Genomic DNA, 72,089 nt, shown 5'->3' with positions numbered 1-72,089 from the left:
ACACCGCAGGAGAATAAGGAGCTATAACAATGAACTGAATGGGACCCTAGCTGGCTCATCAGAATGGTGTGCATTTTATGAGGAAGGTTTGCTGGAGGTTTGCTGCAATGAGGCACTGTGGACGTGTGAGGCTTTATGGAATATGGCTACATCCTGAAAATCAGTTATGGGGCAGTTCAAGCAAAAGACACATTTTATTGCCCCTAGACAGCTATAAAACAGAGCTCAGAAGTTCACATTTAGTCGAATCATCCTAGTAAGAAGGTCCATTTTAAAAGCTGAAGGAAAAGCAGTGTGCTTAGCCACATTTATTATTTATTGTTATTAGTTATCAACCTTATTTGTTGCACAAACAATCTCTAAGTGACTTCCACTGGAACACAAACACACATTATGGAAATAAGCAAAATAATATAACACATTAATATTCCATACAACATATTTTTGGGGGGAGAGGGTCAAAGAAACCATGCATAACAGTGATAGAAAATATTGGCAGCATACTTACAATAAAAAAAAAAACAATACTCCCACCCATTAACCAGCAGATAAAAACAAAACAAAACACTCAAGACCGATACCTGCTTCCTGGCCCAAAACATATGCACTTCGACACAACATTATTTTTAAAAAATCTACCCACCCAGAAGTTTAGTGTCAAGCCCAGCTTTTGTAAGTCTGGGTGGTGGTGGTCCTCCATGGATGTTACTGTGTCTCTCCTCTCCTTTCAGGGATAGCAGCAGAAAAAGCAGAATAGGGAATGGTAAAAGCTTCCCTGTTCTGCAGTTGTTCGGCCTCCTCTTCCTCCGCTGCTGGTGTTATTCCATATTACTATATAATAAAAATGTAAGGATATGGTCACAATGCAGTTTGACTGGTGACAGGTAGGGTTACAAACTACAGCATGACAACAGAACAGCAAAGTTGGAGTGTGAGGAAGGGTGAATGTTAAGTGGGGTTGGGGAGCAAACTGACCAGAGTTAGTAACCCCTAGTACAGTGGTACCTCGGGTTACAGACGCTTCAGGTTACAGACGCTTCAGGTTACAGACTCCACTAACCCAGAAATAGTACCTCAGGTTAAGAACTTTGCTTCAGGATGAGAACAGAAATCGTGCGGCGGTGGCAGTGGGAGGCCCCATTAGCTAAAGTGGTACATCAGGTAAAGAACAGTTTCAGATTAGGAACGGACCTCCAGAACGAATTAAGCTCTTAACCCAAGGTACCACTGTACTGCTATGTTATATAGCAATGGCAACTGAAGATGTTAGGTGGTGTCAGGTGACTTTAAGGAGAGTTCCCTTTATCTGTATCACATCTGGAGTGCACTAAAGGCACATTGCTGCTAATCAGAGAGTAAAGAAGCCCTGTTCTGTTACAGCGTTTACCATATATGATGGCTGCAAAATGGGCCATATCTGGGGTTCTGTGGAGAATTTTGAAAGTTTTTGTTGAGGGCTTCTGGCATAAGAATGATGTATGAGATGGTGTGGCAACAAATGCTGGGTGTCAAAGGAGGGAGAAGGGCTCCATACCAGTGCAAACTCCCATAATTCAGTTTAATAAAAAAATAAAAAATGGTAAAACATTAGATATTAAAAATTTCCCAATATAGGGTTGCCGTCAGATGTTTCTTAAAAGTCAGATAGTTGTTTATTTCTTTGACATCTGATGGGAGGGTGTTCCACAGTGGGACTCTGGTTCCTCTGCCTGGTTCCCTGTAACTTTACTTCTTGCAGTGAGGGAACCGCCAGAAGGCCCTTGGCGCTGGACTTCAGTGTCCGGGCTGAACGATGGGGGTGGAGACGCTCCTTCAGGTACACTGTTTGCATCATGCATGAATATATTTGCAGTCGATAGACTATCCAGTGGGATTCTAAAAAGAACAATTAAGGTCCTGCTGTTTGAAAAAAGTTCCAGGGTCCTATTAAAGCTGTGTACATTGCTTGTTCCATATTTACTGGTCAGTGCCAGAACTTAGCAAGAGAGTCGTACAGTTACAGAAGAATTCAACATTTGCTTACATAGTAAATGTAAAATATTGGATATATTGCTGATAGTTAGTTACTGAGCGAAGTTCGGAATGCTAGTAAAGGTAAAGGTAAAGGGGACCCCTGACCATCAGGTCCAGTCGTGGCTGACTCTGGGGTTGCAGCGCTCATCTCGCTTTATTGGCCGAGGGAGCCGGTGTACAGCTTCCGGGTCATGTGGCTGGCATGACTAAGCTGCTTCTGGCGAACCAGAGCAGCGCACGGAAATGCCGTTTACCTTCCCACCAGAGCGGTGCCTATTTATCTACTTGCACTTTGAAGTGCTTTCGAACTGCTAGGTTGGCAGGAGCAGGGACCAAGCAATGGGAGCTCACCCCGTCACAGGGATTTGAACCACCGATCTTCTGATCCCTTTACCTTTACCTTTCATGTGGCAATACTTACCCTTTGGAATTATCTCCTGCTACATAAGAGACAGGCACTGCCTCTAATGTTCTGTTTTGGCTCCTGTTGAAGACCTTCCTTTCTCAACGAGCTTTTTAAGTGGCAATTTTTATCCCTGTCTGTATTTGCGCTGGATTTCAAAGTGCTTTTAATATATGAAATTGTTTCAATGGTTGTTTTTTTATATGCAATTGTTTTTATTGTTGATGTTTTTATTGTTAAATCATTTCGAGGTATTTTACAGGAAGTGGTTCATGAAAGGAATTAAATGAATAAATGCATACATTTGTTTGTAAGTACTGAGCCATTTAAATAATTGAAATAACACTACAGGAATCCAAATGCTTTGGTTTTCCTCCTTGTTTCTCTGACATCTAATGGCTGGCTGGTTTAGAAAGGAATTTTGCCAGACCGTTTGAGAAGAAGCAATTCTTTCTCTGTGTCCCTTTAAGCGAGTGGGCCTTTCCCCCTCCAAACCATGATGAGTGCTTCTTCTGCTCTGTAATTGTCTCAATTATTATGATGTCACAATGGCAAATGAAAAATAGTAGTGGGTAACTGCTGCCATTTATTTTTATTTTTTGGTTGGTGAACTTAGCCACTGCTGGGCCAAGTCAGTCTGTGGCTGCGTACACATCTCAGGCTTAAAAACACAGCTAGGTTGTCCCTCCCCAATGTGGATTAAAGCACATTGGCTGGGAAACACCCCGAAAGCATAGCATTTCAGAAAAAAGCAACTAGATACATACAGGATATAGGGACGCGGGTGGCGCTGTGGGTTAAACCACAGAGCCTAGGACTTGCCGATCAGAAGGTCGGCGGTTCGAATCCCTGTGACGGGGTGAGCTCCCATTGCTCGGTCCCTGCTCCTGCCAACCTAGCAGTTTGAAAGCACGTCCAAGTGCAAGTAGATAAATAGGTACCGCTCCGGCGGGAAGGTAAACGGTGTTTCTGTGCGTTGCTCTGGTTCACAAGAAGCGGCTTAGTCATGCTGGCCACATGACCCAGAAGCTGTACGTCGGCACCCTCGGCCAATAAAGCAAGATGAGTGCCGCAACCCCATAGTCGGTCACAACTGGACCTAATGGTCAGGGGTCCCTTTACCTTTACCTTTACATACAGAATAGCAGAGGAGTAACATTGCTTCCCAAACACAAGACAGTTCAGAATTACAACAGGGGTTCGAGGGAGGTCACAGCTCAGAGGCAGATGAGGGGAAAAGCTGGGAAATAATGGGAGAGGAGGAGGGGGAGGCAGAGCTGGAGCAACTGGCTGACACGTTATCACTAGAAAGCATCCCAGACCCACCATCTCCAGAATCCAGCGAGCCTTAAAAGTAGGAGAGCAAAGAGTGGGATGCAGATGGCCCCAAGTGGTAAGCATAAAGGTGTGTTGTTGTTGATGCATGAGGAAGTGGGAGAAAAGGGTGTGTGTGTGGAGATTTACTCAGAGGCTGTATTCTCAAGCCTCTCTCTGTAAATACTGAATAAAAAGCAGATGGTAAGAACTTTTCCTTGTCTTATCGGTCCTGGCAACAGCCGTGGGGGTTGACTCCTCTGCCACATGACAGTAACATACCCCAAACTGACATATATGACAGGCCCTAGATTGTACATTGTCAGCCTTTATATCCCCTCCCCTCTGATTCTTTTCTTCTTCTTCATTACCCACCATTCACCCTAAGGCCCCAGGGCTGGTTACAACATCGAAACACAATTTTAAAAACAGATTAAAACAATGTACAAGTTGTTACAAAAGAACTTATCTCTTCACTTTGGGGCTACCTTTGAAGGTGACCCGGAAACTACAACTAATCCAGAATGCAGCAGCTAGACTGGTGACTGGGAGCGGCCGCCGAGACCACATAACAGCGGTCCTGAAAGATCTACATTGGCTCCCAGTATGTTTCTGAGCACAATTCAAAGTGTTGGTGCTGACCCTTTAAAGCCCTAAACTGCCTCAGTCCAGTATACTTGAAGGAGCATCTCCACCCCCATTGTTTTGCCTGGACACTGAGGTCCAGCGCCGAGGGCCTTCGGGCGGTTCCCTCACTGTGAGAAGCCAAGTTACAGGGAACCAGGCAGAGGGCCTTCTTGGTGGTGGCACCTGCCCTGTGAAACGCCCTCCCACCAGATGTCAAAGAGAAGAACAACAACAGACTTCTTTTAGAAGACATCTGAAGGCAGCCCTCTTTAGGGAACCTTTTAATGTTTAAGAGACCATTGTATTTTAATACTTTGTTGGAAGCCGTCCAGAGTGGCTGGGGAAACCCAGCCAGATGGGTGGGGTATAAATAATAAATTCTATTCTATTCTATTCTATTCTATTCTATTCTATTCTATTCTATTCTATTCTATTCTATTCTATTCTATTCTTCACAGTTGTTCTCTATTCCTCTCATCGTTGCTTTTAGATCTCCCACTCCACACGTACGCCATTGTTGGTAGAAAGCTGCCCAACCCCTAGCTGCTCATCGGCTCTCCATTCTCCTGTATCCATCAAATTAACCTGCACCCATCCCAACCCCCCCCCCTTAACATCCATTTCCAGTCATATGAATCTTCTTACCTGATCTGAGTTTGGCCTCTTTTGAGGACCTGATTTCCTCCTACCATTTCTGAGAGTCTGAGATGATGCAGTTTGCCAGTGGTAGTTTCAGGACAAGATCTTGTAAACCATTCAGTTCACCATGACTCTCTGGGTAATCCACCCTAAGTACAACTGTTGGTTGTACATTGAGCCTGACCATCCACAAAGCTTTCTTCGTTTCCATGGAGACTGGGGTCTGAACATTGTGACATGTGAAGCAAGGAAGAAAACTCCCCAGTAAGACATAAGCAGCTAGATGGGGAATTCTGCTGTGGTGCATGCCAGGTGTAGATCAGCAAGTATTGTTGCAGAGATGGGAAAGCTGAAAGTAGGAACAGGGGATTATATTTTTTTCCAGGTTATTTCAGGCTCTCTCTGGGAGATAAGTAACTGAGGGAGAGTGAGGAGCCCTCTTTAGTTGAGAGATAGAAGTAGTTAATCTTTATTGACCTGTTGATGATTTTACAGTTGTAGAATACTCTCCCTTTTCTGTCAGAATGCCATTGAAGCTCATTTGTATAGCCTTTGCAGCAGGGACAAAGATCTCTCTGGGTATCCCATCATTCCTGACCATTGACAGTTTAGCAGGGGCTGATGGAAGATATCAGACTCCCCGACCCTGCAAGTAAGAACTTGCAGAAAATGTCTAAACATTTTGAATAATTTTACAGTGGTACCTCGGGTTACATACACGTCAGGTTACATACGCTTCAGGTTACAGACTCCGCTAACCCAGAAATAGTACCTCGGGTTAAGAACTTTGCTTCAGGATGAGAACAGAAATCGTGCTCCGGCGGCGCGGCAGCAGCAGGAGGCCCCATTAGCTAAAGTGGTGCTTCAGGTTAAGAACAGTTTCAGGTTAAGAACGGACCTCCGGAACGAATTAAGTACTTAACCCGAGGTACCACTGTATTTAAATCATTTTGACCCAGAACCATTTTTCGCAGGAAGTCTAATAATGCAAGAGCTTAATTACACAAACATTCAGCGCATGATAGAAATTTTATACCATGGATTTAGATAAAATGTTTCAAAAGACACACTTGCGAGCCATTGGTGGGGAGTTAGTTAGAGAATTGCTAGCCATCGGAACTTGGCTGAAAAGAGGGGCTGCTAGGTTTATTTTTCTCCCTTTTGTTCTCTGTCACTCAAGAAACCTGGGAGTTTCACAAAAGGCTAGATAAAAATACAGGCGGCTGCTGGATTTTATATTTTCAAAAACGGGGCATTGGCCATTATTTGCTTCTATGTCCTGAAACCCGAACAGTTTCTGGCTCAGGGGAAATTTGAATGGGCAACTTCCTAGCTCACAGCTTACACTAAAGATCAACTTCCCTTGTTGCCCATAGCATACAGTGAAAATAGGATTCCTAATGAAGCGGATTTAAGTAGGTGAAGTAACATGATTGCTCACCATGATTAGCAATCAGGTCTACAGTGATTGTGGGGCTGGACAGTTTAAGAAAAAAATCAATAATATTCCATTTTTTATTGCAGACTGTGGTTTGCCTTGTTTTTCCATTTGTTCAGAATGTATTTCCACAGTGTTGGGAGATGCTCAGCATAACAATGCTTTTGGCTGCAGGTTGCTGACAGCTGCCTCTCCACCTGGTAAGATCCACAAGGGTGTAGGTTTCTAAGTAAGCCGGATCTGTCTGCAGTCTGACTTTTGCACCTTCTGTCCACTATCAAAGAATTACACATCCTATCTAGCTGTCCATCTAATCGCATTTCTTTCCATCCATCCTCTCAAGAGATCAGGGTAGCAAGACAGCAGATATTCCCGTTTTCATCCTCGGGTTGGGCTGAAAGAAGTTACACGACTGAGAAAGGATTACCATCTTGGTCCTTCTAGTCTAAAGCAAAACTCTATCCATTATGTCACACTGGCTTTACCAATGTCTTTAGGGTTGTTTGTGTGACAAGGCCCCAGGCCCCATAATTCCCTAATATATAATAAACACACACGGACATGATAATTTAGATTAATGGGCAAAAATAGGCCACAACTTTATTGGTTACAGATGTGAGCAGTTTGGCTTAGACATTGGATGAAACCAGACAATATCCTGACTCCTGCCCATCTGCAGGGAGTCACACTAAGGGTAAACCACCAGTAGGGGGAGCCCTTTGACATACGTCAAATCGGGGCACCCTCTGGGTCCCCAGTGGGTTGTGGTATGGTCCTAGCCCACGATCAACTTCATACAGGATCCACACCCCCAGATCCTTTTAACAGGAAACCCTTATCAAGGAGGGGCAGGCAGAGGCAACAACCTTCCCTCGCATCACAAAGACTTACCCAATGCCTAACCTCACAAAGTTGTGATGATCGCTACAAGGTAGGCGAAAACCAAGTGGCTGGTAACAATTTGCCAAGTGGAAAAATTCCAACCTGGTGCCATCAATATGGCGGCCGACATATGTCCATAGCAAGGTCGCTGTCATAGCAACAAATAAAAAGAGGGCGGGTGGGCTGGGAGATCCGCTGAGAAGACGAAATGAGGCCACGCCCCCAGCCACCCGATTGGTCAGTTGGGGACGTGACATGACCAGGAACCCCCATGATGTGGGCGGCATCCCTCCGCCCCCAATCTGCGTCACTGGAGGTCCTGGGTTCCAGTCCGCAACACTTACCCCCCAGGGAAGGGGAGCGGATTTATATGAAGTGTACAGTGCTATCCTAAACCAACTTAGGCAGAAATAAATCAAATCCAATGTGGTTTACTCCCATAGCAAGTGTTCTTAGGGTGCAGTCCTAAACATATGTAACTAGAGAACAAGCCCCACTGAACGCAGTGGACATTACTTCTGAGTAAACTTGCACATTGTCTGGAAAGAGTAGTGTCCCCCCCCCCCGAGTGCTTAAGATGATAAAGGAATCATTGTCCAAGGCGTGCTCCACTGCCATTTGCGTGATGAGGTCCCCCAAGACACCCCTTCCCCAATAACTCACACTTCACACATAATTTTTGTTTAAGGTTTTTGGCATAATTTTGGCCACAACTTTATTATCATACAAATTGTGAATGGTTGCTTAGGCATTGGTTATGACTAGCTGTCCCCCCCCCCCGCCTTGGGGGACAGCACTGACTCCCGTGAGTCAGTTCGGAGGAACAAGATCAGGGTCAACTGGAGCTGCGACACAGACCCTCAGTTAATCCCCGCATGCTCCTTGGAACTTACGCGGCCCGCACCCTGCACCAAGGGTTTGGACGAAGGGGATGGTAAGCTCCAGAATTCCTTTAACGGAATACCCGTGCAGCAGCAGCATTGGAGGGGCAGGCACAGCCAATCCATGCCCCTCCACCAACCAATATTAACCAATGCCTAACCGCCAACCTTACAAGTTGTGACGATTTGCTACGCAGTAGGCAAAACCCAATTGGCACGCACTAATCAGCCAAAAGGAAAAATACCTACCAGGCCCCCGCACCAATGCGGACGACCCCATGACAGGCGTATCAAGGTCAAAGCAAGCCCAATCAAGGGAGGGCGGGCGGGAGATCCGGTGTCCACAGCGAAAGAGAAAGAGAAAGCTGTGGACCTTGCTTATATATAACCTCTAACCCCACCCCTAAATTGGCAACATTAAAATTACCCCAGTAACACCAGCCACCAATCTGAATCAGTCCCTAGCATCTAAACTGCCTGGCAACCAAGTGGTGTCTTGTCCGGCCCCCTCCGCAACACGTGCTCTCCTTTATTGAGAACACGCTTTCTGCCCACAGGTTTTCTACTTCTCGAAAAGCCTGCAAAACCTATTTGACTGCCGGCACAGTGGGACAGAAAAAAAGAGTGTTTACATTGCGGGCCATGATTCTTACGTTGAACGCTGTTAGAAGTCACGCTCTATATTCTGACACTTCCTGAGAGGCGTTGAATTTTTTTCTTGATGGTGGCAAGTCATTACAGCCGATAAGGAGAGTAGCAGACATATACCCTTCTAAGAACAGAGATCACGGATCCCACTCTTTGCTTTATGAGTCTTCAGGTGACAGGTTTGTTTCTCTGTGGATGATATAGATAGTAGAGATGCAAGCATCTTCCTAAGCTTACTTTATGCCTCCAAGCCTTTTGTTCGTTCTTCCAGAAGAATCAGACTGGGTTCCTTCTCTGGGCAATCACTCTCTCCACCCACAGTTTGACTAGGAAGCAGAACGTTAAATCAGATTCCCCCCCCCCCTTCCAGTGTGTCTCTTCCAAACAGTTCTGCATCACAGGGCTCCAAAAATTTACAGCCTCAGGATACAATGCTTCAAGGTTAATGCAGTCAGCCTTCGACAGCCTTTCTCCAGAAAAAAAATTATATACCTCTTTGTATGAGAACAGCTGTGCTGCTGTTCCGACATCAAACGTTCCAGCTGTTTCAGGTGACACAAACTGCTTCTATTTGTCTTCCCTCTCCTCTTTGCACTCTAGAAACATGTGCCCCCCCTTTAAAATATGCAGTGAAGAATAAAATCTAGTAGATGGAGAGTCTGCTCCAGGTAATTCATGCGCCTGCATTTAAGCCTAGTGTGAGCACATAGTGTCTTCTGAATCAGGTGAAACTCCACAAGGACTGGACCATTGCCTGGGGGCAGTGATGGCAGAGAAAAACATGTGAAGTGACAATAAAATTGCACCAGATATTTTCCACTTTGAGAGGCTGGGGATATAACTAAGCATTTTGGTCAGTTAAAAATTAATTCCTTCAAAAAAGCAAACTAAAGGTACTTATCACATTTTGAGAAAGGGGGATTCTGTTTGGAGTCCTTGTTATCACCTGTAGCTGCTGCTTCCTGAACTAAGTCTACATGAGTCATCCCACCCAATCAGGGATTATTATTTGAATAATCAAATAAGGGAGGGGTTTTTGTGTGGGAGGGGGACACTGTTGAATAAAAAATGTAGCCACAAAAAGCACTGAGTAGTTTTGGCTCAGCCGTAGGTGATAGCGAGCATGGTTCGTTTGAAAGTCCTGTTCCTCACTCTAATCATATGGGAATATGATGAAGGACACCAAATTTGTGTGATGATCTCTCAACTCTTGTATCTGTGGCTCTGATGAGAATAGTGAATAGCACCCAATGAGGTCACTTCTTGAGCTGATTGTAATGAGACCACAAAATTGCCCAATTACCTATTCACACAAATGATTGTCAAAATCAGAGAGAAGGGGGGGGAGGGGGAGTGGTGGAATTAATCCCCTCTGCTTGAGGGCTGGAAGTCATGCTGTGTTGGAGCAAAGAACTTCATTTGAAGATTTTTTAAAAAGGTACTTGCAGTGTTGAAACTGCCAAAGACATAAAGAGAGAGGCTAAAAGTGTTGGTGTCAGAAACCCGCCCAATGAATAAAGACCCAAGAGTCAAAGTTGTCTGGCCTTAGGCTTTTTCTGGGGAGGGGGTGAATTAGTACGTTACTCCCACTCCTTTGACCAGATGTGATATCTTAGGGCACCCTGTTAAAGGGGTCTTGGGTGGAAGTTCCTGCCCTGAAGCTCAAGGTGAGCAGATGGGCTAGAGGACGTCCAGTAGTGGCTAGGAGAGGACCAGTTTAGTTGATCTGCATCATGAGTTGGCCCTTAACCCAGGCACAACCCTGTTTAAATTTCAGCCATCAGGTGGGAGGCTGATTCAGAATTCCTACCCAATGCCTAGGCCAAGGCCTACCTACATCTGTAATCAATGAATTTGTGGCCAATTTTAACTCCAGAACGTTGTTGCACCACTTCACTGCTTCACCTCTTCCCGTCCCTGGGTGCACTGCATCTGGGTCTGCAAACTCATCCAAGGAATAGAGACCCAAGAGTTAATTTACAATATGTAACCCTATTAATAAATTTAGTATCATATTACTGTCCTTGTTCACTGTACACTGAAGCTGCTTACCATCATCCGAATCATCTTATCCATGTGGTGGCAGCTGCTTAAATATCACATCAGCCTTGTGGAATCAACCTATGAAAGAACGACTCCACTCTTCAAATAGACACCAAAGAAATCCATTCTCTTTTAAATTTTTTTTTTATTGGTTTTTCACATTTTATAAAGACATACACACACAGAAAAGACAGAGACAAAAACACGCATAATTTCAAGAATCTTACTTTCTTAACCTTGTTCCTTGACTTCCCCCCACCCCCCTTCATGCATCCCAATTTCCATAATTATGTCAGCAAGTTATTTCCCTCTTTACCATCTTAACATAACATCTTTTATAAAAAATTAGATTCTTTCCTAAGTTGGACTCAAATTCCCTTCCATCGATTTCCCAGTTTGTATTAGATAAAGATCATGTTAACTAAACCCAAAAGTCATGAGTGTTTTTGAAGTTCTGTTTTCCCCCTCCCTCCCATCCCCGGTTTCCGTCCCTTCCCCAATACACTTCCATAATAACAGTTCTTAGCCTGGATTCCTCACATCCAAGGCCTTCAAATCTCTTTCAGTCCCTCTCCGCCGGTCTTGTTGGTAGTCCTTTATGTTGGTCATCAAATCTCGAAGGAGTTCTGTCCCAATCAAACCAGGTTTTCTTCCCACAAGAGTACTTAAAAACAATTGCTGCAAAGATTCCACGAACCCTTCATCTTCAAAGTGGGGGCCCCAGTCATATTTCTTCTTTATTTTAAATTGCTGTATTCCAAGTACTCCAGGGGCCTCCTCCTTCATCTTTCACATCTTTCGCAGATTTGTAATCCATGTGATCCAAAGGTCTTCTTGCTTATACTCCACTAATGTAGCCTTCTGGTTGGTGCTTTCCATCTGTGCTTCCTCCTTTTCTTGTTTAGTCTCCTTCAATTCTTGAGATATCTCTTCCAGTTCAGCTGTGGATTCTTTCTCATTCAAGTCCTCAGTACATTCAGCAGAGCTGTTTATTCCAGAGGTCAAGGTCGTGAGTTGTTTGTTCATAGACAGACTCTGCTCTTGTAAAATTCCCACAAGATAGAACATTCTCTCTATCTCAGCTAGTAACTTTCCATCCGCAGCCATTGTAATGTCTCAGAATTCCCCCTAGAGGGAATCTGGTTACTTGGTAGTCTTTTTCCAACAGTCCTCTGCCTCGTTAGTTTCTTTGTTTCCAACAACTTTAATTCAATTGTAACAATTAGTCCAGGGAGATCTTAAGTAACAAAGTTTTTCACTTTAAATTGCCCGTTTGACAGCTTTGACAGCTGTCAAACTCCTTTCCTCTTCCACGGGCTCAGAGGCAGGACGCTCCCGGGCCCGGGAGGGGGGGTTACACACAACAAGAAAAAAGCTTCTAAAATTCCACTCTTACACTCCAGCTCAAAACTTCTTTTATCAAATCGTGAAAGTTAATGTCTTTTTAACTCACCCCGAAAGGGTAGGCTCTCCAACTTAGTTCTCCTGCTATTGCTTTAAATCTTCTGCAGGAGGGGGGGTGCGGACTTCCCTTTGACACATCCCCCCGGTCGTATCAAATTCAAAGATAGATATTTTAAAGTCCAAATTCCAATCTACTCACGGGTAGCTTCTTTTCAGGTCCAAATTTAAGGGAAAAAGTCAGCGCTCTTCAGCCATGGCACACGGCTTCGCTCCGTTGGGATAGCGGTCTACTCCCAGCACCACGCCACTCTCCGTACCCTCTCCGAAGCCTTTAAAAAGGCTCTTCGTGGGTCGGGGAGGGCGCTTAAGGTGCCCACCGAGTCACCAGGTCCGCAGGCATCCGCGCCTGCGGTTTTTGAGGGTCTCCGCGTCGCCGTCGCGGCAAGACCCGTCCCCAGCGGAGCTGATTCCCTCCGGAGCTCGGAGGGAATCCGACATTAGCTGTTCGCGCCAACCCGGAAGTCCCAAAGAAATCCATTCTCTTCCCAGTTAGCTGGGATGTTGAACCTGTGGTTTTTCAGATGTTGTTGGAGCCAGTGTGGTGTAGTGGTTAAGAGTGGTGGACTTGTAATCTGGTGAACTGGGTTCAATTCCCTGCTCCTCCACATGCAGCTGCTGGGTGACCTTGGGCTAGTAACACTTCTCTGAAGTCTCTCAGCCCCACTCACCTCACAGAGTGTTTGTTGTGGGGGAGGAAGGGAAAGGAGAATGTCAGCCGCTTTGAGACTCCTTTGGGTAGTGATAAAGTGGGATATCAAATCCAAACTCTTCTTCTTCTCTTCTTACAGCAACCCTCATCCCTGACCATTGGCCATGCTGCTTGGGGGTGATGGGAACTGTAGTCCACAACATCTGGAGATGCTACAGGTTCGCTATTGTTGTGTATCACACTCATGTACATTGAGTCAAGTTATTTGTGCTGACTGCTCCAATATGCAGTGGCTCTCCACGTTTCCGGACAGAGGCCTTTCCCAGCCCTGTTATCTGAGATACTTTAACTTGAGGTGGCACGGATCGTTCCTGAAACCTCAGCCGTGTAAACCATGTGTCCCAACATTAAGCCATGGTCCTCCCACAACACACTGAACTGAAAGCTACATTGTGAAGCCTTTGTTTTTCGGCTTCATATGTGTCCTGTTGGATCATAGCGATATAATTTTCTTTCATATTCAGAGGAGCATGACTGTTTTGAAAACTGAACAGTATGAATGTGGCCTCTCACAGTTATCCATGCTATTCATGTGTGGGGATGTTTGTGAAATTTTGCCAAATATTCTCAGAGAGGGGAAATGTAATTTTCCAACTATTTGATGGGTGTCTGTGAAAAAGAAAATTCCCAGAAAAATTCTGAGAAAAATCCCTTTAAAAAATAAAATTGGGCTCCCTTAATGTTGAATGAAATGCTATTGCTCATAATGATAGATAAAGGAAGCAGTGGGGAATAGGGTCCAAGCTAATCCCTTACTCCAACAATATCAAGATACTACAGGTTTGCTCCATAGTTGTGCTCAAAATCCCCCAACCTATATATGAGTGGATAAGTTGGGAGGGCCATTTCACTGAATATTCTTGAGTGGGGCCTAGAATTCTTCAGCAGCCGGGGGTGAACCCACAACTGGATATTCTCAGAGAATTTCTAATAATATTCTTTGCTGAGAAGTTCTGGCTCATCCCTGCATATAGTAACAGTTTGGTTCTTGATAATCCAATATCAGGTCAACAGTTCGTACCACTCATGATACAGCTGATCTTTTATGTTATATCCATCTAAGTGATACTTAGAGTAGACCTGCTGAAATCAATAAACTTGTTAGTCATGAGAACAATAGTATATGCTGACAATTCTTGGAAAATGCTAAGAGGTGAAAATTGACTGTGCTATTGAAAGCACCTGGTGGTTCTTGAGAAGTATTGATGGATATCATAAACAAATCATGGGAAATGTTCACTACTGGTAAATGATGGAAATGAGTATTAGATAAATACCAGGGCATTACGACATTTCCCACTGGTCTCAATAAAGCATAAGAATTGCAAGTAAATGTCAACATTCATTGAGTTTCTAATATTTTTCGCAAACACATGCTGTTCCTGGCTAACACCAGGTGATAATTAAAAACTCACAAAAATCTCCAAGCAGCTATAGTTTCTAACTTAGCTGGCTCTATCCATTAACATTTTAAGCTTCAGCACTATGCTTTGAATATGGTTTCTGTGGTAGAGCAATTGATCAATTACCGGAAGACAGTGTGTTTAATTGTAACCTTTTATTGCATTAACATTACCCAAGAGCCAAAGCAATCCTCAAGATGCTTTGTTCCTGAAGTGTCAATCTAAACTGACATATCCCATTGTACAAAGACTTGGTTATATCCTCTTGGCGCAGCTATAATTACAGTTAAGCTAGTGAATGCTGCTACCAGAGCAAAGTATTTTATTGTCAGCTCAGAGGCATTTATAATTGCTGGTACTTGTTTTGAGGCTAGTGGGAACCCATCAAAAGGCAATGTTGGTCTACATTGTACCTCACCCAGCCAGCAGATAGCTTTCCCATGGACAGCTGTATTTGTAGTTTTGATGCACGAACTGAGAGAAATGCCAATAATGTTTAAATATCTCTTACATGAAGAATGCTTCTTTCCCCCTAAGATACTGGACTCAGGAGTTGCAGTATGTAAATTATCAACAGGTGTCTAGATTTTCTCTAGCAAGGTCAGATTCCATCTAATATAAACACACCGCGACCAAATGAGCTTTTTCTCCCACAAGCTGTTTGATACGTCCTGTCAAGACCGCTTACAAAAATTGCTGTCCTCCGCAGATGCACAGCTTTTGCCACAGGCTCTCCCCTTACTAGAGATGGACTTTGTATCAATATGAAGCAGGCTTGTAAGGCCAAAGTGTAGATGCTGGAGGAAAAAATCCCTCGCTGGCTTTAATGCTCTTCATAATTCAGAAAACCTTTCTCATGAAACCACCGAGTTATATATAAATTGCTAAGCTCCAGCTAAGTGGTTGGGAAAAGGTCTGTTCATTTGCTTTCAGTGCTTTTCAAAATTGACCCATGACATCTGTGATCCAGCTATCTCGAGAATATGCAGTGCAAGGAGAAATTCACAAACCTGGTTGTTCTCCATTGCCCAGGGCTAGTGGCTAAGAGGCAGAATGGTCAGTAGACAGAGCTGTTTGCTGGCTTACACAGGTCTTCCAAGCAGCATGGCATAAACACGAGTAGGGCTTATGTCTTGCTTACTGTTAGTTTCTGTTTCCCTCACTGAGCAGCTGCCGGTAGTCACAAGACTATGTTTTCATTCCACAGTCCAGATACTGTTGGATTCCCATGGGAAAGGGAGACGGGATGTGACGTTTACTGTTTTCCTGTTTCCTTTGTACTGTCATTTCTTTGTTGGAGTTGCTCTCTGCTTCCACAGAGACAAGATGTATATTTGTATGTTCTCGGTATAGCTTAGAAATAAAGCTTAGCAATGTAGCCATACCTGCCTCATCCTTTCATTGCAGACTCTGGATTATACTCTGCTGGGCTCAAGCCAAGATGAGCCGTATCAGTTCAAGGGCTGGAGCTGACTTTGATTAACATGCTAGATCATATTCTTGTGATGAAATTTCAACTCCACAGCTAGTTAACCCACACTAATACAGGAAAGAGAGCAAGAACACAGAATATCTGGGTGGGGGTAGCAATATTATCAATTTATGATGGGGTGAAAGGTTCACAGGCTATGAATGACTTGCTCACAAATTTATTGACAGCTGCATGACTTATGATAGCTAGGAAGTGGAAGGGGCAAAAAGAATGGTATAAAGAGGTGTGGGATATAGCTGTTAATGATAAATTAACATGTGCCACTAACGTAAGATGGGGAATAATAATAATAGTAATAATAATAATAATAATAATAATAATAATAATAATAATAATAATAATAATAATAATAATAATAATAATTTATTTGTACCCCGCCCATCTGGCCGGGCCTCCCCAGCCACTCTGGGCGGCTTCTAAAAAAAAATTTAAAATACTCTAATACATTAAACATTAAAAGCTTCCCTAAACAGGGCTGCCTTCAGATGTCTTCTAAAAGTCTGGTAGTTGTTGTTCTCTTTGACATCTGGTGGGAGGGTGTTCCACAGGGAGTGCGCCACTACCGAGAAGGCCCTCTGCCTGGTTCCCTGTAACTTGGCTTCTCGCAGTGAGGGAACCGCCAGAAGGCCCTCGGCGCTGGACCTCAGTGTCTGGGTAGAACAATGGGGGTGGAGACACTCCTTCAGGTATACAGGACTGAGGCCGTTTAGGGCTTTAAAGTTCAGCACCAATACTTTGAATTGTACTCGGAAACGTACTGGGAGCCAATGTAGGTCTTTTAAGACCGGTGTTATGTGGTCTCGGCGGCCGCTCCCAGTCACCAGTCTAGCTGCCGCATTCTGGATTAGTTGCAGTTTCCGGGTCACCTTCAAAGGTAGCCCCACGTAGAGTGCATTGCAGTAGTCCAAGCTGGAGATAACCAGAGCATGCACCACTCTGGCGAGGCAGTCTGCAGGCAGATAGGGTCTCAGCCTGCGTACCAGATGGAGCTGGTAAACAGCTGCCCTGGACACAGATTTGACCTGTGCCTCCATGGACAGCTGTGAGTCCAAAATGACTCCCAGGCTGCGCACCTGGTCCTTCAGGGGGCACAGTTACCCCATTCAGGACCAGGGAATCCTCCACACCTGCCCGCCTCCTGTCCCCCCAAAACAGTACTTCTGTCTTGTCAGGATTCAACCTCAAACTGTTAGCCGCCATCCAACCTCCAACCGCCTCCAGGCACTCACACAGGACCTTCACCGCCTTCACTGGTTCTGATTTGAAAGAGAGGTAGAGCTGGGTATCATCCGCATACTGATGAACTCCCAGCCCAAACCCCCTGATGATCTCTCCCAGCGGCTGCATATAGATGTTGAAAAGCATGGGGGAGAGGACAGAACCCTGAGGCACCCCACAAGTGAGAGCCCAGGGGTCTGAACACTCATCCCCCACCACCACCTTCTGAACACGGCCCAGGAGAAAGGAGCGGAACCACTGTATGACAGTGCCCCCTGCTCCCAGCCCCTCAAGACGGTCCAGAAGGATGTTATGGTCGATTGTATCAAACGCCACTGAGAGATCCAGCAGAACTAGGAAACAGCTCTCACCTTTGTCCCTAGCCCGCCGGAGATCATCAACCAGTGCGACCAAGGCAGTTTCAGTCCCATGATGAGGCCTGAATCCCGACTGGAAGGGATCCACGTAGGAGAAATGATTTTGAGGAGATATGGAATGTGTGTTTGTAGAATTTGTACTGTTAAAATGGAAAGGGGTCAAACCATGGCAAGAAGTGTTGAAATTTTGGAGGTTGCAATGGAATGGACTTGGTGGTGGGGTGCACATTTTTATTCTTATTTATTTTTTCTTATTATTTTGTCAAAAAAAAAGAATAAAAGAATAGGGGTGGAGGGAATGGGTAGGTAGAAGAGAGGGGTAAATCATGATTCTTTCCCTCATATCTTGAAATGCTATTTACCTTGGAAATGGGAACAAAAGTTGTCCCAATATCCACTTAGGGTCAAGAGAAAAGTTAAATTAGATCCTCACTCCTCATGCTTGTCTCAAGCTTGCTGCATGTCAGGCCAAACCAGTAAGAGCTACAGTCAACCTGACTTTTTAAGGCTAGCATCTTGTGACTTGCCGGCTACAATGAGATTGATTCGATTTTACCCACGGGGGGGGGGGGAATCACAGATGCTCATTATTAATGTTTTCTTTTAAATTTTAAAAGTATTTTATCAAGTTGTGGCCCCCAAAACCCTGAAATATATTTAAGTGGAATGCAATCACGTACATGTAGATTCAGATTTAAGTCTCGTTGTGTTAAATGATTCAAGATGTTCAGTGTCTGTGCGTCTTTACCAGCTGTTGCCTGCAACCTCCAGCATGGTGCAAAAACTTATGACAGCAATTGCAATTCTCACCCACATTCAATGAAAACTGAAAGAACTCTGTCCCTTCGTAATCAGTGGTTCCCAAACTTCCAGGGACCACCTGAAAATTGCTGAGGGTCTTTGCTGAGACCACGTAATGATTTTTATGCCTGCTGTAGTAATTGTACCAGACATAGTGTAATTATATATTTATTGCTTTTATTTCTTGCATTGCGTTTTATTGCATTGCAATTTGAATTCCACAAACTGAGAGACAGCAGCTGATTCCAGGAGACAAAGTGAATTTCATGGCCAAGTGGTATTTTCATCCTGATCTCTCTAGTCCTGGTTCACTTGATATCCTTGTCTGTTATTGCACATTCTGGGGGGGGGGGGGGAGAAATGAATATCATGGGGGTGGATGGGTGGATAATGGTTTCTGATAGATATGGAAATCTATGGAGTCCTTTGTTAATCATTCTGTGTTACACCTTTAAGACTAACCAGTTCAGGCCACAATCCTGTACATTATCAGAGAGCAATCCTATGGAATTCTGTGGGGCCTGTGTCTGAGAAATGAACAATTTCCACACTAGAAATTGTGACAGCAGAGACCCCTTCTTTACCAAGGTAAGACTCTTAAATGCCAAGTATTATTAAAACTGCAGTGTGTTAAATGTCTACTGTTTCTTTGCAAAGGAGGAGAATATGGAGAGAACCAGAATAGGTGGAAGCCACAAAACTGTTCTCTCAGCCCAGAAGCAACAGTTATAGTAGGAACCCCTTCTGAATCCGGAGTAAGACATTTTTCAGTTTAGTTGGGTGCTTTTTGTAAAACAGTAATGCTTAAGTGTCCACAAGGGAGGAATATGCTGAGAAAACCAGAATCTGGGCATGCACCTGTGAATTGTCATTGACCACACACTCCTGACAATCTAGCAGCCCCACCAAGTGTAGTGGACATCAGATGCCACTGCACTGTCATGCAGAGGAAGTAAAAGGTTTGCTTCATGCTTGCAAAAGTAGTTCTGTGCTTAAATGGCACATTGAGAGTCCCATGGACTGCAAGAAGATCAAACCTATCCATTCTTAAGGAAATCAGCCCTGAGTGCTCACTGGAAGGACAGATCCTGAAGCTGAGGCTCCAATACTTTGGCCACCTCATGAGAAGAGAAGACTCCCTGGAAAAGACCAGGGAGGGAAAGATTGAGGGCACAAGGAGAAGGGGACGGCAGAGGACGAGATGGCTGGACAGTGTTCTCGAAGCTACCAGCATGAGTTTGACCAAACTGCGGGAGGCAGTGGAAGACAGGAGTGCCTGGCGTGCTCTGGTCCATGGGGTCACGAAGAGTCGGACACGTCTAAACGACTAAACAGCAACAAGGCTTAACTATATATGCATTTACTTTTTTATAATATTTTTTATTACATTTTCTGTTTTACAATTTCAAATAAACATTTTACAAACTTTAAAATATCCAGTGACTTCCCTTCTTCACTTTCCATGATTCATTTTGCATTTCTTACACCCATGCATATTTTACAATAACCATTCCATTCGATTTTCCACTATTATATCCATCAAGAATTATTTACTCTGTTGAATTTATCTTAATGCTGCCAGCATTTTCAGCTGTACACAGTTATTTTCCACATACTCAATAAACATTTTCCAGTCTTTTTTAAACGTATGTTCTTCTTGCTCTCATTTTGTATGTTAAATCTGCAAGTTGTGCATATTCTGTCAACTTGAATTGCCAATCCTCTTTAGTTGGGACCTTGCTCACTTTCCATTTTGGGGCTAACAAAACACGGGCCGCAGTTGTTGTGTACGTGAATAACCATTCTTGGTATCTTGGGATTTCAGTTTGGGTTATTCCCAGCAAAAATGACTCTTTTTTTGGGAAGGGGGAGTGTAGTTTTCACTATATTTACTTCCAGGTCAGTGCAATGTTAAGGTTTTTTTCTTCTTCTTTGGGTGGATTTTGTGGGTCTGCTTCTGCCTAGAGGAAAATGCAAAGCTTGCTGCTGCTGTGGTTGCGGGCTGCAATCTTTCATGTTTTAATAATGCTGATTTTAGAGCAATCGATTTCAATAGCGGTTGTGTAACTCATTGCTTTCCAGAGTTAATGCCACATTAGGTTGCATTGGTCTCTTCTTCTAGTGATGGTAATCATTTCTGTTATAAAGCACCTCTGGGTGTTTACATGATTTGGTATCATACAAATTTGTTTGTTAATGTGGCGCAGCATGACAGCGAGATGCAAAATGCATTCATATGGAAGAGGAGACCAGATGGTTTGGTAACGATGTCTGGAAAATTTTCACTTAACGCTGTCAAAAAGGCATCTTGGCGAAATGAAATTATGGGGATATTTTGCACAACTGTTGGCAATGTCACCTGCAACGTGTTTTGAACTATAGATATATTTCACAAGTCTCCCACGAAGAAAACCATTTGATTTACCAATATTGAAATTGTGGCTAGCAGGACACCTGTGTAATCTCACATGTGCCTACTCAGAAGGAAGTCCCATTAAGTTCAATGGGGTTACCTCCCAGGTAAGTCCGCTCACCTTTTTGGTGGATGGCTTTGCAGCCTGACCATTCTGTTTGTCTCTGTGTTTACACATCTATTAGGGAACTGCAGGTCACGGGGTCTTGACACGCAAGTATAGGATTATAAGAAGAACCCCTGTTGCACCAGGACTATCTTGTCCAGCATCTTGTTTCCTACAGTGGCCAGCCAGACATGTCTGGGAAGTTCACAAACATGACATGGCAGCGGTAGTTGTTGTTTGCAAGCAATTGATGATACATACCACCTCTGAACTGGAGGACTGCAACCTAAGAATGTCTGCCATAATGGCCATGAGACACAATGATTCACTTCATATTTGAGATGTGGAGGGAATTGGATTATAAGATGTGACCATAGGTTGATGGCAGAGCACATTCATGCATGAAGAAGGTCTCAGGTTCAAACTTTGGGCAGTGGGTTGGGAAAGCTGCAGTGGAACCCTCCCAGTGAAAATGCCAAGCATTTTTTTCTTCAAAAAAAAAAAATCACCCTCAAAATCTCAAAGCCCCACACCCTTTCTTATCTCACACACAATTTATGCACCCTTCAATTTACAGAGGTGTTTCCTTCACTCTCCAGCACTCTGCACCATTTGGCCAATCCCAATCCAAAAGTATAGCTATGGCAAAGAGGTGCCTCTCACATTTTTCTAAGAAAAATACGCACATAACTGACTGGGCTGTGGGAAATTCAACCCAAGTAGGAAAACTGTTACTCCATCTGTTGTTATGAAGCCTGTGCAGCAGAGCTACTATAGCAGATATGGAAGGAGCCCCCTGAATATACTCCACCGTTTGATTTCGTGTCCAAAAGCAAGCAGCATAATCAAAATCTATACACAAATGGAAGTTCGCAGCAAGCTGTGCTGGAGTGTAAACAGGCCTGGGACATACAACAATTCCACATGTCTGTTCTTAAGGTGGTCACCAAATTTCTCTCCACAATGCCCCTGGCAATGCAACATCCCGCTGCCCTGACTCAGCAGCTCACCTGAGGCACAGGTACTGCACCCAGCTCTCTGTGAACAGGCCAGCAGCCTGGAAGTGCAGGGAGGGAGTAAGCAGTCAGAGAAGTTAGATATGACAAAAAGTGATGGGAATTGCCACACCGACTTGATGAAAATGGGGTTTTGTTGGGGTGAGCAGTATTTAGCAATGCTAAAAGGTGATAGAACAAAACATCTCTAGGATAATAAAATATCCATATATCAGCAGTGGTGGGCACCTGAGGCGGCGCGTGTGCCCTGCGCCCAGGGGCAGGGCCAGCCATCTGCAGGGGCAGGGCCAGCCATCTGCAGGGGCAGGGCGAGCCATCCATGGGGCGGGGCGAGCCAGGGCAGGACACTCCGTGGGGCCTCTGAGGAGTCTGCCTGCCTCCTCCCATTCAGCTGCCCTACAACTGAGGGGGAGGCGGAAGGGGGACCGTTTGGGGCAGCGTGGAGTCTGCAGGTGCCCAAGCCACTGCGTCACTCCCAGGAGAGATGCGTGGCTTGGGCTCACTGCAGGCCCCACAGTGAGTGACACCCAGCATTTTGGCGCCCCCCTCAATGGTGACACCTGGGGCAGCCCACCCCCATTGCCCCCTTCCTCCGCCCCTGTATATCAGTCATCTGAATTGAAAAAAAATATATACACACAAAGATATACTAATTAAGGAAGTGGCGCAAGAAAACCCTGATATACCACCTGGCAGTGGCATCACTTTATAGTATAGGGGCTACCAGTCTTTTCCCCACTTTAAAATAAATTGCAGTGTGGCTCATTTACATTTTAACTAACCCAGAATGCTTTCACTACAGAAAGAGTAGGAGGTTCAATAGCTTATTCTGACTACCACCTCCAACCTTATCTGGAGAGAGCTCTTGGTGTTGCTATTAATGCCTTTGTTCCTTTCCCATGGTGATTTTAGTTTGAAGTTGTGTCATCATGACACTGAAAACGGACAACAAAATGCAGCCTTTTATGCCAGCACACAGACCTGCAAACTGTTTTAGGATGGGCAATTTTTGAAGATGAGTGTATTTTTCATATACAGCAGGGAGGCTGCGTATAAATCGAAGCTGCTTATCTTTCTTTACAACTGATTTCCCAGACTTTGCGGGTGCTTGTTTTCCTGGCATTTGATGAGCGATAAGCTCCTGCTACCTGCAGAATGCAGAATAAAAAATAATAAAGCCAAACTCTCACCTGTGCTGACCCTCGAAGTAATTGCAGCGCACAACATTTCCTGCGGTGATTAATAGCTGAGACAGCTACCATTTGGCTGAATAGTTAATACGGGTAATAAAGAAACAAACAATTGCCACTTCTGCCATCTGCGATCCGGCATCAATGTTTTATAGAACCAAAGCTGTTTATGAAGGAGCATCTTTATTTTTTATTTTTTTAATGGCTTCTTATTTCTAAGGCTAGCCTACTTAGCCAAAGCTCAAGGCCATTGCAAACCAAAGTTTATTAAGCGTTACTTCTGCTGTGTTGCAGACAGAGGGTGGGGTGGGAGGGATAACATAGAACTCAACAAGTATGTGGCGATTCTAGTTTTAAGCTTTTTCTTTCTTTTCCAGCATTTTACCTCAGCCCTCTTTGTTGTTAAACTCAGCTCACTGTGTGATAGAGACATGGGTGGGGGCCCTGTTCGCATCCTGAAGCGAACGCAACTCACATCTGTGCGGGTCGCGATTCGCCACGTCTGCCCATGTGCATGATGTCATTTTGAGCATGTGCGAGCAGCAAAACCTGGAAGTAACATGTTCTGTTACTTCCGGGTTGCTGTGGAGCGCAACCCGAAAATGCTCAACCCGAAGTTACTTTAACCTGAGGTATGACTGTATTCAATAAACATTTTCCAATCTTCTTTAAACTCGTGCTCTTCTTTTTCTCTTATTCTGTATGTTCAGTCCTGAAGTTGCACATATTCCATCAATTTAAGTTTCCATTCTTCTTTAGTTCCATTTTTTGGCTAACAAAACATGGGCCACAGTGGTTAACCTTTTTTACACCTGGGATTTTCCATCTCCATTATCCCCAATGAAAAGGACTCTGATTTCTTTGGAAAAGTACTTTTAAACATTTTTTCAGTTCATCATGAACTATTTCCCAATGCTCTTTTACCCTTTTACAAGTTCACCACATATGATAGAACGTACCCTCAGTACCCTCATGTTTTCTACTACTCCTGCTTGTGAGTATGAGCTGGAGCTTATCCTACCACAATATCTGTGGCCTTACCATCAAGCTCAGGTTATGAGGACTCCACTCCAGAAATGGCCATTGAGCTACCACACCTAAAACATTGCTGGAGCCAACACTTGTAAAATTGGGAAAAGCCTCCTATATTTTTGATCGAGACTCAGCCGCAGCCTATCTAATGCCTCAGTGAACTGAAGCAGTATATAAACCCTATTTTTGTGCGAGCAACAGACCTGACTTCCCATGAGCTTGAATTAGAGCTGTCCAAGGTCCTGATCATCTCAACCTTTCTGCTTGGGCCTAAACTTGTCCCAGAACCAACCTAGAGCAGAAGAGAGGCAGAGCCATGGCAGAACCTGTTGAGGCTGGAAGGAAGCCCAAATTGCTTTCAGTTCTCACTGTGGGCTTCTGGCAGTGCATGGCTATATTGGTCAGACCACTAAAATACCTTGACCCAGGGTCATTGGGCTATTTTGTGTAATCATTGGCAGATGGGGTGTAGGAAGTTGAGAATTACAGTTTAGATGAATAAATCATGGAAAAGGACTTTTATTCAGTGGTCCTGAATAAATGCCGATAAACACTCTGGTATGTTATCTGTGTTTTCTCACAAAATAAAATGAAAATGAGAAAAAAGTGTAGCGCTGAATCTACACATTCTTTGAACATGGCCCCTGGGAAGAATGTGGTTTTGTCTTTATGAGAGGATGGAAATTGTTCTTCCCTTAAACTCCCTCAGGTACTCATGTTCTCTCAAATGAGAACGATACAATTCCACATATTGAATTGCACTCTTTTGAGGGGGGAGAAAAGGATGAGTGGAATCGGAAGGGATTCACGACAGATGTCGATCTGCAGTTGCCAAACTTGTCTCCATTGTGATGAAGTATAAAAATGTGCTCAATGACTATGGGGTTACTGTTTTGCATTCCAAAGGAAAAGGTCTGTGTCATCTTATCCGACTAGTCGCTTCTCTGTGAAAGAAGATGGGGAAGCTGGCCCTATGGAAAATATCCTTAAAATTCAAAGGTAGCATTAGCATATCACAATCTCCTTTCTGCTTAAGATGCCCTACAGGTTGAAAACAATCCTATTTAGCCATGGAAGGTAGAGCAGCATGGGTTGTAAGCAACATCCTAAGGTCACTAGCTAGCAAATAAAGCAGTAAAGCAGCCACCAGCATCATTTGGGCAGCGTTTTCTACAGCACAGATTTAAGCGCACTGCTAACAAAAGTGCATGCGCACACCCAAAGTGTGGTTCAGTGAGATCAGCCAAGGATATGCATAATAGCAAAGGATGCATGGTCTGGAAGCCCAGCATTTTCAGCACATAAGAAAAGTATAAAGCAGGATTCATAACTGGAAGCACAAAAAAGAGAGAGGCCTGTTTGAATAGTATAGGTGGCATTGTTCAGCTGTACGAAAACAGCTGTCTCCTGAGAAATCTCTATGTGGGACAAGAAGCTACAGTTAGAACTGGATATGGAACAACTGATTGTTTCAAAATTGGGAAAGGAGTACAACAAGGCTGTATATTGTCTCCCTGCTTATTTAACTTATATGCAGAACTCATCACACAAAAGGCTGGACTGGATGAATCCCAAGCCGGAATTAAGTTTGCCGGAAGAAATATCAACAACCTCAGATATGCAGATGACACAACCTTGATGGCAGAAAGTGAGGAGGAATTAAAGAACCTTTTAATGAGGGTGAAAGAGGAGAGCGCAAAATATGGTCTGAAGGTCAACATAAAAAAAACTAAGAGCATGGCCACTGGTCCCATCACCTGCTGGCAAATAGAAGGGGAAGAAATGGAGGCAGTGAGAGATTTTACTTTCTTGGGCTCCATGATCACTGCAGATGGTGACAGCAGCCACAAAATTAAAAGACACCTGCTTCTTGGGAGAAAAGCAATGACAAACCTAGACAGCATCTTAAAAAGCAGAAACATTACTTTGCCAACAAAGGTCCATATAGTTAAAGCTATGGTTTTCCCAGTAGTGATGTATGGAAGTGAAAGCTGGACCATAAAGAAGGCTGAACCCTGAAGAATTGATGCTTTTGAATTATGGTGCTGGAGGAGACTCTTGAGAGTCCCATGGACTGCAAGAAGATCAAACCTCTCCATTCTGAAGGAAGAAGAAGAAGAAGAAGAGTTTGGATTTGATATCCCGCCTTTCACTCCCCTTCAGGAGTCTCAAAGAGGCTAACATTCTCCTTTCCCTTCCTCCCCCACAACAAACACTCTGTGAGGTGAGTGGGGCTGAGAGACTTCACAGAAGTGTGACTGGCCCAAGGTCACCCAGCAGCTGCATGTGGAGGAGCGGAGACACGAACCCGGTTTCCCAGATTACGTGACTGGGACTTAACCACTACACCACACTGGCTCCCAGGAAGGAAATCAGCCCTGAGTGCTCACTGGAAGGACAGAGCCTGAAGCTGAGACTCCAATACTTTGACCACCTCATGAGAAGAGAAGACTCCCTGGAAAAGACCCTGATGTTGGGAAAGATGGAGGGCACAAGGAGAAGGGAACAACAGGGGACGAGATGGTTGGTCAGTGTTCTCAAAGCTACCAGCATGAGTTTGACCAAACTGCGGGAGGCAGTGGAAGACAGGAGTGCCTGGCGTGCTCTGGTCCATGGGGTCACGAAGAGTCGGACACGACTAAACAACAATAACAGCACTATTCACATTGGGAGGGAAGCCTTCATTTGAACAGAAAAGGACTGTGTATGTATGTTACTTTTCAGTGACCACAGCATAGCAGAAAATGAATAAACTCTCCCCCATGCCCCGGGTTCCCTCTGCAGCTTTTATTTACCTTTTTAAAAACATGCATGTTAATCGAATTCATACAGAACATTTCCTCTGGTTTGGCTCAGTGTGGCTTTTAAACTAAAGTACTGAAGCAGGTTCACAGGGTGCTGGCAAGTATGATTTGTTTAATCATTTGAATTTTTTGACCTGCCATATCAGGAGTGCCCAAGTTCTTCAGTTCAGTCTCATGGTCTGAATTTCCTGGTTTCTGTTTATAAAGCTCTGCTGAAGTCTGGGTGAAGCAATTGCTGAAGCTCCTTCTGCTGCATACCATAAAACTAGGAAATGCTTGCCTGGTCTTTGTTAAGTGAGTTCAAATTAACAAGTCAACAACAACAACAAAACATAGCCAAAGGTATCAGACATAAATCATGCAAAATATGCATTTCGGCCTGTATTTAATATTGTTTTACTTATTTCTGATTAGTTTAGCTTTAGTCTTCTTCCTGAGTTCATACATGTTCATACATTCCTCAAACAGAGAATGACCTCGTTTCATATTAACTATAGGAGGTAATTCTTATTCCTACTACTAACATTTCACCGATTTAAATTGCACCCATCCAATTTATTTTTAACTAGGGATGTAAGAAGACAGCAATTTTCATTCCAACTTGCATTCATCACAATCAGCACTGTTTCCATATTGCTGCTGTTCAGTTTCTGCCGAATGCATATATTCCTTTCAGTGTAAAGGAAATATCTGTGCAATATAAAAAGTAGTTAATTATATAACGTTTGCAGACATAACAACAGCAGCATTGACAACAATATGAACAAACAGCGATCATACTAGTGTGACTGGTTTCTGTTCCTGACCACAAAAGAACACATGAACTGCAGCAATTTACACTTCCCTTTATGTCAGAATTATCTAGCATCCCTCTATGTAACAGCCTCTGTTCTCAGAATCATTGCTAGGGCATACCTCCTTCTATGTTATGATTGCTGTGAAGCAAGCCAATCTAACAAGGTTATTGGGGAATATTCACTTGTGCAAGCTGGTGGTGTGATGTCAAAATCCCATGTTCTTGCTGGAACAGTTTTTCAACACTTAAAAACACGTTTATGGTGTGTGTCTGCTGCTTTTATTTTTAAGATAAAAGATGAATGGATAAACTGGAAAACATATATACAGCACTTCAAACATATTTTTCGAAAATGTCAGCAGCACCCTGAAGAATGGTTGTGGGAAGAGAATTGCTGCCCACTGAGCAAGCATTCGGTTCGCTGATTTGCACATTTGTCATACAAATTGTGAAGCTAGATTCACACCATGGGTGAAGAACCCACAATGATGTCTCTTTTCATATTTCACCTGCCTTCACCCCTGGAATTCATAAATATACATATGCTTTAGAAATGAGATGCAACCACCCCTCACTTAGAAATTTAGCAACTAGAGAGATCAGTGAAGGGGCTGAAATTTCAAGAATTGCAACTCTAGTGCACATTATCAACACACTGTCTCGCCAGAGTGGCGCACGCTCTGGTTATCTCCCACTTGGACTACTGCAATGTGCTCTACATGGGGCTGCCTTTGAAGGTGACCAGGAAACTACAAGTAATCCAGAATGCGGCAGCCAAACTGGTGACTGGGGCAGCTGCCGAGACCATATTACACTGGTCCTGAAAGACCTACATTGGCTCCCAGTACGTTTCTGAGCACAATTCAAAGTGTTGGTGCTGGACTTTAAAGCCCTAAATGGCTTTGGTCCAGTATATTTGAAGGAGCGTCTTGTTCAGCGCAGACACTGAGGTCCAGCTCCGAGGGGCTTCTAGCGGTTCCCTCCCTGCAAGAAGCAAGGTTAAAGGGAACCAGGCAGAGGGCCTTCTCGGTAGTGGCGCCCAGCCTGTGGAAAACCCTCCCATCAAATGTCAAGGAAATAAACAACTATCTGCCTTTTAGAAAACATCTGAAGGCAGCCCTGTTTAGGGAATTTTTTAATGTTTGCTGTTTTATTGCTTTATTATTATTATTATTCTGTTGGGAGCCACCCAGAGTGGCTGGGGAAATAATAATAATAATAATAATAATAATAATAATAATAATAATAATAATAATAATAATGGCAGCCCCAAATGACTTGAAAAAGTCCAGCGTGGACAAGAGTTTACCAAGGACATATATCAGATATAAAAACTAAGAACAACAGTTATATACATAGGTGCCAACTCCTAGGGGCCAAGGCAGTTTTGCCACCCAAAATATTTTTTTGAGGGGGCCGGGCCCCCTCAATGTTCAGAGGATGTTGCACGGCATTGCACGTGTGACGTCAAGACATCACACAATGTCGCATCGGCGTCTAGATCCTCTGGAGAAGCTGGTGCCTCTGGTTATATATGTCCTCCCCATTAGCCAAAACACACCACCATGTTAACTATTTAACAAAGGCAACTATTCTAGTGTAGATGGGATATATGGGCTTTTTTTGGTGTGGCCAATCACTGCAAACATCTGAATGTTCATTCGCATCACAGCATGCAGGAAATTAACAACGTAATGTCTGCTATTTTCTAATTTCTTCCTCCTCACTCTGCAAACGTATTCCCAGGTGCCTCATTCACTTTACAAGCAGATGCGAAGGCTCATAAACTCAATTACAGCCCAAAGGAACGAGACATTCTGAGAACTTTCTGTTGCTAAGGTAACCCACCCTCCATTGGTCGATGTTTACACTGAGTCTCTGGGTCTCTCGCTTTGGCAATCGTGAAAATACATATGTAAGGAACAGAAGCAGAGAAACCATAAGGTATGGCAAACTTCTACAGCCACTAAGTGCTCCTAAGTTGGGAGCAGTAACTGCAGGACACAAATTCTGCTCATTGAAACTAGGAACCCATCTGCACTATGCATTTAATGCCCTATGATACCCCTTTAGACAGTCATGGCTTCCTCCAAAGTGTCTCCTGGGGACTGTTGTTTGTTACGAGTAGTAGTACTAGTAATAATAATAATTTATTATTTATACTCCGCCCATCCGGCTGACTTTCCCTAGCCACTCTGGGCTGCTTCCAACAGAATATTAAAATACAATAGTCTATTAAACATTAAAAACTTCCCTAAACAGGGCTGCCTTCAGATGTCTTCTAAAAGCCCTTTGTGGCTTAGGACCCTTGTATCTACGGGACCGCCTCTCCTGGTCTGCCCTGCAGAGGACCTTAAGGTCCATGAATAACCATAGTTTAGAGGTCCCGGGCCCTAAGGACGTCAGACTATCCTCCACCGGGGCCAGGGCTTTTTCAGTGATGGCTCAGACCTGGTGGAATGCTCTTTCCCATGAGACTAGGGCCCTGCAGGATTTAACTGCATTCTGTCGGGCTTGTAAGACAGAGCTATTCCGCCTAGCCTTTAATTTGAATTCAGCTTGATCTTTTATTTCCCTTCCCTTCTCTTCCCTCCTCCTCCCCTTTTATGAAGATCACCCGCTCTGAGAGCCAACAGCTAATTCTCCCCTGGCGTCCTCGCTGGCCCAAGTAGGACTAATTCAGCCAGCTAGCCCTGGGGATTATCTAATGCTTATTTCCCCTAAATTGGTTTTTGAAGTTTATTGTTATTCATGTTTTTATACTGTATTTTATGCTACTTTTATAATTAAGTGTTTTAAATTTGTTGTTAGCTGCCATGAGCCCTTTGAACCAGGAAGGGCGGGGTATAAATAAAATTTTATTATTATTATTGAAAGTCTGGTAGTTGTTTATCTCTTTGACATCTGGTGGGAGGGCGTTACACAGGGTGGGCGCCACTACCGAGAAGGCCCTCTGCCTGGTTCCATGTAACTTGGCTTCTCGCAGGGAGGGAACTGCCAGAAGGCCCTCGGCACTGGAGCTCAGTGTCCGGGCAGAACGATGGGGGTGGAGACGCTCCTTCAGATATACTGGACCAAGGCCGTTTAGGGCTTTAAAGGTCAGCACCAACACTTTGAATTGTGCTCGGAAATGTACTGGGAGCCAATGTAGGTCTTTCAAGACCGGTGTTATGTGGTCTCGGCAGCCGCTCCCAGTCACCAGTCTAGCTGCCGCGTTCTGGATTAGTTGTAGTTTCCGGGTCACCTTCAAAGGTAGCCCCACGTAGAGCACATTGCAGTAGTCCAAGCAAGAGATAACTAGAGCATGAACCACTCTGGCAAGACAGTCCGTGGGCAGGTAGGGTCTCAGGCTGCGTACCAGATGGAGCTGGTAGACAGCTGCCCTGGATACAGAATTGACCTGCACCTCCATGGACAGCTGTGAGTCCAAAATGACTCCCAGGCTGCGCACCTGGTCCTTCAGGGGCACAGTTACCCCATTCAGGACCAGGTAAAGCATTCCAAACCCTCCATGTCCCAGAATCTGGTGAGCCTTAAAAGTAGGAGAGCAAAGCGTTCAAAGATGTCTTCTTTGTGGAACAGGAATTCAATAATATAAAGCACCCATCATTCCTATGCTGGACCACAAAGCTATCTCCCTAGCCCCCTCACTTGTAAAGCTTAGATCCTCACCATACTCATTCAAATCTTATTCTTGGTTCCTTATCTTCTCCTTTGTTATTTTTTCAAATACAGAGAAAAAGCTGCTATAGAGTGGATAAGGAAATGTGGTTGTATGAATCAGTCCCAAAGTCATACATATAGCTGCTTATTTGATGGGTACAGGGTTGTGAATGCATATCTATTGGCCTCAACTTGATGGGGCACAAGCTGGCAAACCAATCTAAAATTTCCCCCCTATAGTAAAAGTTAATATACCCCCCAAATAAAAATATTCATCACCTGTTATGGAGATCCATCTTGACAGGCCTGAGATGCAATCTGACTGTTAACTGTTTTTGGCTTTACCAAGACTTAAAGCAGATCCCCTTTGTGACATCACACATGACATCAGAATGGCATGTTTGCATTCAACCTCCTAGACTATCTCCAGGCCAACAGCAATAGCCAGCAAACTTCTGCAGCCAAGTAACCATCAGCCTGACTACCCAGTTGTTTCTATCTAGACTATTGGATGTTTCTTTTTTGCTCTCGTAATCAAATCCTGAAGAAGAGCTGCGTGTAATAATAATAATAATAATAATAATAATAATAATAATAATAATAATTTATTTATATCCTGCCCATCTAGCTGGGTTTCCCCAGCCACTCTGGGCGGCTTCCAACACAATATTAAAATACAGTAATGCATCAAACATTAAAAGCTTCCCTAAACAGGGCTGCCTTCAGATGTCGTCTAAAAGTCTGGTAGTTGTTGTTCTCTCTGACATCTGGTGGGAGGGTGTTCCGCAGGGCGGGTGTCACTACTGAGAAGGGGGTGGAGATGCTCCTTCAGGCATACTGGGTAGAGGTCATTTAGGGCTTTAAAGGGTCAGCACAAACACTTTGAATTGTGCTCGGAAATGTACTGGAAGACAATGTAGGTCTTTCAAGACCGGTGTTATGTGGTCTTGGCGGCCACTCCCAGTCACCAGTCTAGCTGCTGCATTCTGCATTAGTTGTAATTTCTGGGTCACCTTCAAAGGTAGCCCCACATAGAGCGCACTGCAGTAGTCCAAGCAAGAGATAACTAGAGCATGAACCACTCTGGCAAGACAGTCTGCAGGCAGGTAGGATCTCAGTCTGTGTTCCAGATGGAGCTGGTAGACAAATGCCCTGGATACAGAATTGACCTGCACCTCCATGGACAGCTGTGAGTCCAAAATGACTCCCAGGCTGCGCAGCTGGTCCTTCAGGGGCACAGTTACCCCATTCAGGACCAGGGAACGCATTCCAACTAGAGCTTGCATCACTCTGGCTGAGTGCTGACAGTTCTTACAATATCAATATTGCCCTCACAGAAATGTAGTTCCCAGAGTGGTTTAAAACTCAAACCCTCTTTCTGGGGAACTTTGGGAAATTTTGAATGCTCTGATTTACAATCTGGTTTGCTAAATACATATAGAATTGGCTTATCAATCATTAAATGGAAGGAGAGACCCTGGTTTCAGATATGGAAACAGTGTGTGTGTGTGTGTGTGTGTATGTGTGTGTGTGTGGGCATGCATGCTCCATAATTGTAAATGGATTTGAGAAATGTCACAGAGCTGGCAACACTGATCATTCCTTATCTAAGGCGAAAGTCAACGTTGGATGATAACGTATCAACACAATTTGAAATTGTTCTTTCCCCCAAGGCATTTTAAGGTTGGATTTTTTTGTCCACAGGGAAGGTGAAAACTAGGAGAATCAAAATGAATATGAAGTTCACTTTCCTTATAAACCTCATGGCCAGCAGGCATAAGAAACAATCATTTGGAAGAAGGACATGTTATAAAAAGCAAACTGCAGATAAATGAGAGTCAAACTACCATGGATATGGTGCTTTTTTCATCGTAATTTCTCTATAGCTTGGTAGCCAATAAGGAAGTAGGAGGCTTGCCTGAAATAATAACTAAATGCACAAAAAGAAATCTAAAGCAAAGCATAACAATACAAGTTTTAATTCTTCCATGGTGCACAGATTAAAACCTCATTTAAATGTCACTTTGCTGCCGCTCCTTCTCCTACTAACTACACTATGCTTTTCCATTCCATTAACCTTTCAAAAATATTTTCTCTTCTCTATTTAGGGGTAGGAAAGAGCACATAGAAAGATTTCAGTGCTGCTCTGCTTGCAGACTCATTGTCCTGTCACAGCTATATCACACCATGGGTCTCTAGCACCTTGCAGATTTTGAAAAATGTGGCAAATCTGTGATCAGAGATCCCTTGTGCAGAAATATCAGAGGTCTAAATACTGTTCAAAGAAGGATATGGTAGCGCAAAGAGAAGCAGCTGGAATCCTATGGACCAGATGGGTTTTTGATGAAAATAATTTTTTTTGGTCAAGGTAAATTAAATGGCAGAATTACCAAACACACTAGAAATTAAGGGCACAATGGTTATGGTTCGAAGGTTACATGAACAAACACTGCTCTAAAAATAACAGGCTGATATGTTTAGACTAAGCTTGTAAGGGTGACCTGATGTTATATAATATTAGTACCATAAAAGGAGTAATTACAGTGATAAATGATATGCAATGTAAATAAGAATTTAAATGATTTAAAGATGACGAGAGCTGGTGGAGGGAAGTCACATGGGTGTGGTATTTTATGTTCCTTTTGTCCTTACTTTTTCTTCTTCCTTTTTTGGTTTATTTTGTGGTTAAGTGTGTGTATCTTATTGTTTTGTTTGCTTGTAAGTACACCTAAATAAAATGTTTAATAATAATGTTGTTTGCAGGTTGTGATGTACAAGACCGAGTTTCCATCACATCATCAGTAAAAAAGCAGCAACCCAACTTTGGTGAAGAGAGTATAATAATAATAATAATAATAATAATAATAATAATAATAATAATAATAATAATTTATACCCTGTCCATCTGGCTGGGTTTACCCAGCCACTATGGGTGGCTCCCAACAGAATATTAAAAGCACAATAAAACATCAAATATTAAAAACATCCCTAAACAGGGCTGCCTTCAGATAGCCAGATAGTTGTTTATTTCCTTGACACCTGATGGGAGGGCATTCCACAGGGCGGGCGCCACCACTGAGAAGGCCTTCTGCCTGGTTCCTCTAACCTCACTTCTCGCAGTGAGGGAACCGCCAGAAGGCCCTCGGAGCTGGACCTCAGTGTCTGTGCTGAACGATGAGGGTGGAAACTCCTCTTCAGAATATGTTGTGGGGACACAGTTGGTTTTTTTCTGGTCTGACACAGATTTTGATTGCAGTTATGACAAACTCATGACCTAGTCTTCACATGCAGCATCTTGACATGGCAGTGTAGACCATGGGTAGGCAAACTAACTCCCAGGGGCCGGATCCGGCCCAATCGCCTTCTCAGTCTGGCCCTTGGGCAGTCTGGGAATCTGCATGTTTTGACAGGAGTAGAATGTGCCCTTTTATTTAAAATGCACCTCTGGGTGATTTGTGGGGCCTGCCTGGTGTTTTGACATGAGTAGAATGTGTCCTTTTATTTAAAATGCATCTCTGGGTTATTTGTGGGGCATAGGAATTCGTTCATTCCCCCACCCCAACATCTAGTCTGGCCCCCCACAAGGTCTGGGGGACAGTGGACTGGCCCCCTGCTGAAAAAGTTCGCTGACCCCTGGTGTAGACTGTGCCATTTCAGGTTGCAGAGACAGTGGTGCTATGCTTTAATGCAGTGTTTCCCAACCTTTTTTGGGCAAAGGCAGACTTGTTTCATGAAAAAAATCTCGAGGCACACCACCATTACAGCCCCGTGACGTCAGCGCGCAGCGTCACGCCAGGAGGGACATGAATTGCTAGCAAATTACATAATCACCTCCTTGAGGGCTGGCTCATCTTCTCCGAAGGCAGAACCCCATTAATTAACAGCACAGACTCACACCATAGCCAAGACGAGGGGGGAAAACCTCAGTCATGTACAGTCATGCACATGTGGGGGCTAAATGAAGACGAAGACCGGGCAGAGAGCAGGGTTCAAATCACCCCACCTGGCCAGGACAATCCCTGGGTGCTCCCTTGGGCCACTCGCCTGACCCACCTCGCAGGGCTGTTGTTGCGAGGATAACACGGGGAGAACCACGCGCGCCCCCGGGAGCTCCTTGGAGGAGAAAGCAGGCGATGAATGCAATGCACGAAATATATGAGAGGCGACCAGGTTTTGCAGGTGAGGGGCCCCCGCCAGCCTCTGCTTCCAACACCCGGCGCAACGATGCCGAAGTTTCCCCCCGGGCTCGGCTCGGGGAGCAGCGCTGCTCCCCCCCAGCTCCCCTTCGCCCCCCCCAGCTCCCCTTCGCCCCCCCAGCTCCCCTTCGCCCTCCCGGCTCTCTCTGCCGCCCACTGGGGACCCCCCTCACCTGCCAAGTCCGGAGCGCCAGTGGAAGTTGCATGCATGCATGCAGGGCGCCGCGTTGCCATTGCATTGCACTGCACTCCATGCAACGCCTGCACGCATGCATTGCCTTGCACGCCCGCCAAGGGGTCTCCCCGCGGTCCGATGCGTCCCCTCCGGCGCGGATGCAGCATTGCAAAAATAAAAACCCCCCGACGCAGCCCTACCTGGGGGGCAGCCTCCGCCACCGCCGCTCCGCCTCCGCGGGGATCCCCGGGCTCCATCCTGCCGCCCGATCTCCGCGGGGGCGCAGGCAGGCTGCGCGGGGTCTGCGCGGAAGAGCCCCTGCCCGCCCGGCCGCCGCCGCCGCGCTCATTCCATGGCCGGGAGAAGAGCGCTTCAAACAAAACGCCCGGCCCGCCAGGCCACGCTGGGAAACGTAGTTTGCGCACCCCGCGTGGGCGCGGAGCCCAAGGGCGAGGGGACTACGGATCCCGGCAGCCCCCGCGCCGGGGACGGAGGGGAGAGGCCGGGTGCAGGGATGGAGGGACGGGTGGGCGAGCGAGTGAGTGAGTGGCAGCCGCCAAGCCTTGGCCGAGAGCCAGGAAGGGCCTCCCTGGAGGAGGAGGAGGAGGAGGGAGGCGCAGAGCGGGAGGGAGGGAGGGAACCCCAGGGGTCATCTAGTGACGGCGCCCCAATCGAAAATTTGACTTTTTTAAAAAAAATCTTTTGAATTTTTTAATTTTTCTCGCGGCACACCAGGCAACATCTCGCAGCACACTAGTGTGCCGCGGAACAGTGGTTGGGAAACACTGCTTTAATGTTCCTGCACGGAAAAAGCCTCCTTGCAGGTAACCCCCACCCCAGTAATTAACAGAGAAAGGTTTTAGATTAGCCCACGTTTTGCTGCCCCATTTCGAGAAGCTTATTCTAACCCAGAGGAGCTTTCAAAACTGCGTCTTCCCACCCATTCTTCTACCATACCTTTCCCACCTAATTCTGTCACATGTGCAGGCCACACCTAGGTTTATAAGAGGTGTGTTTGTATCTGAAGGCAGAAATGATGCAAATAGGAATAAGTTGGTACTTACGATGCAATAGGTACACAGAATTATCTGCTGTGTATTTAGCTTCAAAACAATAACAGGAGAAAGCCTCATGGTGCCATTAGTGTTCTCTGTGTCGCCTCTAAGAGGGTTAATTATGAGAAGAGTGCTTGTAAGTCTAGTACTTATAAATCACTCACCCACTAATTTAGTGACTGGGGTTTTTTTTGCACACAATTTCTTTGCTTTTGAGATTTCATGAATTTGCGTGCCGTTTGCTGTTTGTAGCCTATTTAACCAGAACAGCTGAAGAGTTTGCGTATTCTTGAAATATGCCTGATACAGAGTCCCCTTCTTATAATGGGTAAGCCATTTCATGCAAACAGACCTTATGTTTTAGGTCAGTTTGAACAAAATTCACCTCTGCCATTAACTCAGAAGGTGTCAGGATGCTGTCAACAGCTCCTGGCTGGATGCCCAGGAAAGTATAAAAGCAAATTTTCTTATGGTCCTTTATTCAGGGGCGGAGCTACCTGCCCCGACACCGGAGCGGTGTGGGGGCAGGGCTAGGTGGCCTGCAGGGGCGGGGCTAGCTGCCCGCATGGCGAGCGTCCTTAGCTGTCCACCGCCCTCGTGGTGACTGAGGGGGTGGTGCGCCGCTTGCCACCCACGCGGCGAGTGTTGGGGGGCACCGTTAACTGCCCATGGCAGCATCATCCCTACTGGCCCACCACCCACACAGTGAGCGTCCAGGAGTGTGGGTGGGTGGTGTGGTGATGTCACCTGCCCTCACGGCTGACACCTGCTGTGCACCGCAGCCCCGCACCCGCCTTTCTCCGCCAGTGCCTTTATTATTTCAGACTTTACAGAGAGAGGCTATAGAACCCAGATAATGGCATTGTCCCGAGTGAATCTCCACCAACCCCATTATTATGGACTGAAGTTCTCACCCTGGGCCAGCAGGGGGATATTGTAGATAGTTATGCAAATAAGGGATCAAAAGTGACGTTCAGTGTTTGGATAGTTTTAGAAAATTGTTACAGTTACATTGTACTGGAGCTCTATATAAGCAGGCTGACTGAACCCTTCAGTTCAGTTCTGTTCTGGCCTGTGAATAAACAAGAGCTGTTTGAAGAATCGCTGTGTCGTCTGCTATGTTCAGCCACAACTTAACACCCATTTCTCCCACTTGGAAGGTAGGTAGTTTGAATGGCTATTGCTCTCTACTCCCTGCTGTCAGGATGCTGTCAGTGGCTGCTGGCTGGTTGCCCAGAATACAGTGGTGCCTCGCAAGACAAAAAGAATCCGTTCTGTGAGTCTCGCCGTCTAGCGGTTTTTTCGTCTTGCGAAGCAAGCCCGTTGACGGATTAGCGGATTAGCGCTATTAGCGGCTTTTAGCGGCTTTTAGCGGCTTATCGGCTTTGCAGATAAGCGGATAAGTGGCTTAGCGGCTTAGAAAAAGGGGGGGAGGGGGAAAAAACCCGCAGGAACTCGCAAGACATTTTCGTCTTGCGAAGCAAGCCCATAGGAGATTCGTTTTGCGAAGCACCTCCAAAACGGAAAACTCTTTCGTCTAGCGAGTTTTCCATCTTGTGAGGCATTCGTCTTGCGGGGCACCACTGTAGTATAAAGACAAGGAAAAGTTTCATACAGTCTTTTTTTATTTCAAACTTTTCAGAGAGAGGCTATAGAACCCAGCCTCTTGGATAATGGTGTTGTCCCAAGTGAATCTCTCCCACTTCCTCATTCTCATCATCTCCTCTATGGGTGCCACCCTCTGTCTTTGAGCTCTTTGCTCTCCTACTTTTAAGGATCACCAGGTTCTGGGAGATGGAGGGTCTGGAATGCTTTCTAACGACAACGTGTTAGCCAGCTGCTGCTCTGGCTCTGCCTAATCTTCCTCTCCTATTATTCCCCAATTCTCCCCCCATCTGCCTCTGAACTACTACCTCCCTCAACCTCCTGTTGCAAATCTAAACTTTGTTTCTATTCCTCCTCCCTGGAAGGGTCAGGATGGGGAGGGGGTCTCCACCATTCCTCCTCTACCCAGTTCCTGACAATTAGTTTTCTTTAATAGTGGAAGCAGGTTTTCAGATTATACACAGCTCTTCTTCAGGCTTTGATTATGAGAGCAAAAAATAAACATCCAATAGTCTAGATAGAAACAACTGGGTAGTCAGGCTGATGGTTACTTGGCTGCAGAAGTTTACTGGTAATTGCTGTTGGCATGGAGATAGTCTAGGAGGTTGAATGCAAACATGCCATTCTGCTGTCATGTGTGATGTCACAAAGAGGATCTGCTTTAAGTCTTGGTAAAGCCAGAAACAGTTAACAGTCAGACTGCATCTCAGCCCTGTCAAGATGGAACTCCATAGTAGGTGATGAATAATTTTATTTGGGGGATATATTAACTTTTACTATTGGGGGAAAGTTTTAGATTGGTTTGCCAGCTTGTGCCCCATCAAGTTGAGGCCAATAGATATGCATTCACAGCTCTGTACCCATCCAATAATCAACTATATGTGTGACTTTGGGACTGTTTCATACAACCACATTTCCTTATCCACTCTATAGCAGCTTTTTCTCTGTATTTGAAAAAATAACGAAGGAGAAGATAAGGAACCATAATAAGATTTGGATGAGTATGGTGAGGATCTAAACTTTACAAGTGAGGGGGCTAGGAAGATGGCTTTGTGATCCAGCATAGGAATGATTGGTGCTTCATATTATTGAATTCCTGTTCCACAAAGAAGACGTCTTTGAACTCTTTGCTCTCCTACTTTTAAGGCTCTCTGGATTCTGGGACATGGAGGGTCTGGAATACTTTCCCTGATCCTGGATGGGGCAACTCTGCCCACTCTGGGTGGCTTCCAAAAAATACTGAAAATACATTAAAATGTCGCACATTAAAAACTTCCCTAAACAGGGATGCCTTCAGATGTCTTCTAAATGTCAGGTAGTTGTTGTTCTCTTTGACATCTGGTGGGAGGGCGTTCCACAGGGCGGGCGCCACTACTGAGAAGGCCCTCTGCCTTGTTCCCTGTAGCTTCGCTTCTCGCAGTGAGGGAACCGTCAGAAGGCCCTGAGAGCTGGACCTCAGTGTCCAGGCAGAACGATGGGGGTGGAGACGCTCCTTCAGGTATACTGGGCCGAGGCAGTTTAGGGCATTAAAGGTCAGCACCAACACTTTGAATTGTGCTCAGAAACATACTGCGAGACAATGTAGGTCTTTCAGGACCAGTGTTATGTGGTCTCAGTGGCTGCTCCCATCACCAGTCTGGCTGCCGCTTTCTGGATTAGTTGTAGCTTCCGGGTCACCTTCAAAGGTAGCCCCACGTAGAGCGCATTGCAAGTAGTCCATGTGGGAGATAACTAGAGCATGCACCACTCTGGCAGAACTGTCTGCGGGCAGGTAGGGTCTGCCCTGGATACAGAATTGACCTGCGCCTCTATGGACAGCTGTGAGTCCTCAGTTTTACCTGTTCTGTTTCTTACAGAAGTCTCTGATTCCTTAGTTCCTTTATTTCTTGACATGGGCTTCCACCCTCCTCGCATCCTCTCTTGAAAACGCGCAAGCATTCTGCACAATGACTCCCATACAGTGGCATTTTTAGGAGCCCCTAGGATACCAAAACAGAAGCACCACTCTGGACAGAAGGGGACTTGAGTCAGACAGAATCTATAAGACCACCCACACTTTTGACTTTTGTATGATCTTTATCAGAAGCCATCAACTTGAAGAGCAGCATGTGTGTTTGAAGTAAGAAGTGTGCAATAATTTCATCTGCAGGCCAAAGCACGGAGTGTTCTTAGGAAGACATTTGAAAATGTAAATGTCAGGAGATGAATAATTAGATGGAACATACTAAAGGCTTTTTCTGTGGATTAATGCTATAGTATTGCGGCTGATTTTGTTTCAAAATATAGCCAGTATTGTAAGTCCATCAAGCTGTAATTAAACAATGAACTAGAAAATACCAGTGTATTATTTAACTATTGTTTGCTCTGCTGCATTAAAAAAAGTCAGTTGCTTAAAATAATGAGTCGTTGCAACATAAAACACAATCCCAGTAAAGAGAGATAAAATAATAGAAAGAATCCCAACCTGATACAGTCAAAAAGGAAAAACAAGAGTTCAAATCTAAATTCACATGGGGCAAATGGTCTGCAATCATGGCTGCCATATTTCACTCACCATTTCTGGTACGGTGTGAGATTGCAGCAAGATTTCATGTTCACCAGCAGGAAGAAATATTTCAAAATGTTGATGATGGAAGTAGAAAGCTATTGCCGTGATAGCCATCAGCTTGTTTCCATCTTACTATCTGGCCTAGAATGTATATCTAGGTTGGGAAGGATAACTCCATGAACTGAAGATCAGACGGACATAAAAGTGGGCTCTCTAGCTTACCCTTAAAGACAATCTCCCTGTTTTTCTCTGCTTGTCCTGGCTCTCAGCATGACCACTTCTACAACCTGCCATCACTTTCTTCAACTTTATTTATTTATTAAAAACAAACAAACATGAAATACAGATGTACGTAAAATGACTAGCTAGTGTTCCTTCTGAAGTTTAATTTGGATGGGTTATTTCCTGACAGAACCCCTATGTACATTTTATAGACGTGGTGGCAATTTATTCCGAGACTGTTTCCAAATAAATAGCAAAAGTTCATCTTGGAATGCCACCAAACCTTGGAGTAAGTTACATAACATGCCTCAGCTGATCATAAAGCATAAGATTTGTTAACTCCGTATACGTACACAATATATTTATCCTGCTAAACTGTCGGTCCTCAACACAGCAAGGCAATAATTATAGCTTTCATTAAATTATGCTAGGAATCACACAATGAATTACACAGCAGGCTACGGGGTATAAAACATCTTGGTACCGCAGCAATGAACCAGGGACTAGAAGCCTTTTCATTCTGAGATCTGGCTTCCTATTGCTTTCATTTAAGGTCCTGAAAATGACAGAGTCCATTAACTATCCAGTTGATCATCAAGTCACAGCAATATAATCCACTGGGTTGTTGTTGCTGTTGTTGTTTTTAAAATGTGGTGGTGGTTGCTATATTGTACAGGTTGCAGCCTCCAGATTCACACCGTTGTTGCAAAACCTTGGATGCCCTGCGCATGCATGGGAATTTTAGGTTTCTGTACAGTGGTACCTCAGGTTACACACGCTTCCGGTTACATACGCTTCAGGTTACAGACTCCGCTTACCCAGAAATATTGCCTCGGGTTAAGAACTTTGCTTCAGGATGAGAACAGAAATCGTGCTCCGGTGGCGCGGCAGCAGCAGGAGGCCCCATTAGCTAAAGTGGTGCTTCAGGTTAAGAACAGTTTCAGGTTAAGTACGGACCTCCGGAACAAATTAAGTTCTTAACCCAAGGTACCACTGTATGTATATATTGCTTACTCTTTAGAATGAAATCTGTAATCTTCTCACTTGTGCTTTGTATTGCTTCTGAATCTCATTTTTAAAGAACCACCTTGCATCTGGCAAGACGCACCATAACTTGTTTAAGTTGAGGTTTGGTGTAAAAAGCTTGATGTCTCACAAACATTCTGACTAGGTTGTCCCTGCTGAGCAAGCAGGCTGGCAGGTACAGAGAAAGCAGAATTCCACAGACGGACTTTTGTACTTTTGACTTATCACTTAGCATGGAAGCGAAAACACTATAGAAATACTCTGAATCCCAGGCTAGAGCTAGACCTCTATGAATAAAGATTCCAGTTATCGGTTGTAATAGGTATGAGTTACTCGTGTGTAAGCTGGTGCCTTTCTCGGTTAATTTGCCTTGTTAAACCTTTCTGACTGCACAGCCCCTTCTCATGGTGGCTGCCTCAGTCACTGGCAGAATCCGTCAGTGGGCGTTTCTTGAACCTCTTCCAACATAAAAGTTGTTTGACACCCAGTCTCTGTTAGGATATTTCCGTTCCACCTTAAAAGGGAGCAGGCTTTGGGGAGTCACAGAGTCTGCGCATGTCCTATTCACAGGATGTTTTTTTGTTCTGCTGTTGTTTCCTTTCGATTTCAGTCGGACAGAGATGCTGACACAGAACGGTCACGTTTTCTTTTGTTCTGTTAAAAGCTAAATAAAGTCTGTAAATTATGCTCTTCTGTGATGCAAGCTTTTGGCTGCGTTTCTGCTGAAAGAGGGTGCACCCAGCCTAGGAATGTGGCTAGGAATTCCAAAGGCTTTGTGCCCCTAACTGTTGGATCTGCGTGACTACGGGAGGCCGATGGATGTCCAGAACTCCGGCTTGGGGGCTCAGATGGACGTTATCTCCCTGGCAGTTTCCCAACAACAAGGTTATGGGCCCAGATTCACAGCACCTACAGGAGAGTAAAGCTGCAACAGACTGCGTTTGAGGTATGTGGGGAAAGCGAAAGGAAGGGACGTTTTCCTGTTTTTACCTCGGCAAGGAGTCTTTGAACTCCGGCAAGGCTTAATTGGCCTGGGAGCTGAGCCAAAGACTTCGTGATTAATAGCTGCCAAGATAAGGAGTCTTTGAAGGCATAGGGCTCACGGCTCAAGTAAAAAGCTGAGATGGATCTCTTACAGACCTCAGAAACTGCTCAGTGTCCTAAGTTGGATGGGCAGAATTATGAACCCTGGGCAAAATGGTGTGAATCTTTGCTGCGTCAGTTTGGGGTGTGGCATGTTGTTTCTGAAGCCCCCCCAGTTCCTCTGACAGAGAGATGGAAATCACATGATTCGAGAGCGATGGACGTAATAGTCCTATCTGTATCTCTTGAGGAAATTAAGACGCTGGCTGGCAACACCACTGCACGTGGAATGTGGTCTGCTTTGAAAAAAGCTCACAAGCCAATAATCCCAGCCCAGAGTTTGACTGCATCGGAGGTCCTAGCTGTTTCCCAGAATGCGGGTGATTGCAGGGATGCTGAGGGCACCGGTTGCAAGCTGCAGGGGGAGCTGACCGTCACGTCATCCCAGGCAGCATTCCAGCCTCCAGAGGGAGCCAAGGAGTCGGCAGCTGAGAGCTCTGTTTCTCATGGGAACCAAGGCCATCGCCTTTGCAGAGGCCGGAAAGGCAAAGGTAAACAGAAACACAGGCAGCCGCCTGCAGATGGCCAGGAGCAGAGGGAGGGTGAAGAGCCCACGCCAGTGGAAAGCAAGGTTTTGCTTGCTGGCACAGCTTCACCAAAGGCTAAAGGCACGTCTGATGGCCAGGAGCAGCAGGGGGGCAAGCTGCAAAAGCCCACACCACTGCAAAACAAGGGTTTGCTTGCTGTAAAGACTGCTCCAACAGCCAAAGGCAGGTTTATTGTGGATTCAGGTGCCACCCGCCACGTTTCCAAGGACAGGCATCTCTTTATCTCCTTCAAGCCTCAGGAAGGTGAGATCCACCTGGCTGATGGAAGGACGTTGAAAATTGCAGGAGAAGGGACTGTGAAACTTGCAAGTTTGCACACAACCATCAGCGGTGTACTTTTTGTTCCAGGAGCGGCGAGCAACTTGTTGAGCGTCCCACAGCTTACTGGACGTGGTTTTCAGATTTCCTTCAAGAGGAGTGTCTGTGTCATCAGTAAAGGCAAAGAGGACTATTTGCATGCAAAGTTTATGGATGGTTTGTTCCATATAACTTATGATGACACTGCTGTTGTGAATAATGCTGATTCTTGTTGTGTTGCACAAACTAACAAAGTTCTTCATGCAGGTTGCATTCATGATGCGCATCGAAGGTTTGGTCACCTCTCTTGGAAGGCACTGGCCAAGATGCCAGAGGTGGTTGAGGGTTTGAACATCAAACCCTGTAAATTTCACATGAAATGTGTATCTTGTGCAGAGAACAAGGTGAAGGTTGCTCCAAAAGGCAAGGAGTCTAGCAGGCAGGCTTCCAAACCCTACCAGCTAGTGCATGCGGACCTGGTTGGTCCACTTGCGCCCTCTATAGGAGGAGCAAGGTACTTCATGATTCTGATTGATTCTTTTTCGAGGTACATTCATGTGTATTTGCTCGAACAGAAATCGCAAGCGTTTCCAAAGTTTAAGGCATTCTGTGCTTGGTTGGAGAATGTGCACGGTAAACGTATTTCTTGTTTTTTTACTGATCGGGGCGGGGAGTTTACTTCTCAGCAGTTTGAAGCTTTCCTGACTGAGAAGGGAATCCAGCATGACATGTCAACGCCCAGATCGCCATGGATGAATGGACTTGCGGAGAGAGCAAATCAAACATTGCTACAAGGAATCAAAACCTTGTTGCATGATGCCAATCTCCCTGATAAGTTTTGGGGGGAGGCTTTGGGGAATTTGGTTTACACCTTTAATCGCAGATTGTCATCACCTATTGGTTGTACCCCCTATGAGAAGATGTTTGGCAAGAAACCCAACACCAAACACATGAGAATTTTTGGTTCGGACATGTGGGTACGCACACAACAAACCAACAAGCTTGGGAAGCGTGGGGCACATGGTTTGTTCATGGGGTACGAAAAAGGAGCATACAGGGTATGGATGACTGACTCTAAGTCCATTAAGTTCACAAGGAGTGTTGAGTACAATCCTAAGTGGGGGGAAAATGTGGGAATTTTCCAGAGTTACCCAGAGGAGGATGAAGGTGATGTCAAGCAAGCAGCTAAAGATGAGAAAGCTGCTGCTGATGATGATGAGGATGAGGATGATGAGGATGATGATGATGATGATGATCAGAGTTCGGATTCCAGTTCAGTGGGCGGCGCTGCTGCTGCTGCTGGTGGTGTCAGTGACAGTGATGACACAGCAGACTACAAGAGCGCACAGGCCTCAGTCAGACCATCTGATGCGTCTGACAATGAACTGGAAGAACCACTGTTCACCATTGGTCATTTTTCTCCTAAGAAAGAGGAGATGAGTCCAGAAGACTTGCGTCTAGTACGCAGATCTGAAAGGGCGACCAAGGGCAGACCTCCAAAGAGGTATGCTGATGAGTTTGCTAAGACAGCAACTGCTGTTCTTAGTAGCTCAGAGAAGGTGTGGGAACCTTCAAGCTTCAAAGAGGTTCAGGAGTTAACCTCTAAAGATGCTGAGCCTTGGCTTAAAGCCATGAAGGCTGAAGTTGATTCCTTGAACAGGAACCAAACTTGGGAATTGGTACCGGTAGTCCCAGGAATGAGACTGGTTGGCAGCAAATGGGTCTTCAAGGCCAAGACAGACCAGAATGGCAAGGTAGTCAGACACAAAGCCAGATTGGTTGCCAGAGGTTTTTCACAGGTACCAGGACAGGATTACCACGAGACCTACTCACCCACAGTCAAATATGAGAGCATTCGGCTGATGCTCAAGGTCGCTGCGGAGGAGAAACTGCATGTTTCCCACCATGACATTAATACAGCTTTTTTTGTACGGGGTTTTGGGGGAGGAGCTGTTCATGCTTCCACCTGATGGGATGGAGATACAGAAGGGAATGGTCTGTAAACTCCGGAAATCCTTATATGGTCTCAAGCAGAGTGCCAGGTGTTGGAACACAAAACTCACTGAGACATTGCTTTCTCTAGGTTTTCACCAGGGCAAAGCTGATCCATGTGTGTTTGTCAAGGAGGAGGGGCAAAACAAACTGTATTGTTTATGTTTTGTTGATGATCTTCTGATGTTTTGGAAGAATCAGGCTTTTTACCAAAGCACCCTAGCTCAGCTGAAGGAGCACTTTGACATGAAGGATCTTGGTGAGGTATCCAACTATCTTTCTCTGCAGGTGGAGAAGGACCAAGCAGGTAATTTTCTGGTACACCAAACACAGAAAATTGCTGATGTGTTAACCAGGTTGAATTTGGTTGATGCAAACCCAGCAGACACACCGATGGTGACAGGTTACCAGGTAGACAGTACTGCTGAAGCGTTTTCTGACACAACGCTGTACAGATGCATTCTAGGCAAACTGAATTTCATTGCCAGATGTTCGAGACCTGACATAGCTGTAAGCTGTAATCTGCTTAGCAGACATGCCAACAATCCTACGGTTCAGGATTGGAAAGCTCTGAAGCGCATAGCCCGCTATTTGAAAGGGACTATGCACTACAGGCTGAGGTTCACCAGTCAGAAGACTGGGGGTCTTGAAATCTTTGCTGATGCAAGTTTTGGAAGTGACACCACGGATGGTACAAGCACTTCTGGAGTATGCTACATGTACAACCACTGCCTGTTTGACTGGTTGTGCAAGAAGCAAACAACAGTGAGCCTAAGTTCCTGTGAAGCAGAACTCAATGCTTTGTCATTTTCACTCATGGATTGTGAATGGTTGATGCAACTGTTTAAGGACATCAGGGTGTCTGTGAAATGTCCTGTGCAAGTGTATCAAGACAATAGATCGTGTTTGGCTTTGCTGAACTCGGAGAGTTGCAAGCAGAGAACCAAGTACTTGCAGATTAAGCTACATCGTGCAAGAGAGTGTATTCAAAAAGGACTGATTCAGGTGTCCTACATGGCAGGAAATGTAATTCCTGCTGATCTGTTGTCTAAGGTTGTTAACAGAGAACAACTTAAGGTTTGTGTACAAAAGTTGCAATTGGGTGAACCACAGGTACAACAGGTTACACGGAAAGGGGGAGGATGTTAGGATATTTCCGTTCCACCTTAAAAGGGAGCAGGCTTTGGGGAGTCACAGAGTCTGCGCATGTCCTATTCACAGGATGTTTTTTTGTTCTGCTGTTGTTTCCTTTCGATTTCAGTCGGACAGAGATGCTGACACAGAACGGTCACGTTTTCTTTTGTTCTGTTAAAAGCTAAATAAAGTCTGTAAATTATGCTCTTCTGTGATGCAAGCTTTTGGCTGCGTTTCTGCTGAAAGAGGGTGCACCCAGCCTAGGAATGTGGCTAGGAATTCCAAAGGCTTTGTGCCCCTAACTGTTGGATCTGCGTGACTACGGGAGGCCGATGGATGTCCAGAACTCCGGCTTGGGGGCTCAGATGGACGTTATCTCCCTGGCAGTTTCCCAACAGTCTCCTCCTCCTCTCACTGCGCGGGAGTCTTCTGCGCAGGGAAGGCATGGGTAGCGGAGGACCTGGGCTCTCCTCACTGATGTCCAGTGAAGAGTCCTGGAGCCCTCTCTCCAATTCCCCCGTCTGCCCCCTTCATCCCTGGTGTTGCGCTGAATGGCTTCCCCCTCTACTGAGCTGTTTCTCCCCCTGCTGCTGGGTCCTTTGCCAGCATCATCTGGGAGCCTCCCCTTCGCCTCTCCCTCCGATGTCAGCTCCCTGACATCGGTGAAACACATTACAATATATATAGACGAGCCTCAAGTTTGCTTTCCTTAAAACACACACACACAAATTTAGCAGCAACGCCTTTCTTTTTCTTTTTCTTTTACATCAGAAGTTAATGGGGTCTTGGAATGCCTCATGACATTTGAACAAAATGAGCAAAGTACAGAAACGTAAGCAAAGCAGTCCAAAAAGGATCAGAAGATACGAGGCAATCATTCCCATCCCAGAATGACTTTATGGACCGGACCATCATTTCACCTTGAAGATCTGTGTTTTATAGGTAATAAACAAGGAGAGACAAGCGCCTCAAATGACGAGTTATTCATACAATATAAAATGCCCAAGCCACTGATCAGTTTCTGAGAAACTCAAGGGTCCCTATAACAAAATTTGACAAACACTGAACTAGGCTGTGAAAAGGGGAGTTTGGATCCTCTCCATCAAAAATATTGTAGGCTACCTAGTGACTGCCTAAAAACATTTGCCTTGACAGTGTTTCTTCCCTTCACAGTGTTTAAAATGCTACCAACCTGCTGTAGAAGTAAAATACAAGCTAGACCACATCTTTGGCCCGTTGCATTTTTTCGTTTTAGTTGTTACTGTTTTTTGCCTCTGGCTTGACAGGAATAGTATGATCTTCTTGATTAATTTTTTTACCTGCTAGTTTTAGGGCACGCTTTAAAGTACTGGAGTTTACAGTTTATGAGCCTAGCTTTGCTCTTGCAAATCATCCAGACACTTTCGCTATTATGAAAGGCAACCTTTACCTTTTGGAGTTATACTGCAGAAAACCAAAGTCATAGAAGAAAATATGTGATGAAACATTTTTTTTCCCTGGTAATACTTTTGAAACTGAGAGATGGGACTTCTTCTGAAGAAGCACAGGCTGCCTCCACCTGCCTGGTTTTCTATAGTTAGAGTTGTTCAGTGGAATCCTTGATCTGGACCTCGTGCAGAAATTAATGAGCTTTCCACTCTAATAATGAGTTTTTAAACTTTACAGTGATACCTCGGTTCTCAAACGCCTTGGTACTCAAACGACTTAGAACCCAAACACTGCAAACCTGGAAGTAAATGTTCTGGTTTGCGACCATTTTCCAGAAGCTGAACGTGCTCCGTATTGAGTGTTACACTTCCGATTTGAGTGCCACACTTCCATATTGAGTGTTACGCTGAGGTCTGTCTGTTTTTGCTATTTATTTTGTGTTTTTGTGGCTTTTTTGTTTTGTTTTTGTGGCTGTGTGGAACCCAGTTCAGCGATTGATTGATTGATTGATTGTGTGACTTCAGTACATTGTTTATTGCTTTCATTTTATGGATCAATGGTCTCATTAGATAGTAAAATTCATGTTAAATTGCTGTTTTAGGGGTTGTTTTTAAAAGTCTGGAACAGATTAATCCATTTTGCATTACTTTCTGTGGGGAAATGCGCCTTGGTTTTGGAACGCTTTGGTTTTGGAACGGACTTCCTGAACAGATTATGTTTGAGAACCAAGGTGCCACTGTACTGCAATACAATCTTAAAACTAGTTACATATAAATGTTACTGAGTGCAAATACAAAGTAACACACTGCAATCCTCTAGCAGGTTATACAGTTCAGTCCTTTAAGTCCTTTGACACTGTCTAGGAACTTCTCTCATTGATTCTCTCATTGCTTAATGCAAACTTCTCTGCTTTTCAAACGCAAACCTTTACACAAGTTTCAACTTCAATGCAAACAAACATTTTATGCACATTAAACTTTTGACTTTAACACCAAATACTTGGTACACCTAGGCAGAGCAGCATTATGCAACAAGATGTAGCTGTGGAAAGGCATTATGGGGAGGGAATCTTTTAATCTACCTTTAATCAGTTGAAGGAATCAATTCTCTAGCTGGATAACACATCTGCAAGGACTGGATTGATATATGTAAATATGGGTTCACTCAAAGTATTCTTTTAAAAAAGTGAAGTTATGCTTCTCAACATTTCCAGTTTCGGCAGTAAATTGCTCATAAGATATGTATTGGCAACTCTGCATAAACAAGAAGTAACAAAAAAACAAGAACAGAGAGCTTCAATGATACCGGCTCTGGCACAAATCTGTTTGCAGTGGCTAATAATGAAGCTTCATCTTCTTGAATATCAACACTGGATTGTTAAATAGCTGCCGGTTTCTTAATACTTGGCAGAAACTGAACAGGCAACCAGGAAAAAATGCCTTAGTACTGGCAATATTATCAATCAAAATTAGGGGGAAAGCAATCTGCCAGGACTAATTAAGAAATGAGAACATCATTTCACAGAATATTTCACAAAAATAAAGCATGACCCAAAGAGATTCAGGGCAGTGGTTTTCAAACTGTGTTCCAAGAAAGTCTGGTGCTCTTTGGGGGCTCTGCAATGCTCATAACTATAGGCAGAGCCGCCAAGAGTTGAGTACAGGGGGTAGAAATGGGTCTCACAGCCAACAGAAGCCCTAGACCAGGGGTCTGCAACCCGCGGCTCCGGAGCCGCATGTGGCTCTTTTACACCTTTGCCGCGGCTCCGGGGTGGATACTAGCGAGGGGAGGAGGCGCATTGTGCGCCCCGACACTCCCCACTGTGGCGGGCGCTGTACTGGCTGTGACGTCGCATGGGGGCAGTGCGTGCGTTAGTCATGCACCGTCCCGACGTCACCTTCCCGCCCGCTGTCAGATTGCGGCTCCGGAGATATATTTGTTTTAAATGTCGCAATGGTTTTGCGGCTCCCAGTTTTTTTTTCTTCGGAAACGGGTCCAAGTGGCTCTTTTTGTCTTAAAGGTTGCAGAACCCTGCCCTAGACTGTCAACTTTCATTTTTAAAAGTCTGTAGCTATGAAGGGCCCAGTGACATCAATTGGCACGGTGAAGTTAGGTCTATTAATTTCAATGGGTTTCCTCTGGGTAAAAAGTGCAGTAGTTGACTAGCAGCCCAAGTTTAAAAAGTGGTCATTCTGCTTGAGAGTTTATGCAGAAAGAGCAGTGAATGATAGCTGAAGACCAAGCTGATGTAGTATAACCCTCTTCTTAGGACGGATGATATTGCTCAAAACACACAAAGGATCTTTATTGCATAAGAAAAGGTCTGTTGGCAGTCATGGTCTGTCTGGAATGCTGATTCTTTAAAGTGTCCAGATGATTCCTTGTCAAGTCACTCTGCATCGAGGCAGCTACAATCTAATTGCCATAGCTTTCAGAAGTCTAAGGTACAATGGACTGTGTTTCAGAAGACGGGCAATGCAATCTCACAGACAGACTGAAACGAAATCCCTTGACCCAGCAACCTTCTACAGCTTCTCTTTCCTGCATCCAATTTTATTTATTTTTTAATAGAGAGGTTTCCGCTCTACTGTATGGACAAGTTTATATCCTGATTTTATAGGTGAATTCTGCTCTGATCTCCACCAGCATAAACCTGCAATAACGATATCGATATGATTTATACAGCTACAATTGCATTTCAGGGATTCTTCAAGTTCATTTGGAGTTAGAAAAGGAAGCATTATGATGGCACAAACTACAGCAAGCCTCAAACCTGCCCTGGTATATCATATTCCTTCAGGTGTTGGGTGCCTGACCATACTCTCCTTGCACGATTGGCTTGCGCAATACCTTTTTAGATGCCCATGTAGACCTCATATAAGGCTTAAGGCATCCAAGAGTTTCGAATGCATCCAAGAGTTTTCGCTTTTATATATATATATATATATATATATATATATATATATATATATGCAGGTTTTGGTGTCTTCGGGTGTCTTCCCGTGTAAGAGTTGGGGTGTCTAGGCGACGTTTCGACGAGGTCTCACTCGTCATCTTCAGGCTGGTGCTTTCGGCTTCTTGTTACTGGAACAGAGCAGGATCTCAGTGTTTGAGTTCCTATAAATACTGTTGAGGGGGTGTGGTGTATAGCCTCCAACGTTCTGGGCAGAGAGGAAGTTTCCTGGTTAGTGTGCCTTTTCTTCTTTTGTTCATTAATTACTTGAGGGATATCTTGAGTGATTTCTTGAGTGATATTCTGAGTACCACTTAGGAGGGTCATTAGGTGTGGATTAGTTGCTAAAGCTTTCGTGTCTTGACCTCTTGAGCTTGTGAAGAGTTTTTTCTGAGAAGATGGCTGTACTGCACTTAGTTGTGCTCTGGCTTGGCTTCGTGTATAGGGGCGAGCTGTGGTTTTGTGCCCTGTGCCAGCTAGATCTGTGTAGGGATTGCAGGGGGGTGCAGCATCCGGAGGTGCCACTGTGGTTTGGCTACTGGATGGTGTCTGTAATTTATCTGTGGAGAGGGTCTGGGTTTGGGTCTGGTGTGGTTGATTGGAGATGGCGTTCTGTGTGCCTCTGGTTCTGGTGTCGGTTTTTGTGGGGAGGGCTAATTTCCAGATGTCTGGCAGGCGGGACGTGTCGTCACGCTTGTTCATGTTGTGAGGGTGTTTCTCTATCTCGATGGCTTCCATGATTATTCTCTTGTGGTGATGTTCCATGTTAAAGAGCAATTTGGAATCTGCAAAATTAATTTCGTGTCCTGTTTCTTTCATGTGTTGGTAAAGAGAGGAAGTTTTTTCTTCTTTTTTGACGGCATTCTTGTGTTCTGCGATACGTGCATTTATTCGTCTGTTTGTTTGTCCAATGTACGTGGCTGGGCAGACTTTGCAGGGTATTTCATAGACCCCTTGGTTTTCTAATTGGATTTTATCTTTGGGGTTTCTGAGGATATTGGCTATTTTTTGGTTGGTGCAAAAGGCTGTTTTGATATTGTGTTTATGGAGGATTTTGCTAATTTTATCTGTAGTGCCCTTGATATAAGGAAGGAGGGCCATGCCATTGTTTTCTTCTGTGTCTTGGTTTTTGGGGGGTGTTTCTTTTTGGATTAGCTTCGTAACCCTGTTTTGCTGGTATCCGTTGGCGATTAACACATTTTAGAGATTCTGTAACTCAGTTGTCAAGTGGTCTTTGTCAGCCAGGCGTTTGGTTCTGGAGATGAGAGTCTTGGCTACGGAGTTTATTTGTGCAGGGTGGTGGTGTGATTGTGCATGTAAGTAGCGGTTGGTGTGTGTTTTTTTCCGGTAGATAGTGTGTCCTAGGGAGCCATCAGGTTTTTTGTAGATTAGGACGTCAAGGAAGGGAAGTTGTTATTGGCTTCTATTTCCATAGTGAATTGTATTTTGGGGTGTAGGCTGTTGAGATGTGTGAGGAAGCTATCTAGTTTTTCCTTCCCGTGTGGCCAAATTACAAAGGTGTCGTCAACATATCTGAGCCAAAGTTTGGGTTTGTGTTCTGACTTGTCTAAAGCATTGGTTTCAAAGTGTTCCATGTACAGATTTGCGATGACCGGTGAGAGGGGTGCAATCCCTACACAGATCTAGCTGGCACAGGGCACAAAACCACAGCTCGCCCCTATACACGAAGCCAAGCCAGAGCACAACTAAGTGCAGTACAGCCATCTTCTCAGAAAAAACTCTTCACAAGCTCAAGAGGTCAAGACACGAAAGCTTTAGCAACTAATCCACACCTAATGACCCTCCTAAGTGGTACTCAGAATATCACTCAAGAAATCACTCAAGATATCCCTCAAGTAATTAATGAACAAAAGAAGAAAAGGCACACTAACCAGGAAACTTCCTCTCTGCCCAGAACGTTGGAGGCTATACACCACACCCCCTCAACAGTATTTATAGGAACTCAAACACTGAGATCCTGCTCTGTTCCAGTAACAAGAAGCCGAAAGCACCAGCCTGAAGATGACGAGTGAGACCTCGTCGAAACGTCGCCTAGACACCCCAACTCTTACACGGGAAGACACCCGAAGACACCAAAACCTGCATATATATATATATATATATATTATTGATTTTTTTAACATATCATTTCCAACAATCATTTAACATAATTTCTTATCTTATACAATATTTTAGACTTCCATCAACAACCTCTGAAGATTTTCCGGTCTTTATCACTTATTCTGCATTTCTTAATTCCTCTATTACTTTTAATTATCATTAACTAATTGTTCTTTTCATAGTCTTCCTTGCAATATTTCACATAATCCTCCTTACAGAGTCAAAGACTTGCCGATCAGAAGGTCGGTGGTTCGAATCAACGCGAAGGGGTGAGCTCCCGTTGCTCGGTCCCTGCTCCTGCTAACCTAGCAGTTCGAAAGCAAGTCAAAGTGCAAGTAGATAAATAGGTACCGTTCCAGCGGGAAGGTAAACGGCGTTTCTGTGCCAGAAGCGGCTTAGTCATGCTGGCCACATGACCTGGAAGCTGTACGCTGGCTCCCTCGGCCAATAAAGCGAGATGAGCGCCGCAACCCCAGAGTAAGCCACGACTGGTCCTAATGGTCAGGGGTCCCTTTACCTTTACCTCTCTACTGCCTACAAAACAATCCTTATATTTGCTCTCACTCCAGGCATTGACTACACTTAGCTGCTGATGCCACACACTGAAATAATGCAAAAGGGGAGAAACTAGTTGTTCAAGGTGCAACTATTATAGTTTTCTTAATACCTCAATATGTTTTGGAACTAAGGTTCCTACTTCAGGAGCAAGCTTCAACTTCATTGTGCCAGATAAGTAGCAGCATTTGTGCAAGCTGCTTCAGATATTCTGTCGATTTTTTTAAGTCTGGGATTACTCTTGAAGAAGGAACCTCAGTTCTGAAATGATATGAGCCATAATAGACCTTAATAGCTGGCACATTTGAGAACCAGTTTCTCCTCTTTGCTTTATTTCTTGTTTCTGTGTCTTTCCCTTTTTGTAATGCCACATTAGAGATGGATGAATATGTCAACTTCCATTTCTCATATTTCCAGTCATGAGTTCACCACATTTCTGCATCAATTTGAAAAGAAATCCCTTGTGAAAAATCATTGGCATTGTAGAGTGCACTTCTGCTAATATACACATTTTTGGCCAGCATTTTTGTGTAACGGAATACATGTTTTCTTGCATGCTATTTTCATGAATATATGCATGCAAGCATGCATTACATTACACAAAAATGCTGGCAAAAAATATTTCAGGAACTGCAAATTGGGGACGTTCACATTGAAAGGTGAACTGAATTTCTCCTCCACTCCCTGCCAACCACCAAAGGGGTGTGCCTAGTTGTACAACTCTGCAGAGAATTTTTCTGCACCAAACTCTATGTACAGCAGCTATCTGCATGCCGCTGCAAGGAACTGAAAATTACGACATGCCACTTCTGTCACCGTGATGCATACTGCTAGCACATTCAACAGTTACTGTGCCAGACATAGCTGTGTAATGTGCCTCTTATGTTTTTGCAGGCCTTTTGTCTTTTCGGTTTCATCTAATCTTGTATCTCCCCCTCTCCCCCCTTTCTTACTGTGTCCAAGCATATGCCAAATAGAGTGGAAACAACCTTATGTTTCCCTACAGGCTTGGTCCCTTCACCACCTTTATAAAGGTGAAGAACTCCTCAAGTGGTTAAAATATGCTATTTCGACTCTGCATATGCATGGCTCATTATGTCTCTCTTGACGACTTTTGTCAGCAAGCCGTTTCTGTCAATAATTTTCCGCTTCGCTGCCCTGTTCATTAAAATTCCATTATAGGGCATTTGAGGTTTGACAGATCTGGGAGCTGTCATCTAGTCAACTAGACATCACCAGTTTCCTTTCAAATCTGATATTGTCATCTTGATGGTGCTGAGTAATTTCCGTTCTTTTCTTGCTCTATAGCTTGTCCAGGGCAAAGAGCATTGCTCTCTCCTGTAAGCACGGTTGCTATTCAACGGTACCCAATAACGGCACTGAGGGCAGCAATTGGGTGCTGTTCTGAACTGTTCTGCCAATGGGACTGCAAAGTAGCCAGAAAACTGGGCTCCCAGATTTCTGGTTTTTCATTTTGAGCTAGCTGCAAGATGAGCAAAGGGCAAATAAATAATAATCATAATCATAATGTATTTATACCCTGCCCATCTGACTGGGCCTCCCCAGCCACTCTGGGCGGCCTCCAACTGAATATTAAAATACAATAATCTATTAAACATTAAAAGCTTCCACAAACAGGGCTGTCTTCAGATGTCTTCTTAAAGTCTGGTAGTTGTTTTCCTCATTGACATCTGGTGGGAGGGTGTTCCACAGGGCAGTTGCCACCACCGAGAAGGTCCTCTGCCTGGTTCCCTGTAACTTGGCTTCTCATAGTGAGGGAACCGCCAGAAGGCCCTCAGCACTGGACCTCAGTGTCCGGGCAGAATGATTGGGGTGGAGACGCCCCTTCAGGTATACTGGACCAAGGCCGTTTTTAAATGCTTTTAAAGCTGCACACCTTTGGTAAATAGACAGGACTTATGTTGGGCTCCATTCCTAGACCTTCCTTCATTTACCTCCAAAGCCAGTCCAAACTGTTACTTCCACCCCAGGCTCAGAACGTGTGATCACAAGAACAGGCAACTCTATTTGTCAAGCTTCTGATTAAATGCCTCCAAATTAATGGTGGAAGTAGCTGGAATCACAGAGAGCTTAGAACCTTAGCTAGCAAGTGGCTTTACTGGAGAGCTGTGATGCTAAAGCGTTCTATGATAGCATACTGCCAGATCTCCAGATCCATTCAGATTGTTAGTGAGGGTTGCCCTTAAACCACAGGTAAGCAATCCTGAATCACATATTTCTGAAACCAAAGCCTGGTGGAATCTACACACATATTAAAAATGCTGTGAAAATGCTTTTAAAAAAAGTTTTGAAAAACACATTGAATTTTGCATAGCTCACTATCACCATCTAGTGTCACATTTGTGTATCGCCCTTTACAACACATTTAACACGTTTTATTTTCAGTTGTGTAGCTGAGTCCCCTGTATCATCTTTGTTTATCTCAGGGAGATGGTTATCTTCAAAACTATATAGATTAAAAAGTACACTATGGCTGGTAGAACTTACTGTATCGAACAAAACATCACTCGCAGGTCTGACAGTGTAATTCACATCAGTGAGTGCAAATTGCCACTGGATGCCATATTTAGTACTTGCGCAAAACAACAACTTGCCTAAGCACATGTCTGAGGAACCAGGAAACTGCAATCTTGATGGAGCGGGGGGAAATGGAACTGGTTTCAAAGCATTTCAGTTCAGATAATCTCAGCATCTCTTTATTATGAATTATTGTAGAAGGGATAACAGCTAATCTCTTTATAGGTGTGATACCTTAACCCCACACGGCCTTGACAATACCAGGCATCACTCGGTACTTCAAGTGCAATGTTTCTGAGTACAGTGGTGCCTCGCAAGAAGAAAACAATCCGTTCTGTGATTCTCTTCGTCTAGCGGTTTTTTCGTCTTGCGAAGCAAGCCCATTGACGGATTAGAGGATTAGCGCTATTAGCGCTATTAGCGGCTTTTAGCGGCTTATCGGCTTATCGGATCAGCTGATAAGTGGCTTAGCGGCTTAGAAAAAGGGGGGAAAGGAAAAAACCCCCGCAGGAACTCGCAAGACATTTTCGTCTTGCGAAGCAAGCCCATAGGAGATTCGTTTTGCGAAGCACCTCCAAAACGGAAAACTCTTTCGTCTAGCGAGTTTTCCGTATTGCGAGGCATTCGTCTTGTGGGGCACCACTGTATTCCATCTTCTGTATACTATAACTGATACATTGGCTACAAGTACTCTTTAGTTCACAGAAGAGAATCTGAAGGAGGCAGAAGCCAAAATATTTTGCTTTAAGACTTTAATATCTATGCTCTGACAGTCGCTGTAAAAAATATACAATCTTTGTGATTAACTGCATCCTCTGGGGATGCAAACTTGTCTGAAGTGCTGTTCGATGCTTGGAAAAGTGTGTGGGGTGGAGTGGGGGTTTGGCTGTATCTTTTAATTAGCACACAGTGTTGAAATATATTTCACATCATTTTTAATTTGTATGCCATCTTTCCACCTTCCTGCACTCAAGGCAATTTACGGCCTGCATGAATTGCAAAGTAAATGAAAACCAGTCATCCTAGAACAATTCAAAACGGATCTAAAAATAAACAATTAAGGCAATTCAAGAATCTGTCCACATATCATATTTACCAGAGAAAAACAAAATATTGGCAAATGACAATAGAAGGAAATCCCCTCCCCCATCAATTACAATAGATGATTAAAATGTAAGCAACCAAGACAATATAAGCAAAAATACATGAAATGCAACTAACTATGGGGGAAGATCTATTTTGCAGCTAGGTCATCTTATGTGCGTTGTGTGTTGGAGAAGAGAAAGTACGAATTGAGAGCTCTTGTATGGCAACCAAGAAGTGAGGTGGTTCTTGCCATTATGAGATAGCATCACCTAGCAGCCACAGACAAGAACCAGGTCAAAGAAAAGAGTCAAGGATTCTCAGTGCATGCCCAGCTCCTGTAAGGAAGCTAGCATGCCCATCTTGGGTTGATAAGGTAATTGGCTCTCGTCCACTGATTGTTGTTAGCTATTCCGCAGGAGCTTCTGCCTTCCCCTCACTAGTGGTCCTCCTGCTACACACAAAGAGGACTCAGCTACATCAGGAAAGAAACAGCGATTTGAATGCACTATAAACATCCAACACCAGATGGCGGCAGAGAGCAGGAAATTTTAAAACACAATTTTCCATAGAGATTTTTTTCTTTTGTTAACATGATCTAATTTCTGACTTAATTATAGCACTATTCCTGTATTTAGATCCACCCTGAGACACTGCTATCACCGCTAATTCAAGTAAGAAAATGCTTTGGATAACCAGTTGCAGCAGGTCAGTAACTTAAGTGTTGATGAAGTGCGATGATTTCCCATGATGGCAGTCTGTGAACCATGACAAGCAATCCAGAAATGGAACTAATGATACATTTTAGGAAAATGTAATAGAAACTGCCAAGGCTGACATCCAGAAGCTTGTTTTTAAAAAGATGCTATACAATGTAGCAAAACGTTGCTTTTTTTTTGAAGAAATCATGAAAGACTAAAACAATACCTGTTCAAGATTATCTAGCAGGCATTGCAATTATTTCTAAATTAAACAGAACCAATAACTCTGCTCTTGCACTTATAGATTGATTTGCAATTGAAGCATGCAAATTTAATCATAGAACTGTGCTGAAATTTTCAAGAACTTCTTTAAAAGCCATTGGATGGACAGACAGGTGGAATAGACACCATTACACGGACGGACGTTATGCATGAAGTGACTAGAGAATGATCTGATCCACTGGGTCTTCTGCTTTGTTCGTTTGTTGAACTTTATGAGTTACTTCTATTGAAATTTGATACAATGAATAGTATACCTTATTTATCTAAGAACACAGCCGGTTACGTCTCCTGTGTTAATTGAGCTTAGTTCCCTTCCTACAATGGGACTTCCCCTTTTTGCCCTATACTTATTTCTTCCCAAAATCTGCTCAAGTAGTAACTAAAGTCAATTAGAAATGGATATATGGGAGGAGTGGAATCACTTTTGGGTGTGGCCAGTGGGGAAAGGAAGCTAAGGGGTACCTGAGTTGTTTCGGTTTTATATAGCTTTGTAGCAGCACACTGTTAAGCAAAGCTCGTTCCTTCTAATCTAGTCTTTGCGGGTCATTTGAAACCTTGCAAATACTGCAGCTCAAGAGGTTCCCCCAATGCTCTGGAGCAGATTTTGAGGATGAACTTGGGTGGGGCTGGGGGAGGGTGGGAGTTGGGGGAGGGGCAGTGATCGGACACTGAACAACAGTGCCAGATACAACTCCTTGTAACAACAGTTTTTATGATGGTGCTGGGAGTTTTGTGATCTCATGGACAACCTCTGGCTCACTTGCTCTCAGCAGTCCAGGTCCCCAGCTTGATAACGCAGTAAGCGTAGGTAATTAAAAAGGAGGATTTATTGCAAAAACAAACAGATAGTTCAGGACAGGTCTAACACAGCTGCCAGTATTATCACTCAAGATGACCTTCTGAAGACTGCTTCCTGTGTCTACAGAATATATTGAACTTCTGCACCTTACGTCTCTTGTTTTGCTTCCTGTCTAGAAGCCCTCCTATTCGCCGACCCCTAGGACTGATTGGATCATCTCCAGCCCCTTCTGTTTCCAATAAACTCTCTGTGTGTCTGTTCATGCCTATTTGAGCATCTGGAGAGCTTAGGTTGTGTTCCAGCCACTGCCTCCTCAGCCGGTCAGTCAAGGTCAGGAAGAGCCAAAGGTTGCAGCTGCCGACTCACCCCTGTCTGACTAACATCAAAGCAGCCTCCCTGTTCTTGGCTGCTTTTTGCAGTTGGCTGCAAACCTTTGCTCGGAGCTGGCTCATTCCTGACACTTGCTTAATAAAGTGGCTCTTGTGAATGATCCAAAAATATGCACAGTGTAACCTTAGACTTAGGGGATGCTGATGGCACTGTGGGTTAAACCGCAGAGCCTAGGACTTGCTGATCAGAAGGTTGGCGGTTCGAATCCTTGCGACGGGGTGAGCTCCCATTGCTTGGTCCCTGCTCCTGCCCACCTAGCAGTTCGAAAGCACGTCAAAGTGCAAGTAGATAAATAGGTACCGCTCCGGCGGGAAGGTAAACGGCATTTCCATGTGCTGCTCTGGTTTGCCAGAAGCAACTTAGTCATGCTGGCCACATGACCCGGAAGCTGTACGCCGGCTCCCTCAGCCAGTAAAGCGAGATGAGTGCCGCAACCCCAGAGTCGGCCACGACTGGACCTAATGGTCAGGAGTCCCTTTACCTTAACCTTAGACCTATAAATTCACCTCACCTCCGATTGCAACTTTTCCTCGGTGCATCATCATTTTATTATTTATACCCCACCCATCTGGCTGGGTTTCCTCAGCCACTCTAGAAAATTATGCTTGATTTTTCCAGTTCACAGAAGAAAAGCTGAACTCTCACTTGAGCTCCCATTTGAGCGGCGTTCACACACGACTAGAGCACTCCCGTACAGAAACTTGCAGAAATACAATGGTGTGAACTGATTTTCAGAAAGTGGTATCTTCTACGCAGTACTAATGGGCCCTCTAGCCCATTTGAAATTACCTGTGTACATGGAAAATCAGTGATGAATTTGAAATAGTACCCTAGAATTATGATAAGCTTCTTTGTGCTTTTTGTGCGACATTACCTAGATGAATTTAATTTGGGGCAGAAATGTCCTCCTTGTTAGAGACACATTGTAATAATAGCACCAACATAAATGACAGAATGAACTGTGATACCTGAACGTATCATTTCGCTTCTAGTTAGTGTGAGATTTTATAAAGCTTCATGTCTTTCCACTTTAAAAAATTTAGGCAACGCTTCTCAAAATGACAAACTACATCAGCAATCCTGTTTTCTTCAGTAGGCTATATTTATTTTATTTCAGCACAGTGACAAAAGAACTGTCAAGTGAGAGGAAGCTTCCTTTGGATAGTTTTCCAGAGCATAAACTGCTTCAGGTTTCTTTGTTGAAAGAGAAGTATGCTGAAGAACGGGAGCTGTCATTATTCTGCATTGACAAATTTAGGTAGCTTGCTGTTTTAATCAGGACTGGCATTTGAAAAAAGAGTTGTGCCTATTAAAATGGATCAATTCACTTTTATGAATTACTAATGAGGGAAACTCATTTTTTATTGTAAACTCCACATTAATGATACATTTAGAATGAGATCACTGCTTTCTTAAGGAAGTTTTAAACAGGTTTACATTGTGGATGGCAAATACAGGATGAAAGAGTGCAAACAGTACGTGAGGAAATTGATATGGCAAGGCCTGCCTTATTTTATTATTTATGGGACTTATTCATCATGTTATACCAAAGTTTCAAGGTGATTTAACAATGACAGACAGTGCAATAAATTACATATAAAAAAAATAAAAACAACAACATAAGTGGTCACATAGTAATCAAACTCATTTCTCCCCAATAGCATTATGCATGAATGTCTTTATTATTATTATTATTATTATTATTATTATTATTATTATTATTATTATTATTATTATTATTAATTACTTTTACATAAAGGTTATACACCATAGAAATAATATTTTCACACACATTTTTTAAAAAGGGTTCTTTCGAACCTTGAGACCTTCTTCCTTCCCTCCATGGGTTCCAATTCTAAATTTTATTCCTGCATCTTTTACTGTAATTTATCTGTTATATAATCATAGTATCCAAAATCCATGTTACATTCCAAGTGTCATTGTATTCCCGCCAATGATTTCAACTGTTCACAGTGATCTCTCAAGTATGTTAGAAAGCTATTCCAGTCTTTTAAAAAATACTTGGTCTTCCTGGTTTCTGATCTTTCCCGTCAGTCGTGCCATTTCTGCATACAGTGGTACCTCGGGTTAAGTACTTAATTCGTTCCGGAGGTCCGTTCTTAACCTGAAACTGTTCTTAACCTGAAGCACCACTTTAGCTAATGGGGCCTCCCACTGCCGCCGTGCCGCCAGAGCACGATTTCTGTTCTCATCCTGAAGCAAAGTTCTTAATCTGAGGTACTATTTCTGGGTTAGTGGAGTCTGTAACCTGAAGCGTATGTAACCTGAAGCATATGTAACCCGAGGTACAACTGTATTCCATAAGCTTGGTCTGCCACTCTTCTCTGGTCGGTAATTATGCATGCATGTCTATGACTTCTGTAGCTTCTGCTTTAAACCTGACCCCAAGTATTTTACTTTGGATGTGTTTGTGTGTCAGTGCAACACAGGAATCCTATAGCATGGGTTGGAATCTTCAAGATTCAGTGATGGTTGTTTGGCATCAGACCCTTCATCATGCATAAGGAACAGTAAGTGATTGGCAGCATGTCGTCAAGTATCTTGATGGCCATGAATGGCCACTACAGTCTCACAAAAGCAACCATCGTATACATCATATGCCCATGTGGCCACAAATTTGGTATTTTCTGCATTTTGCATCTTTACCCATGGGTTTTCTTATTGTTTTCTTCCTGCTGAAACTTTACTGCCTCATGAACTTTTGCCTTTGAGTTGATTCACGTTCCCCGCCCCAAACAATCTTCTCTGCCAATGTGTGCACATACCTTCCCATTATTTGCAGTCTCACATGACGCTGATCCCAGCTGGCATTTTACCTCAGATATGACTATTAATATTTATTAAATTTATACACCTCCCTTCATCACAAGACCCCAGGACAGTTCCCAGAATAAAATACAAGACAAAACATAAGTAAGTAATTAAACCAAGACTACAAAACAATACCCTGCTCTCCATCTACAGACATATTTAAAAGGCTGTTGGCTATTAATCAGCCAAAGGCCTGGTTGAAGAGGAACATTTTGGCCTGGTGCCTAAAAATATATAATGAAGGTGCCAGGCGAAAATCCCTGGGGAGAGCATGCCACAAACAGGGAGCCACTGCTGACAAGGCCCGTTCTTGTGTTTCCACCCTCCAGACCTCACATGGAAGTGATATACAAAGAATGGCCTCAGATGATGAATGTAGAGTTTGGGGAGGTTTATATGGGGAGAGCATTTATATGGGAGAGAGTTTATATGGGGAGGTTTATATGGGGACGCAGGTGGTGCTGTGGGTTAAACCACAGAGTCTAGGACTTGCTGATCAGAAGGTCGGCGGTTTGAATCCCCACGACGGGGTGAGTTCACATTGCTCAGTCCCTGCTCCTGCCAACCTAGCAGTTCGAAAGCACATCAAAGTGCAAGTAGATAAATAGGTACCGCTCTGGCGGGAAGGTAAACGGCGTATCTGTGCGCTGCTCTGGTTCGCCAGAAGTGGCTTAGTCATGCTGGCCACATGACCCGGAAGCTGTACGCCGGCTCCCTTGGCCAATAAAACGAGATGAGTGCCGCAACCCCAGAGTCGGTGACAACTGGATATAATGGTCAGGGGTCCCTTTACCTTTACCTTATATGGTAGAGAGGCAGTCTCCATTATCTCTCATATGGGTGAATTGTTGCCATTCATCTCTATGCAGAAAGGTAAAGGCTTCAAATTTCTTCCCCAAAAGAGTACAGCTCCCATCAACCATATCGAAATCAGTCAATGGTCAGGGATTATAGGAACTAGACATTCAAGGCTGAAGAACACTGCACTGTGAGACTTTGTTTAGTTAAGGACAAATCCTGCCCTGATACTGAGTAGCCTGGTGCTCCCTGACAAAGAACTTACAGAGAAACACACTGCATCCTTTTGGGGTTACACAAACCCTCCATTTACACATACGCCACTCTTTAACAATGACAGAAATTTTCTTATTACTATAACAGACAAGGTCATCACCCAAGAACGTCCCAATCAATGGCCACAAAACTGTCTTTCCTCCTCTTTATCCATATTAAAAAAAACCAGAGGCACAAATAACTCCTGCACTTCCCATGGGGCTGCAATGAGCTTGGAGGTGGTTTGCAGAAATTCGTTCGAAAAATCGCTGGATGCTGATCAAAACACAGCTGGCTTCTGTGATTCCTTTCTGCAAACTGGAGGCAAATATCCAAGGTGTCACTGTGGCAACTGACACCTTCCAGATGGTGCAGATGCCTGTGGATTGGCAGGGTGCTGTTTAAGCACATTTACGCGCGGAACAGCAAGTGAAGAACAAGCGAGTTTTCTGCCACCATGGGATTTTGCTGCCAGCTTGAGGCTCCATCTCTTGTTTCATACAACATGGAGCAGATGTGGAAACTTCTGCTTCCCATGAAAGGCTCAGCCAATTGCAGAAGTTCAAACACCTAAGGCATGGGAAGAACCCTGGGTTGCTAGGTAGAACAAATGGGGAAGAATCTATTATCCCATATAGGTCAAGGTCAAGGTAAAGAACCCCCTGGATGGTTCAGTCAAAGGCGACTATGGGGTTGTGGCGCTCATCTCGCTTTCAGGCTGAGGGAGCTGGCGTTTGTCCACAGAGAGCTTTCCGGGTCATGTGGCCAGCATGACTAAACCACTTCTGGCACAGCGGGACACTGTGATGGAAACCAGAGCTCACAGAAACACTGTTTACCTTTCCACCGCAGGGGTACCTATTTATTTACTTGCACTGGTGTGCTTTTGAACTGCTAGGTTGGCAGGAGCTGGGACAGAGCAACGGGAGCCCTCCCCATCACAGGGATTCGAAACACAAACCTTCCTAATCAGCAAGCCCAAGAGGCTCAGTGGTTTAGACCACAGTGTCACCCATATCCCTTTTGTCCCATATGGTCTCCATGGAAACACTGAAGAGCATCAGTTGAAAAACACACATGCCACCACCACCAGCAATAGGACACAGTCCATCATGGTCCCACCAGAGACTTGATCAGTCACCACTGCCTTTTAAAATATTATTATATATCAATTTTCACTTATTGCCAGCTGCCTTGAAGGCCTACTGTCAGGTAGCAAGGTAGGATATAAATAATAAAAATAATTATTTTTTATTTATACCCCGCCCTTCCCGCTTCAAAAACCGGGCTCAGGGTGGCTAACAACAAATTTAAAACACTTAACTGTAAAATATTGCGGATGGATAAATCATAAAGAGGTATTTTATCCAAATTACAGATCTGGACAGTTTTACCTTTTGGAAAACACATTTACTTGTTTGGTAAGAGGGAGCTGTAAAGAACCCCTGGATGGTTAAGTCCAGTCAAAGGCAACTATGGGGTAGTGGCGCTCATCTCATTTTCAGGCAGAGGAAGCTGGTGTTTGTCCACAGACAGCTTTCCGGGTCATGTGGCCAGCATGACTAAACTGCTTCTGCCACAACGGGAAACCGTGCCGGAAGCCAGAGCACACAGAAACACTGTTTACCTTCCTGCCGCAGTGGTACCTATTTATCTACCTACACTGGCATGCTTTCAAACTGCTAGGTTGGCAGGAGCTGGGACAGAGCAATGGGAGCTCACCCGTCGCAGGGATTCGAACCACTAACCTTCTGATCAGCAAGCCCAAGAGGCTCGGTGGTTTAGACCACAGTGCTACCCACATCCTTGCAAAAGGGAGCTGTGATTGATACTAGAAGCATTTCTCATGGTGGTTGGGTTTTTTTGGCCTCAGTAAAGCCAGAGGTGGCAGAAAATGAACACATTTGTAATTTGCACCCCTGCTAATACACCACCACATTTGTATGAGTTACGATTGAAGGCAGGCAGTTGCTTTTCCTACGGAAGTTACATAGATTGATGTATGTAAAACCAGGAGTCTATGTACCGGTAACTTTCATAGGAAAAGCAAAAGCCTGCCTTCAATCGTAACTCCAGGAATGATCTGGGCTTTGATATTATTGGGGTTGATGATGGAAGAGAATTGTTTATTTACAAGTATATGCTGAGTTCTGTCTGAGGGGCATCTCAAAGACTAGTTTGCGAGATCTGAAACTTCTGCAAGGCAGGACAAGCCAAAATTGAGGCAGCAGAAGCACATTCCTCTGACTAAAGGGAGACTGCTTATTCATTTCCCAGTATCTGAGGATACATGGACTGAACAGTGAATCTGTGGAGCCCTTACGACATTGCACAGCAATTCTGTTGAAACTAACAAGAATGAATGAAATCAGCATGAACAGAATATTAAAAACTCATGAAATCTGCCCCATTAACTTCAAACCTCCTCAAGTTTATTCCAAGCACATTAAAGTCTCTCTAATGCAAAGCGGTAATTAGATTAATATATTTTTAGGTATGTGTGTTTCTGCTGGGGGAAAAAACCCCCAAACCTCAAGATTTATCATTCAGGTTTGTACATTCTGAACATCAGCAGGCCAAGTACAGCAATATATCCAGGCTGCTTGCAGATTTTAATGCAATGCTAATAGCTAATGTTACATTGAACCAAAGCTGTCGTTCTTTCTTTGGGTGTGACTCACACTTATTCCTGCTAGGTGCTATCGTGGCAAAGACACGGACCTAGAAAACATATGATGGTCAGAAAGCCCATCTGCAGACAAGGAAACAAAATACTGCAATACAGAAGATCCAGCAACCAGCAGGGATTTCTGAACCAGTAGGCTACACCATCCAATTGGTCAGCTGAAGCCCTCGAGAGAATATAGAGCGCTAGACCTCAAGCCAAAGGGCAACCTCTTTAAAAAATCTGTTCTTCACTAATGAGCTGAGGTTTGAGGCAGTCTCCAGGCCTCGCGCAATATATATAGGGTTCAGTTCTGATCGGGGGGGGGGGGGCGCTGTTGGAACAAGCTGCCTTTCCAAGAGCTGTCCATAAATTGCCCATGCCTTGCTGCTAATAGTGTTCCTTTGCTAACCATTCATCCTTTTTATAGCACAGTATTAATTTATTGGAGGATGGATGGCGGCTAACAGATTGAAGTTGAATCCTGACAAGTCAGAAGTACTGTTTTTGGGGGACATGGGGCGGGCGGGTGTGGGGGATTCCCTGGTCCTGAATGGGGTAACTGTGCCCCTGAAGGACCAGGTGTGCAGCCTGGGAGTCATTTTGGACTCACAGCTGTCCATGGAGGCGCAGGTTAATTCTGTGTCCAGGGCAGCTGTCTACCAGCTCCACCTGGTACGCAGGCTAAGACCCTACCTGTCTCACCAGAGTGGTGCATGCTCTAGTTATCTCTTGCTTGGACTACTGCAATGCGCTCTACATGGGGCTACGTTTGAAGGTGACCCGGAAACTGCAATTAATTCAGAATGCGGCAGCTAGACTGGTGACTGGGAGTGGCTGTCGAGACCATATAATGCCGGTCCTGAAAGACCTTCATTGGCTCCCAGTATGTTTCCGAGCACAATTCAAAGTGTTGGTGCTGACCTTTAAAGCCCTAAACGGCCTCGGTCCAGTATACCTGAGGGAGCCTCTCCACCCCCATCGTTCAGCCCAGACACTGAGATCCAGCACTGAGGGCCTTCTGGTGGTTCCCTCATTGCAAGGTAGTGAGGTTATAGGGAACCAGACAGAGGGTCTTCTCGGTAGTGGCGCCCACCCTGTGGAATGCCCTCCCAGCAGATGTGAAGGAAATAAGTAACTATCCTATCTTTAAAAGACATCTGAAGGCAGCCCTGTTCAGGGAAGTTTTTAACATTTAACGCTGTATTGTTTTTAATACTTGATTGGGAGCTGCCCAGAGTGGCTGGGGAAACTCAGCCAGATGGGCGGGGTATAAATAATAAATTATTATTATTATTATTCCACAATGAACATCTTATTTCCCTCTTAAGGTGTCCTCTTGAAAACAACAATCCAGACCAGACTACTTGATCACTGTGTTCTTCCTCAGAAGTTTTCTTTCTGGTCCAGAGGGGGAGAGCATTCTGTTTCACATGGATAGATCCTTATGCCAATGGAGCCAGTGATTTATTGCTCCACTGAATACAGCCCATAGTCTATACTGGTTTAAGGCAGTGTCTTGCATTCCTGTGTCCTGTGAGATTTTGTGTTATTTGCAATTAAATGTGTCTGCTGTTAAATATGAACAGGAGCCAAAGTTTTTAGGCTGATGCTGCAAAGAGAACAATACAGACCCCCCACTCAATTCTTTGAGAAGCAACACATTTGTAATTTTCAACACATTACTTTTAATGAGCCGGGCTAGTTGTGAGCCAGAATCAGATTCGGTTTGTGGCCTACAGACCTGTGGCGACATAAATTATTTCTTATACAATAGGCTCTGTTATGAAGCTTAGAAAGTTGTTATTAATGAGAGCTGGCTAAGGGCTAGGATGGCTTTAACCATGCTGCCTGTAGCTGGGATCAGCTGATACTGAAACAGCTCCTGGGGGCTAAGTCTAGTGAGCAAATGGAAGAGTCTGGAGATGAGCTGATCATAGTTCCTTGGGCTGATGTCCAGAACACCAAGAAGCCACCAACATATATAGCAGAACAACTTGTCCTTGATGGTTGGGAGTCAAGCAGCTACTCTCTCCAGTAACCTCAATGCCAAAAGATTGCAGATTATTATTATTATTATTATTATTATTATTATTATTATTATTATTATTAATAATATATTATTTATACCCCACCCATCTGGCTGGGTTTCCCCAGCCACTCTGGGCAGCTCCCAATAGAATTAATGATGATGCTGATGATGATGATGATGATGATGATGATAATAATAATAATAATAACAATAATAATAATGATGATGTGATAATAAAACATCAGACATTAAAAGCTTCCCTAAACAGGGCTGCCTTTGGATGTCTTCTAAAAGTTAGATAGTTGTTTATTTCCTTGACATCTGATGGGAGGGCATTCCACCGGGTGGGTGCCACTACTGAGAAGGCCCTGTAACCTCATTTCTCTTAGTGAGGGAACAGCCAGAAGGCCCTTGGAGCTGGACCTCAGTGTCCGGGTTGAACGATGGGGGTGGAGATGCTCCTTCAGGTATACTGGGCCGAGGCTGTTTAGGGCTTTAAAGGTCAGCACCAACACTTTGAATTGTGCTCGGAAACATACTGGAAGCCAATGAAGGTCTTTCAGGACCGGCGTTATATGGTCTCGACAGCCACTCCCAGTCACCAGTCTAGCTGCCGCATTCTGGATTAATTGTAGCCCCTTGTAGAGTGCATTGCAGTAGTCCAGGGAGAATTTATCATCTTGATATGCATATAACTTTTTCCAGCATCTGATGAAAATTTCCTGTGCTGGAAAGGCCCTCATGTGTGCATGCCAAATTAGGGCTAGGATGGAGTGGTGGCAGCAATAATGGCTCAGATTTGGGGTTCACTGTGGTCACACCCACACATTGAAATCACTTTCAACGGACATTTAAAGCACATGGAATCTTGGGAACTGTAGTACATTAAGAGTGCTGCAAATTGCACCTTGGTGAGAGGGAACCTACAGTTCCCAAAATTCTTTGGGGGAAAATCCATGTGCTTTAAATGCAGGTTGAAAGTATCTGATGTGGCTGTGACCTAAGTGTGTGGACCACTCCAATTACAAATAACAGTGGAAAGTTCTCTCCCCCCCCAAAAAACAAAAACAAAAAAACAAACCAGAGTCCTTTTTGCTGGGGATAATTAAGTCTGAAATTCCCAGGTGTCAAAAAAGGTTATTTATATACGCTACTACTGCGGCCCGTGTTTTGTTAGCCCCAAAATGGAAAACGAGCCAAGTCCCAACCAAAGAAGATTGGCAACTTAAGTTGACAGAATATGCACAACTTGCAGACTTAACATATCGAATAAGAGAACAAGAAGAACATATGTTTAGAGAAGATTGGAAAACGTTTATTGAATATAAGGGAAATAATTGTGTACAGCTGAAAAAGTTGGCAGCATTAAGATATTATTTACAACAGTGTAAATAAGTTATGATGGATGCAATAATAGTATACTGAGTGGTATAGTTTTTGTAAAATATGCAGGGATGTTAGATATGTAAAATGAACCATGGAAAGAGAAGGGAAATCATTGATATCTTAAGGATGTAAAATGAGTATTTTAAACTGTAAAACAGAAAATTAAATTATATAGATAGATAGATAGATAGATAGATAGATAGATAGATAGATATAGATAGATAGATAGATAGATAGATAGATATAGATATAGATATAGATGATATAGATATAGATATAGATATAGATATAGATATAGATATAGATATAGATATAGATATAGATATAGATATAGATATATAAATAACAGTTGACATATGATTTGTTAGCCTGGATTTATTCAGGTTTACCAGACTAACAAATCAGGTGTGACAGGGTTTGCCTAGCTCTACCCAGAGATCAGAATAAAACTCATTCGGGTCGTTGAGTTGTCACAGAACAAACCTCAACTGAAATTTATGTATGGGCAAGACCTTAGAACAGAGAGTTTGACCATTGGTTTGAGAGACACAGTTTGGCATGGCTATGACTTACTCAGTACCTCCCATGTATTGGCAGTGAGTGATAAGGATGCTAGAGATGATATGAAGCAATCTGAAATTCTTTCACTATATATGGTTGGGTGTGGGAGGGAAGAGATGCTGAATGGCTACACAAGATGATACATATTTCATTGCTTTGTTTTCCTGTAGAGACTGTATATTATTAATGTCGCACAGATATTGGATGGGTGCTGCCAAATCTAATTGCATTATTTTTAGTGGGCAAATAAACCAGGAAGGATGCTAAGACATAGATAGAGCCTGACAGCTTTTTAGAAATCAGTGCTTGCAACTCTCTCTGTTCCAAGTTCCATGAGAATAGATTCTGGATGGTGTGGAACTCAGGCTTGTTTATAGGCCTCGGGAGACGGTGTAGTTATGTATGATTGCATAATTTCACATATATTGTATAATTTATGCTACGATGAATGCATTCTCTTTAATGTTCCCAAGATGTCTTGGATGATCCAAGGGTTATTTCTGTCCACCGTGAAGATGCAAGGAGACTACTATGGCAGCTCCTCCTGTTTTGAGACGCCAAAGTTGTGGAGAACGCAACCATTTTCTATTCTGCAGTGCAAAAAGAATAAAGAATCCCGCTGTCTCTGAGAAAAGGAGCTTCTGAATGTTCCTGAATCTTTCATGATAACGCTAGTGTGAAGAAGGATGGTTTTGATGCGGGAGGTATCTCAACTCCCATTTCTCATGGAAATAAAACTGGAAATAACACCCACATTTTAACGGCAGCATGCTACTTTTGTTCAGGTCTCTGTCTTTAATGACAATACGTATTCATGGCTGACAGTCTTCTTCTTTGGCGCAGTGGCGTAGCGTGGGTTGTCAGCACCCGGGGCAAGGCAAGTAATTTGCGCCCCCTAACCCGTGGATTTGTGCCCCCTAACCCGTGGATTTGTGCCCCCTAACCCGTGGATTTGCGCCCCCTAACCCTAACCCCCAGATGTTGCACCCGGTGCAGCCAGCCCCCCCTGCACCCCCACGCTACGCCACTGCTTTGGCGATCACTTGTAGCCAAGTAAGATTGTCTTCCATATACACGGTTATAGCAGTGAGTCTGTAAGTGACTGTGGAGGCCAATTCAGGATCCACACGGGCTTCCACAGTGGGGACATAGGTTTCCAGGCGGGAGTTGATGATGGTGAGGGTTTGCCAAGCATGCCTTCCTTTTAGCATGGTTCTCCTGTTTCTCCTGAGTTTGAGTGTCTTCAAAGCCCATGACACCTTTGGTAAAGGCTGTTCTCCAATTGGAGCGCTCGCAGCCCAGTGTTTCCCAGTTGCCAGTGTTTATACTACCTTTTTAAAGATTGTCTTCAGAGAGTCTTTAAACCTCTTTTGTTGACCACCAACATTACACTTTCC

At 44.2% G+C, this 72,089-nt stretch overlaps 1 long non-coding RNA gene across 2 annotated transcripts; it reads left to right on the top strand.

Annotated features, from left to right (window-relative positions):
- The first annotated feature begins 29,384 nt into the window (after positions 1-29,384).
- On the top strand, positions 29,385-66,971 carry LOC308593983. 2 transcript variants are annotated; one of them, XR_014011185.1, is made up of 3 exons: positions 29,385-29,653; positions 58,612-58,699; positions 66,745-66,971. It is a non-coding gene; the product is annotated as an uncharacterized lncRNA (long non-coding RNA). The 2 variants fall into 2 exon arrangements; XR_014011186.1 differs by lacking the exon at positions 29,385-29,653 and adding an exon at positions 39,083-39,140.
- Positions 66,972-72,089: the final 5,118 nt, after the last annotated feature.

The sequence above is a fragment of the Podarcis bocagei genome, assembly GCF_964188305.1.
Source record: "Podarcis bocagei genome assembly, chromosome: 8".
NCBI lineage: Eukaryota > Metazoa > Chordata > Lepidosauria > Squamata > Lacertidae > Podarcis > Podarcis bocagei.
The sequence above is the reverse complement of the archived record's forward strand: the minus strand, read 5'-3'. Positions and strand labels throughout refer to the sequence as shown.